The 70,114-nt window shown below is 49.6% G+C and overlaps 1 long non-coding RNA gene across 5 annotated transcripts; it reads left to right on the top strand.

Annotated features, from left to right (window-relative positions):
* Nucleotides 1-8,198: 8,198 nt before the first annotated feature.
* On the top strand, nucleotides 8,199-41,708 carry LOC143692126 (uncharacterized). Of its 5 annotated transcripts, none has more exons than XR_013179996.1 (8): nucleotides 8,199-11,411; nucleotides 14,827-17,083; nucleotides 17,837-17,929; nucleotides 20,792-20,921; nucleotides 23,521-23,688; nucleotides 25,731-26,235; nucleotides 27,869-28,006; nucleotides 29,382-29,598. It is a non-coding gene; the product is annotated as an uncharacterized LOC143692126 (long non-coding RNA). The 5 variants fall into 5 exon arrangements; XR_013179994.1 differs by lacking the exon at nucleotides 20,792-20,921 and having other exon boundaries at nucleotides 8,199-8,842; nucleotides 8,991-11,411; XR_013179993.1 differs by lacking the exons at nucleotides 20,792-20,921; nucleotides 29,382-29,598 and adding an exon at nucleotides 41,667-41,708.
* Nucleotides 41,709-70,114: the final 28,406 nt, after the last annotated feature.

Genomic DNA, 70,114 nt, shown 5'->3' on the forward strand with positions numbered 1-70,114 from the left:
TACAAGGTTTTGTCCCTTTTGGTTTAAGGTCAGAGTTTGTCCTCTCTGCAGCCCTGCTGGATCGAGGGTGATGGGCACAAGGACACTTAGCACCTGTGTTTAGGGCTGTGGGACTGTTCAGCTTTGCTTGCTCAGCAGAATGGGTCCTGTCTAGGGGGGCTCCAAAGCCAGGAAGGAATTCTCTCTGCCTTTTCTTTCAGCAGCAGTTCTTTCATCTGCTTAATGACAAGGCCAGGCCTCCATCCTGGGAGCACTCCTGACGTAACAAGGACACACTCCAAATGACAGCATGTGGGCCTCTTAAGAAAGGAAAATCTGCAAATACACAAATGGTGCCCCAGGGGTGCAGCTTGACTTTTCTCCTTCCTGCCTTTGCTGAGTTGTCCTCCCCACCTGAAACCTGAAGAATGGGAAGGCACTGTGCCAGCAAGGGGCAGTCTGACACTTCACTGCTGACCAACCAAAAGCCCTTTCATACCATTCAAGCTACAGAACTGTGGGAGTAAATAAAAATGTGTCTGAATCGGTGCAACCAGGCCCCAAGCAGAGCATCAGGGGCCTCTCTGCATTATTGTGGGACAGTTCATGGAAATTGATCAAGTGAGCAACAGGTGGAAGCCTGGCTGAGGTCAAGGTTGGGTTTTTCCAAGATTGGGATGTTGCAGTTGAATGCCCAGTTCCAACACTGCTGCTGATCCCAAAATGGGAAGTGCTACTGGGGGATTAGAGGTCATGCACAGAGGTCCAGAGTGGAGCATTTGTAGATCATTCTGTGTCGAGACCAGCTCTCCCTGCTGACCACTCTGCCTTTGGCACCTGCTGCCATGCAGGTGTTCAGCTGCAGCAGATTTCCTGTGGAAGAAGGTGCTGCCCACATGGCCCTGGGCTGTGCCCCTCAGGACATGGCTGCCAGCCATGGTGGGGCACAAGGGCATGGGCAAGGGCACCAGAAGGCTGAGGAAGCACTGCCCAGAAACTGTGTGAGGGAAATAACAATTTATTTCATTTTTCTTAAACAATTGCAAGGGCCCTTTAGTTCTGCTGGTGGGGGGATCTCTTGCAGGTGGGGGCAGAGTCCTGGGGGTCAGGGGCCCTTCTCTTTGGGGGATGCCAAGGAGCAGGGGATCCGGGCCTGTTGCTCTGGGCAGAGGGACCTGCCGACCTCACCACCTCCTGCTCTGGCTCCTCACCACTCCTGCTCGTCCCCCTCCTGGGGCTGGTCCTGTCCTGTGCGCATGGTGACACTCGCGGGGTGACTGTGTCCCCTGGGCTGGGCAGTGTCTCCTGTGATGGCTTCCTCCTCCTCCATGGAGACTGCAGGGCTGCTGCTGGCTGGAGTCCTCACCTGAGAGCTGGAGGAGCTGGAGCTGGAACTGGAGCTGGAGGAGCTGGAGGTGCTGCTGGCTGTTGGGCTGTCATCCTCATCTGTGGCAGTGTGAGAGCGCAGCAGCCTCCTGGCCCCTGAGATGCAGTGTCTCACAATGATGTTGATGATGTCCTGGAGCAGTGGCCCTATGTGTTCCTCCAGGTCTCTCTGCAAGCTCTGGATCATCATCTCCTGGCCTGGCCCATACACACAGAGCACGAGCCGGAGGTATCTCGATCTCAGCCACCACGGCTCCCTGGTCTCCTGGTACATGGTCTCCGTCCTTTGGCTCAGCCAAGTCTGCACAGGGCCCAGAAGTTCCCGTTGCCAACGGAAAAGCTGTGCCCAGACCTCGGGCAGGACACCGCCGACAGCTCTGGCTGCTGTCCCCTGAGGAGAGGAAGGATGGGCCGGCACAGAGCCACGGGGGCTGTTCTCGTCCTGGCCACCGGGAGCTCTCCCTGCAGAGCTCGTGGCCGCTGGCCGCTGCTCAGGGGCTGTGATGAAAATCTCCAGAGACTCGCCCGCATTGTCAGAAAACCTGACAGTCTCTATTGCTCTTCTGCAGAGTGGGCACACAGGGCACACAGGATTTATCTGTGCCCACTGCAGGATGCAGCCCCGGCAGAAGTGGTGGCCACAGGGCTGAGCAGAAGCCACATCGTGCCAGGTGTCCTGGCAGATGGCACAGTTGCCACCCATCTCTGTGGCCATACTTGGCCTCTGCAGCACATGGGGAGCACTGAGGATCAGGAGCTGTTCTCTGTTGCTGGTGTCACACCCTGCAGGAGAGGGGAGGAAGGAATGGCCAGGCTGCTGGAGGAGGACGCCCCCCAGCCCCCTGAGGCCCCATGGCCACCCTGAAGGGATGTTTTCTTGGGGGAATGTTTCCTTGCACAACTCACGCTCTGCTGCAAGCACTCGCAATGCCTGGCTGCCCCAACTAGGCAGGACTGGGGAGACCCTGCTGGTTGCTCTGGGACTGGCACTGGGACCTGCCAAGAACAGGCACCACTCAGCACCAGAGAAACTGGATCGATCCTCCACACCTCACAGTCACGCTCCGTAGGAGGTCAGGCCAGAGCTTGACTGGCCCCGTCTCTGCCCGTGTCTGAATATAAGCAGGGAGGGACGAGATGTCACAATCTGCCTCTCGCTGATGTCACACTCCATCAGCAGGCGATGTCCCCACCAGTGCATGTTGTCAAGAGAAAGATGAAAATATTTTTCTTGTTTTCAGCTTGTCCATGTTGCTCTGCCTTGGCCACCTGCATCATGTGTCCGTGGCCCGGTGTCTCATCCCCGCTCCTGACAGCTCGCCAAGGTTTTCTGTGAGGAGCGGAGTGCTGGGAACAGTCAGCATGGACTGCCCGTGGCTGGATGATGCCTCCTCCTGTCACTGCCTTTCCCTGGGCAATGCTGGGATTTGGAGAACCTGGGTGCTGGTGCCAGCCCTAGGTGAGTCTCCCACCCCGGTGGGTTGTGTCCCTGCTTCAGGGAGAAGCAGGAAGGAATGTTTTGCTCCAGCCCCATCCACTCCCACTGGCACTTGCCCACAGTGCCAGATCCCTCTCCACTTCCCAAGTGTCTGTGTTTCTGGAATCCAGTGCCTTTGTGCTCCTCCCCAGCAGGAGGAAGGAGCCTCAGGAGGGAGCTGGAGTTGCTGTCCCTCCAAAGTGGGGAACAAAGACCAGAGGAACCCTGTCATGATTCTGGAGAGCCCAGGACCCATCACCACGTGGGCCATACTGTGCCATCATCCCCTCTTGCCTCTGGCTGTTGTCATCCCTGAGAATCATCAGCCCAAACAGTTCTTTCTTCACTTGGAACTAATTTCTCCTGGTTTGAGGCTTGGCTGGTGTGAGGCAAGGATGCTGTGTGCAGCCACCACATGGCTCTGCCTCAGGGTGCAGAGATCTTTTTTCAAGCCTGTGCAAACAGAGGATGTCTGTTGCCATATTTTGGTGCTTCACAGTCCACACGGAAAAAGATGGAATTTTGTTCATCAGGACTTCCTTGTGTTGTTATTAGGAGTAAGTGCCTGTCAAAGTATGCAGCTATATTCCTTTTCATTTGGAATTGGACTTTTAACCATCTAAATATGCAGGCAGCAGATGGAATTTCAGAGTACCAAGATATTCCCTTTTTCCTGGGGTAACTAAGGCCACAGATAGTCCAGGTTTGCATTTCATGCTTTAAGAGGACTCTTGGCCAAGGTGCTGATTTCATCTTGAGTTCCTTGCACATCAGTGCCCCAGAACATCCCCCATTAACTCACTGCCATGATCACATTTCATTTCTTTTTCTCTCCTGTCCCATGTGCTCTGAAATGATGAAATGACAGAAAGGGTGGGGACGGAAGGGACCTTTAGAGATCATCTAGTCCAAGCCCTCTGCCATGGTCTGGGACACTTTCCACTAGACCAGGTTCCTCAGTCCCTCACCCAACCTGACCCTGAACACTACCAATGATGGGACATCCACAACAGCCATGGGCATCCTGCTCCTGGCTCTCACTCGAGCAGAGGGACAGAATTCCCTCCTTTGGCCTGTTGGACATCTCTCTTTAGACACAGGTACAGAGGGGTTTCAGGGCTGCCAGCACACAATGCCAGCTCATATCCAATGTTTCCTTCTCAAGAATCTCTCCCAGTCCTTCTCCAGAGGGCTGCTCTCAATCCATTCATCACCCCTGCTGTTTTGCTAAGTTCTGGAATATGCCTTTCTAAAGAGGAGGTACTGGGAAAAAAACTGTAGGTCTAAGGAAAGGAGGCTGAGCCAGGTGGTGGCATTGAAGTACAGGTGGGGTAGGCATTCCTCCTGGATGAGAGGAACAGTTTGCAGGTTTGGGGTGGAGAATGTAACATTTAGGGAAGGAGAAGAGGGCACAGAAATTCTCCTACTCATTATTATTGCCTTGTTTCAAGAAGGATGGTTGATCCAAGGGATATCCACTAAGATACTCATTAAAAAAAAAATCAATTTATCATAGCCAAATTTCAGTTGCAAAGCTCTTTCACTGAAGTTCTGCCACTTGTCATCATTTTGTCCTAGGTTGCAAGGTAATGTGTGTATTCTATTTGCCATCTGTTGGAGGTGTGGCTTTGTTATCTTCTGTTAATTGAGCAGTTTCTTCATTTCTTCCACAAACCAGTCCTCCCTCCGGGGAGACATCTGCTCTTAATGTGCCATTGAGTGCCACAGCGTGACTGATAAAATTACATCATCCCACACTGTGAGAAGCTCTGCCCAGAGGGAGGAGCCAAGCATTCCTAACTGGATAGAAGCTGAGATTTTGGGACACCAGCACAGCCTTTTCCATTGGATTTCCAGAGGAAAACCAGGCTCATCTACTACTGGATCTTCAGAGGAAGACCACACCCTTCTACAGGATCACTGCTTCAACAGAACTACATCTGCCTCTCCAGGAAGATGGCAGCCACCATTTCAATTGGATTGCTACCAACCCCCCTTACCAACAGGGTGTCTGTTGGAATGTTGGAGGACACAAGACAGACGATGGACTTTGGACCTGGTTAACATCAGAGATTTGATAACAGGATGCCTTGGCGAAAGCAAATGGAACTTTGAAAAGTAGACCTAGATTGCAAGAAGATGAAATCAAACGGGTTTACTGGAAAAAGAAAATCCCATTAAACTCTGCAAGCAAGAGATGTTGTTATATGCATAACTTTGTATATGTGATTTTAACCTAATCATTGTAGTACTCATTACTAGTCTCCCGAAAATAGTAAAAAGCACTTGTATCCCACAATAAAATTGGATTCTGACCACCAAGGCAGTCTTCCCCGTCTCTCTCCATCACCGAGAGATGTCAGGTGGTATTCTGACTCTGTCAGGGTTGTTTTGTATTACTGCATTGTTTCTTTTCTTCCCTAATAAAGAACTGTTATTCCTGCTCCATATCTTTGCCTGAAAGGCCCCCTTAATTTCAAAATGATAACAGTTCAAAGGGAGGGGGTTTACATTTTCCATTTCAGGGGACGTTCCTGCCTTCCTTAGCAGACACCTGTCTTTTCAAACCAAGACACATTTTAAAAGTTAAAAGTCATCCATTAAATCACTAACAAAGATTCTGTATGCAAAATAATGGGGAGTAACATTGTACTTTGGAGGATCACCTTCTCATCAATCATTAGCTGTAAATGTAAGGCTGGTTTAAGGGGGAAAAAAAACCCCAAAAAGCTAAATACTGCAGAATACTTCTGAAGATTACAGCTTTGTGGAGAGCTTTGTGGATAATTGGCTAGCTGAGAAAGGCCACTTCGATGTGATACCGTTGGATAAGGATAGGGGAAACAAGCTGGGGATTAAGTAATCAGTGTCCAATCACTGACAAGGGTCATGGTGACCTTTGCTGCAACATGAAGATGAGGGAGAAAATCTTTTGCCAGAAAAATGAAGACAGCCTAGGTAGAATAGCCACAGGAATGTAAACATAGAAACAAAATAATCATTAGAGCATAGAAGTAGGTGTGGTTGATTCATGTGTGTTTTAACCAATAATGAGCTCAGCTTTGCAATATGTATAAGCTTCATTAACACCAATATAAATACGTGTGAGCTATCAATAAACTTTGAGATTTGCTGTTCACGCATATTGTGTGCTGCAATTCTTCCGCCGTTCACGACACAGCTTTATGAAGTTTCACTTAGTGTGTAATGCTGGTTTGGGGCTTTGATGGAAGGTGTTGTGGCTGTTTGTCATGGGAAACACCTAACCCAAGTTATCAGTACACAGTGGGAGTGAAAACAGAGGAGCTTGTGGACAGGACCTAAGGTCCTTCTCAAAACAAGCAGAAACACAAGTCACTTTTCATTCAAAGCTGATTCTTACATAGGTAGGGCAGGATATAGGCTGTGAACAAGCCTGCTTTTAGATAGAGGTTTTTTTTTAAGTTGCTAGGTGCAGCAGGGTAAGCTCTGAGTTCTGGCTAACAGTAAATGGATGAGTTAGTTTGAGGAGGCTCTGGAAGAGTATTGCCTTCTGTTGTGTACAGTGTTTTGTAGAAGCTATCTTCAGAGAGTTTAATGCTGCATCAATAGATCAAAGTTTAAAAAGTATGCCATGCTCTGTCAAGTGATGTTCGTCCTTGAAAAAGGACAAAAGAAGCAGCAAATGGCTCAGGACATTGTGTTCTGTCAGTTCCCTGGCAGTGTTCTCTGCCAGTGGTTGTAGGGGCTTTGTTGGTTAATGTATTCAAGCGACAAAATTGAAATGTAATTAACATGAGTAGACTAAGATTGCCATGAATATATGTAGCTCGTGAAACAGGTCAGTGTGAGCTGTAGGGTTTCAGAATCTTGACGTTGTGTTGTGTATTTACAGGCCTGGTTTAAATCTCCTTTAGTTATTCTGAGTTATAAAATGAAAGCTAAGGAGATTTAATTGTGGTCTTAATACATGCAGAGAAGTGGGATTCTGAGCATGTAGGCAAATCCAGGCTGGAAAAACTGCACTTCACAAACTGTAATTCTGAAATTGGCTGTGAAAATGCTGAGGTAGGCATGGGAGTGCAGTGATAGAATATTTGAAATGTGTGTCTGGAACACGCCGGAAAAGTAGTCCTCTGCTTTGTGATCGTGATGAGCTCTGTTGGGCACATCCTGGCCCGGGATAGGAAGGGTTGGCTTCGATAGGAAGGGCAATAGCATCACCTCGTGGTTAGGGAGGAGATCATATCCCTGCACGTTTTTTTCCTTAGAATACTTGGGAGATTGTGTCGTTTACACACGGTAGAAAACCAACCAAACAAAACAAAACAAAGTCCAGCCATGTCTTTCATGAGCAAATATTTGCAGGTGGCTACGGGGATAGTATTAAACAGTCATACTGCCTCCAAAAAGTTCAGAAATTCTTCAAAACTCTGAAATCCTGCAGCTCATACTGACTTATTTAACAAGCTTCGTATATGCATGACAATTTTAGTTTACTGATGTTAATTACATTTCCAGTATAAAATGTTTTAAAATTTTTTGTAGTATTTTACAGCAAACTATGTATTAATTATTTCATATTTCCCAGTTCACTTTAGTTAATATCTGGAAGATAAACTTGAAGAAATAAATATATTTCCAGGTATATATATCCGTAGAAATTGTTAATTTTGGATTATTGATTTACTTATTCATTGATTTTGCATTCTGAAGGGAAGAAACCTGTCTTGCTGGACATGCAAAGCTAGAGGATTAGCTTAAATTTGGTCCAAATTCATATGGACTATGGGGATTTTGTAGCAGTGACTTCACAGAGCTGCAGAGTCCAGTCATGTCAGTAATTCTCCCAACCTGTAGCTTAGTTCAGTTTCTGTATGCAGAAATTGAAGTGGGGACCATCTTATTTTATTCTACTGAGGGCTTCATATTTCTTAAGTTTTTAAAGTAATTCCGTTTCTACAAAGAAGAAAATCCTTTTCAGAATAGCGGAAAATTAAATTATTTGGTCTATGGGAGTAATTGTCTCTCAAAACATCTGAAGTTTTAGCAATTAAAATCATGACAAAAATGAACTTTTGTCCCCATGTCCCCATCCCCATCACTTTCCCAAATGCACCATGTTTCTAACATTGCCACTGAGCTGGGACACAAAAGAGATTGGAAAAGCTGCACTCTTTCAGGGAAAGATTTCCTGTGGAGATCTGGATCTGATTTTAGTGTTACCACAGAAGGTCATGTTCACAGTGATTTTTGGGCCAACAGAGATTTCTTGGTGGTCAATTAAAAGCATGCCTGCATTGGGTAAACATTTCTGTTAATATGTGCTGGCATCTGAGATTTTAAAATTCTAACATCATCATCTGATGTGTGTTGTGTTATTATGCTCCCCCGGTTTCAGCTGGAATGTTCTGTTACCCCCTTTTTCTGTATAATGGTTCTGTCTGGAATTCCCCTCTTTCCCAGTTATCTGTCCATCACCGGTTACCCTGGAAACCCGCACCCTTTCTGTCACCCCCAAATGCCCCCCTTTTATCCAGAATCTTCGGTGCTATACATGGAATTATTGGGCCAGGGACCGGGGTCCCACCTTTGAGCTCTCTCGGTTGGCTACCCGTCCTGTCACTCTGATAAAGCCCGCGCTCACCGTGGGCCCCCATTCGCTGCCTGTCTGAGCTCTCCCCCTCCCGTTTCTCCTATATAACACGTGTATTCCCTCCCCCCAGGGCCCTTCGGTACGGCGGCTTCCCCTGGGTGTTACTCCGCTTTCTGGAATAAAACCTGGACTGGTCCCGGTCAGGGGACACTCTCCCATCCCTGTCTGTGGTCCCGTGCCTTTCTGTCTGCCTCTGGCAGAGCTGACCGCCGAGCCGGCACGCCCCTGTCAGCGGAGCGGCTCCCGCGCGCCGTGCCGAGAAACCGCGCACTCCTACCGCTCCTTCTGCTGGCTGGCGGGGACGGCGGCTCAGGCGGACCTTTAAAGTCATGGCCGCTACAGATTTGGCGCCTAACGTGCGGCAGGTTTGTGTTCTCTCGGCACTCACGGCGCCAGTAAGCGCCTCGCCAAAGAGGACCACGGGACCCGCGTACCGAGACAAACAGTCTCAATTGGCCACGAAATCCCCCTGGGGGCGAATTCGGCGGCGTTTTAGCACGCTGTACTCCCCAGGGACGGGACGGCAGCTCCGAAGCACCTCAGGAGTTGTCTCGGGACAGGACACCACTTCAGACTTTTTTTTTTCGCCCTCGCTGGATTCCGTGAGTCTTTTTCTCCCCCTTGTCCTTTTAACCCTTTTATTCCTCATTGGCCTGGGCGGGCAGAGGCAATTTTCCTCTTTCCTTGATTTCTTTTTCCTTTTCCTGAAGTGGTGGGTGGTTTGAGCTGCTCTTAACATCTCTGCAATGGGTGCAAAGCAGCCAGCAGCTCAAGAGAGAGCCTTTATCCAAGTTGGGGATATCCTTGCTGGAGGGGGGTTTATATTCCAAAAAAGGAGTAGAAAAAATTAATAAAGTGGCTGTTTTCTCAATTTCCTGAAATTTCCACTGACCAATTAGATAATTATAGTTTTTGGGATCTTATAACTAAGAAATTACACGACTCTAAAAAATGGAGGGACAAAACTGGCAAAAATCAGCTTTTGGTCCTCCCAAGTTAAAGCGTTGTTAAAATCAGGTTCTAATTTGAGAAAACAGTCCTGTTCTTCGAGTTTGCAACCCAGTTCTCCCTCTAACCCTGATCCTAGCCCTTTTCCCTCCCCTGCCTGTCGTAATACTGGGATTCTGAGAAGAGCAGCTCGCTCCAGCAGGGCACAGTGTGGTCATCTTTCCCCCAGCTCTTCTCAGAAATCCCAATCCCCCCGCCCTAGGAGTCCTGGCCAGACTCTTAGGGGATCTTTCCCTTCTCCCTTTCTCCCAGTTCCCAAATCCCCAGTTAAAACCTCTCAAGTTCATTTTCAGCTCCCCTCCCAAGATGGCTCCTGTGGAGCACAAAATGGAGGGGACCACATGGCTTTTCCTGCCCTTTTTCCATCTTCTTCCCACAATCAATCCTTTTCGGTCAAAAAAACCCCCTTTTTTCTCTCCAGACTCCTCCTAACTTCCCTCCCCCCACCTCCATCAGCACCTCCCCTTTCTCCTCCCCCTCTCTACAAACCACGCCCACCAACTCCTCCCTTGGGGTGGCACCTTCGTCATCTGATGCCCCCGTCCAGTCCTCCAACAAGTCCTCCAGCCACTCCCCCTCCCCTCCCCCTTCCGCTTCCCAAGCTTTGGCATCTGGGGGGAGGGGGGAAGGGACCCAGGATCCGGAGCCGGTTTCCATCCCATCAGTGGCTCCGGTCTCATACCACCCTGAGGGGGCGGGGGGAACCCAATCCCAGTGAACTCCCTTTCCCCACCACCAAATTAAAGATCTCTGCAAGGCCCAAAAGGATTTCTCCCGGGAGAGTGAACACTCCCAGGGGATTCTAAGGGCCACTTTAGCAGGAACGGAAGTCGCTCCTTATGACCTCCGGAACCTTTTCTCGTGCCTTCTCAACCCCACTGAATATGTGATGTGGGAGGCGGCATGGAGAAGGGAGGTGGTGGGGATCCTTCCCTCTTTGTGGGTGAACCCCCACACGGGGCTCGATCGTAATGGTGAAGGCATCTCGGTCGAACACCTGTGTGGGGAGAGAGTTTTTGCTGACAGGCCGTTCCAGGCCAGAATCATCCCGCCTGAAGTATTATGGGAGAGCCGGAGAGCAGCAGAGAGGGCTTTTTTAAGGTTGCCATCAGGGGTGCCCCAAATTTCCTATTCAAAGATCATGCAGCAAGCTGACGAGCCATTCATTCTTTTTGTTGAGCGTCTCTGGAAAGCCACTGAATTGCAGATGCAAGGGAAGGAGACCAGGAAACAACTCCCAAAGGAAGTGGCCTCCACCAATGCCAATCCAGCCTGCAGGGATGCTATCTTGAGCCTGCCGCTGGACCTTCCTCCAACCCTGCAGCGGATGCTGGAGATCTGCGCCCACAAAGTCTCCTTGGCTTCCAGGGACCTTGACCCAAGGGCCCGACCACCGCCCAGACGCGTTGCTGCTGCTGATACCTGGGATGCCACTACAGTTGACCCTGCTCCTGCTTCCCAGATAAGCCATCCACCGCCATCCAGTACCCCTGGGCCGGTCCACAGGGGTACTTCCCCCTGCCATCTGTGTGGACAGTTAGGGCATTGGATGCCTGACTGCCCCCTGCGGAAGCAGTTTTATGAGTTTAAAAGGGGGCAGGGACTTCGGGGGAACCCCCTACCAAAAAACTACGAGCTGAACGCAGTTCCCCCTTGCATGCAGAAATAAATAAGGCGGGTTCAACATCATTATGCAGGGAGGGGAAAAAGGGAAAACCACCTGGCACCTCAACCAAATGTGACTTTTTTTTACCGGACTTGTCATGCTTATCAATGCCTCCGACCTATGCCCATTCTAACCACCTTTTCCAAAATTGAACCTTTCAGGCTGCAGCTGACGGAGCCACTCCATCTGAAGGACTCCGATTTTCATCTTGTGACTGTGTGCCCGGAGTGCCCAGATAACTGGGGACGGATCAGCTGTGGGTATGTAGTTGTCGGAGACACAAAATTCACACCATCAGAGGTAAACATTGTCCCGGGTCTCTTGACATCAGACCTGGGGCAATTCTCAGTGGGGCTGTACTGTGTCCGCCCTCCCCTCTTCCTGCCCAAGGGACAGATTATTGCTCAGGCCATTCCAGTGCCTGAGCTAACCTGGGTCCCAGGACCGCCCTCTACACCACCTCAAGACGAACATCCTACGGTGGCCTGTGCTCAGATCCTTGGGCGGGAGAAACCAAAAATTACTTGTCAACTCTTGAGGGGAGGAGACCAAATACCCCTTAAGGGTCTTTTGGACACAGGGGCAGATGATCATTCCTTCTCAGGAATGGCCGTCGCATTGGGAATTGCAGGACGTGGCTGGTCATGTCCGTGGTGTTGGGGGTCTTCAATTGGCCAAACAATCAAAGAGCACCGTGCAAATTAAGGGGCCGGATGGGCAATCAGCGTCTATACACCCATTTGTTTTGGATTATACGGAACCCCTGTGGGGGAGGGACCTCCTTGCCCAGTGGGGAGCCTGAATTGACCTACCAGTGGCTCCTCAGGTTTTTCAATTAGCAGTCGCTGCTGAGCGCTCCACCTGGAAACTGAATTGGAAATCGGACAAACCAGTATGGGTAGCGCAGTGGCCGCTCAATGAGCTCATCAAGGAGTAGTTACTTAAAGACAACCTGGTGGAGACCATGTCAGAGTGGAACTCCCCAGTGTTTATCATCAAAAAGCCAAACAAAGATAAGTGGTGGCTCCTTCACAACCTCCAACAAATTAATAATATTATTGAAGTTATGGGTCCCCTCCAACCCGGGATGCCGTCCCCGACGATGCTCCCTCAAAATTGGAATCTGGCAATTATAGATATCAAAGATTGTTTTTTTCCATATTCCACTTCACCCGGACGATGCCCCGGGTTTTGCCTTCACGGTTCCTGCCATCAACCGTAAGGCCCCAAGCAAGCGCTACCATTGGTGTATTCTTCCTCAGGGGATGAAGAACAGCCCTGTGATTTGCCAGTGGTATGTCGCTTCCTTGCTGTCCCCCATTTGTGCAGCCGCCGAGGATGCAATAATATATCATTATATGGATGACATCCTCGTTTGTGCTCCGACCGACAACATACTCACACACGCACTTGACCTGATAATCAATGCATTGACTGCTGCAGGGTTTGAGCTTCACAGGACAAGATTCAAAGGATGCCACTCTGGAAGTATCTGGGTTTGGAGATAAATAAGCGGACCATTGTTCGGCAAAAATTGGTTATTCGTACAAATATCAAGACCTTGGCAGATGCCCATCAGCTGTGTGGGTCTTTGAACTGGGTAAGGCCTTGGCTGGGTATTCCTACTGATGTCCTAGCCCCTCTTTTCAATTTATTGAAAGGGGGAGAGGAGCTTAGTTCTCCTAGGGCCCTTACTCCAGAGGCTCAGGTAGCACTGGAAAAAATCCAGCAATCCATTTCGACCAGGCAGGCCCACAGATACCAACCGGGTCTCCCGTTCAAATTTATCATTTTAGGGAAATTGCCACACCTCCATGGGGTGATTTTTCAATGGGACGATTCTATCAAAGGCAAGGACCGAGGCTCGGAGGACTGCCTCTTGATCACAGAGTGGGTTTTCCTCAGCCACCACAGGTCCAAAAGGATGACACGGCCATCAGAGCTGATGGCAGAATTGATCAAAAAAGCAAGATCGCGGATCAGGGAGTTGGCGGGGTGTGACTTTGAATGCATCCACATTCCAATTAAATTAGAGTCGGGCCAATTCAAAAGATGATGATGAACTGCTCGAGATTAATGAAATGTTGCAATTTGCACTGGACAGTTACACTGGCCAAATTGCAGTTGATTGGCCAGCCCACAAATTGTTTTATCAAGAATTCTCATTATCATTAAAAAGAATTCAGAGCCAAACCCCTTTGGAGGCACTGACTGTGTTTACCGACGCGTCTGGAGCATCCCACAAGTCAGTAATGACTTGGAAGGATCCTCAGACTCAGCGGTGGGAGGCCGATGTTGCCAAGGTGGAAGGTTCTCCACAAGTTGCTGAGTTGGACGCTGTTGTCAGGGCCTTCGAGAGGTTCTCTGAACCATTCAATCTTGTAACTGATTCAGCGTATGTCGCTGGTGTAGTGTCCAGAGCTGAAGAAGCAGTTCTTCAAGAAGTGTCCAACATTCCCCTATTTAACTTGCTCTCAAAATTGGTAAAACTGATCTCCCACCGAGAGCAACCTTTCTTTGTGATGCATGTCAGGTCACACACTGATCTGCCGGGGTTCATTGCAGAGGGCAATCGAAGAGCTGATGCCCTGGCTGCTCCTGTTCAGATGGCCCCGCTCCCAGATCTGTTTGGTCAAGCTAAGATCAGCCACCAGCAGTTCCATCAGAATGCCCCTGGCCTGGTTCGTCAGTTCCAGCTCACACGCAAACAGGACAAGGAGATCGTGGCTACATGTCCACAGTGCCAGTCCCATCAGCTCCCATCACTCAGCTCTGGAGCTAACCCCCAAGGTCTTTCTAGCTGCGAGGTGTGGCAAATGGATGTTACACATATCCCTTCTTTCGGCCACTTGAGTTATGTACACGTTTCAGTGGACACTTTCTCCAGTGCAGTCTACGCCTCCGCCCACACAGGTGAGAAGGCAGCTGACGCCGAAAAACATCTTGTGCAGGCGTTTTCTGTCCTGGGCATCCCCAAGGTCATCAAAACCGACAACGGCCCAGCATACAAGTCCAGGGAACTGCGAAGTTTCCTGCAGCAATGGGGAACAGAGCACAAAACAGGCATCCCCTATTCCCCAACAGGCCAAGCCGTGGTGGAGAGGACCCACCAGAGCCTTAAGAGGGTTTTAGAGCAACAACATACGGCTGTGAAGGTGGAATCTCCCCATGTCCGTCTCGCAAAAGCACTTTTTACTATCAACTTTCTAAACTGTTCCTTTGAGAATTTAAATCCTCCAATAGCGTGACACTTTGGGCAACACAACCAGCTGCAGCTGAAAGCCAGGCCTCCGGTCCTAGTTAAGGACCCGGAGACCTGGAAAACAGAAGGGCCTTTCGACCTGATTCCCTGGGGGAGGGGATACACTTGCGTGTCCACTCCCTCGGGGCTTAAGTGGGTACCATCTAAGTGGGTCAGGCCCTTCCTTCCGAAAAAGGCACCAAAGGTTGGAGGCGTGGCACAGGTTGAGGAGGCTTGTTGGAGGAGGAGGCAGCAACCCTTTTCCCTTGACTTTGATGTCCTCTAAGTTTCCCTCTGGGCAGAACCAAAATTTTAAGTTCACCTTTTCACCCTGTTTTCTTTGATGTTTCAGTGACACCCCATTCAAATGGCCTTCTCTCCATCTACCATCTTGCTGCTGGTGACAGCACTCAGGTCCCACTTTCTCCCTTCAGGCACCTGGATTGTCCCTCAGCCCAAAGCCCATATCTGGAAGACGCTCGTGAAAGTCCTCGGCCAAGATCACATCTGCCTCAACACCGCATCAGCAGAGGACCCGATGTCGTCCTGCCTTGTGGGGATCCCTCTCTCTCCTAACGATTTCCCATCTCACCTTGCTACCTCCTTCGCTCCCCTGATAACCCAAAGAGTTGCCTATTCTCTCGGTTTTAATCCCACAGATGGCTGGAAAGACAGAATCCAAGGTTTGACACCTTTGGATTCCGAACCCTTAAAATTTGAATTGCTCGGCTCTGCCAGTGCCTCCCTCTGTATTCAGTTTATGTTCGCCCCCAACCCTCTAGATAGATCATTTCAATCAGTTAGGCAGTTCAAAAAAGAATACATTGCCAATTTATGGTGTGGAATCGTTGCCCATATAGAGATGGCTTCCACCTTTGATTATAAACCTTTATCCCTACCCCGTGGTGTGTTTTTGGTTTACGGAGACTGAGCATGGGCAGGCATCCCCTCTTGCCTTATTGGAGGCCCTTGTACTTTCGGACAGCTGTCGCTGTTTACACCCAACAAAACCCAAATTAATAATTGGATTTTAAAAAATGTCACACTGAATTTGGCCCGTTCCAAAAGGGATCTTATAAATCTTGACCCAGAGTGTGACTCCGAAATTATTCATTGGTCTAAACCAAAAGGAGTTGCGGTCACTGTGTTTTTGCCCTGGGTATCCGCAGCCAAGGCTCTAGGCGAATTGGCCCACCTAGAGTGTTGGGTAGCCAAACAAGCCAATCTTACATCAGCCACATTATTGGACCTCCTATCAGAAGATGAAATTACAAGGAAGGCGACTTTGCAAAATAGAGCAGCCCTCGACTTTCTGCTCCTCCTTCACAACCACCACTGTGAGGAATTCGAGGGCCTCTGCTGCCTCAATTTATCATCAAGGGCCGAGGACATGAGAAGTGCCATCAAAAAGTGCGAGGCATGGTAAACGACATAAAGAAGGAAACATCAGACTGGCTGGGGGACATCTTTTCAGGATGGGGCTTTTCAGCCTGGATGAGGTCAATTCTAAAAACTGTTCTGTTGGTTCTTTTTATTTTAGTTGTAGTTTTAGTTGTTTGTTCTATAATTTGGAGTCTGATGAAGAGACTGCTGGGTAGGATTGTTCCTACCCTCGAGGTAAACCAGGTGGTGGCTCTGGGACCATACAGCGAAGCAGAAGCTTCGGAATCGGATCGATCGGAGGCCTCCTCAGCCGTGGATGACGACCAATGGGCTTCTGCACCTTTCATCCTGAACTCAGACTGCCTTAGTCAGACTCAGTTCACCTCATTTTAAGTTTTTGGTTTTGTTTTTTTTTTTTTAATGAAAAACGGGGAGATGTTGTGTTATTATGCTCCCCCGGTTTAAGCTGGAATGTTCTGTTACCCCCTTTTTCTGTATAATGGTTCTGTCTGGAATTCCCCTCTTTCCCAGTTATCTGTCCATCACCGGTTACCCTGGAAACCCGCACCCTTTCTGTCACCCCCAAATACCCCCCTTTTATCCAGAATCTTCGGTGCTATACATGGAATTATTGGGCCAGGGACCGGGGTCCCACCTTTGAGCTCTCTCGGTTGGCTACCCGTCCTGTCACTCTGATAAAGCCCGCGCTCACCGTGGGCCCCCATTCGCTGCCTGTCTGAGCTCTCCCCCTCCCGTTTCTCCTATATAACACGTGTATTCCCTCCCCCCAGGGCCCTTCGGTACGGCGGCTTCCCCTGGGTGTTACTCCGCTTTCTGGAATAAAACCTGGACTGGTCCCGGTCAGGGGACGCTCTCCCATCCCTGTCTGTGGTCCCGTGCCTTTCTGTCCGCCTCTGGCAGAGCTGACCGCCGAGCCGGCACGCCCCTGTCAGCGGAGCGGCTCCCGCGCGCCGTGCCGAGAAACCGCGCACTCCTACCGCTCCTTCTGCTGGCTGGCGGGGACGGCGGCTCAGGCGGACCTTTAAAGTCATGGCTGCTACAGATGTGGTCTCTCCTCCTCTATTGAACTCTCTACTGCAATACTTTATCTTTGAAAAAGTACCTCTTGATGTTTTTATTTATTCATGTACCTATTTATCTTTGGGAGACAAACGCTGCCCTGAACAGCATTGCCAGGAAGTTGAAGGATATGAAGGCAGAGCACGATGGCTGCAGCAAGATCCTGAGGCTTCAGGCCAAGCATCTGGATTTCAAGAATACACGACAGGAGTATCTCATCAAAGAACTGTAAGTAAAGCTTTCTCCCTGCTGCTGGGAGCCTCAGCAAGCATTGGCAAAACTGAGCAGTTTCATTTTTGAAACCTCTGAGTTAGGCTATGAGTGCCTTGTGTTTGATGAACAAAATGCAGAGCATCACTTGGCAGGAAAGGTGGATTCATTAACTGAAGTGCTTAGAGTCAGCTTCAGTCTCACATACTTGCTACTTTGCTTTACCTGTCCAAAATGAATGACTTCACTTGTATCTGTGTAACTTTAGGTGTCTTAAATGACTTTTTTTTCTTGATCTTTGTTGCATCACTTGAAGGCAGGAGTCCTTTTGGAGTGTATTGTTCTTTTCAAATCAGTCATCAGTCTAAGTGAAAATATTTTTTTGACAGGAAACAGTGTAGTTAAAATTGCATGTGAGTTTCTATTATAGCAGCTCTGTAGTTACCGCTATTGCTAGAAGCATTTTTTCAATTGAAATTCCATGTCCAGGCCTTTACATGGAGATAAGTATCTGCGAGTATAAAAAATGCAGCAAGAACATAATCCTACATCAATCTCTTTAACTAAACAAAAACTTTTATTTTAATATTCTGGATATGTAATTGTTTTCTTTTACTTATTTATTGATATGAGTTTTCACAGTTCCAAAGTGCAAGTAGTTCAGATGCCACAAATTGGTTTATGGAGTCCCAATAAACTGAAGAAATTAAGTTGTCTTTGCATGATGTTATCATCTTTCTGGACTTGAATATTTTCAAAATGTACTTTTAGGCAGAAACAGTGAAAATAAAGAAACTGGAAGAAGATGCTGCAGCAGCAAGATTAGCACATATACAATGTAAATCTGCTACAGAAATCATGCAGGTAAACTTTTAGTTAAATATGTGGTAGAAGTTTACAATGAAACAGAAGATGAAAGAAGATGTACCTTGTAAAGGTACAATCTTTGAAAAATGCCAGGACTTCCTTGCTCCAGTGAAAACACTGAGTAGATTTTTTGCAATGAGTGTCAAAATTGCAAAAGGTAATAGAAAAATATCTCCTATTCTCAGGGGACTATCAAGTTAATAGAATAAATATTAAAATAAAATGTCACATTCTTATGTTTGAGAGTTCAAAGTAGCATTGAAACAGTGAGGGGAAAGGAAATGTTTCACAATAGTTAAACTGTTAAAATGTTCTGTCCTGTATCTTTGGAATGGGTACTTAGATAATTTTGGAGATACAGTGCATACATCCAACTTCTCTAGGTGTGAGATATTAATGCATCCTGAGACTGCAGTTTCAAATTTCAGCTGAGTACATTTTGGCTTCAAAGCTATTATATCTGCAGTTACCAGAGAAGTTTGAATACATGAAAAAATGTAATATGTATACTTGAATATCAAATTCTTGTGTTATTAAACTGTATCACACAGGGTTTGATCCATTAAAGCAATTAGGGTTTATTTTAAAAAACAAGTATGAAAAACCTGTAAGATAATTGCTCAGTGATCTCATACTGACTAACAAAGCCTTCCTATTGGACTTTTGAAAAACCAGACGAGAAAACAAGAAATAATATCATCTTTTTTTTTCACCAATAAGCATTGACACTTTCTCAGTTATTTTCTTATGACCTTCTCTAAGTACAGTCCCTTAGATTTCTGAAGTGATAATTAAATAAGTAGTGATGATTCAGTTTTCTTGATTCCTTCTCTACTTCTACAACATACAAAGAAACTGGAGGGTAGCATTCCTTGAAGTTAGAGATTTATCTTTTATAGGTGAAGAACTGGTAAGGTTTCCTTCCTTGTTTATGTACATGAACAAGCTCCACATGCGCTTTGCTCTGAGTGCAAGTGTAGCGTTTACTGTTAATCCCACCTTTTTACGAGTCTACTTAAAAAAATAGAATTCCCCTGGAAAACTTCAGTAATACAAATAATTGAAAACAGGAAAATCCAAACTCCATGAAAGGACAGCAGAATGTGCTTTTGGTCAGCATATCTATTTCTCTCTGTTTTGAACTTTATGTATTAATACGTTTTTACATTGTTCAACGCTTTCCAATGCTGTATAGAATTAATAGAATGTATTCAGCTGTAAAAAGCAGAACAGAACAGCAAACAGCATTAAAGACCATGGTAGTCTTTCCTAACTTCCTTTAACTGCTTCCTTATCACTTGGTAGTTGAGAATTCAAGAACTTGAAGGCGCTTTGAATGAAGAGCAACGTGGCAGGAGAGAAGCTTTTTCAGGGGTATCAAGGAAAGATTTCAGATAGTCAGAAAATGCATGAGAGAGGAAAAAAAGTGTAAGTTTCCTTTTAAAGCTGTTATAAAATGACAGTAGACACTTTGAGTACAACTTGTAGTTTACATTCCCTGCAATTTTCAGTCAGCAGAAAATCTGGTGCAATGTGCCAAACCAAACTAAAGGTTCAGAACCTGGCAGTCCATTAATAACAGGCCCATATCAGTAACCAAAGGTATTGTGAATGGTACAGATAATAACTGGCCTATTACAGATCATTTGCCAAATAAAAAAATTTGAAAATCATACTTATGGTTAGGTCCAGCCTCCAGTAGTGGTTGGGGTGAGTGTAGGAAAACATAGCCAGCAGGTCTAGAAAAGATGGCATTTCTATATACACTGATATTATTATGAAGACATTATTTTCCACTTACGTGACTCAGCTGGATCTCTAAGACTCCTGTCAAGAAGTTGTGTATCATTTATAGTGGGTAATCTTTGTTTTCAACTTTTGAATGGCTGTAGAAAGCTTTAAATGGTCAAAAAATATTGAAATGTGTGCGAGCAGAGGAAATCTCTTGGGATGTTTCCTGGCCAGCACAGTCTGCAGTGCCTGTGGTAGCAGAACTTGGGTGAGCTCTCTTTCAGCCTAGAGCTATATGGCTCTGTATACACAGGTGTTTATGTTGACTTACACAAGTAGTAGTGGAGAAGGAAAGAAACTGTTTTTTCCTACAAGAAAGGAAGTTTGTGGCCTGAGCAACTCATACAAGATTCATGGTGATGGAGATGTTTTTAGTAAGATACTTAAAACTTGAGCTGGAAAAGCCTTTGTCATCCTCTGCAAACATCAATTTGAAGCAAGCTTTTGGTTTTCCTGACACTGTGCCTAAATGCTCAGGCAATCTTTTTAAATTCTTCCTTGGATTCCTGTCTCTGCTTCTGTCTCCTTTATATACTATCGTTTGGCCTTGGAGTTTCCTCTTCAGCTGCCTGTTTCGTCATGCCGGGCTCTTGATATATCTGTTTTCCTGACTGACACAGTACAAGAACAGATTAAAATTCTGGGCAGTCTGCTTTAAAAGTCACTCCAGAGTAGAGTCAGGCATGTGGAAACCTTAAGAGCAAGAACTGTACTTGAAATCAGGATTGATGATGCAAGATGTGACATGGTCTCTCTGAAGACCATGAAGCTGTTGTGTTAATAAAATATGAAGAATTCTGTTTCTTATATGTAACTTTGAGGTCATATCCAAATAATCTTATGAACTGCATGCCACGAGGCTTGGTAACTGAAAATATAACCTCTTGAAAAATCTTTCTTAGAAGGAATATAAATTTCTTCATTCAATTAAGAAAGGCAAGCAGTTTCAGCATCCATGTGATGTGCTAAAGTGGTATCTGGCAAATCCATTGATTATCCTTTAAAAGAGCACAGTGCATTTGCCAAAAGTAATTTTGGGTAAAGTATCTTTGTGTGGAAACTTTCCAGTTTACAGAGACAGCGTTTATCCTCCAGTGTGCAATGGAAAGACCAGGTTGAGGAAAGGAAGGAAACTGAAGAATCCCCTGGGACATTAGTGACTCCTCCTGGCAGCTTCAGCCTGCATGAAGGCTCAATAGTAAGGAAAAAAATGTGGCACACATTGTTTAGTTTAGGTGTTTTTTAAAACATACTGTCAAAATATGCACTGTGCTGAAGATTTGCTGCATTTGCTGTGCTGAGCTGTGGAAGAACTCTGCTATACTCTTACCCTTTTTGTTATTATGCTACCTTTTAAAAAATTTAATACATGAATAAATGTAACCAATGCCTTGGAGAAGCTAATTTGAAAATTGTTTTTTTAAGTATGGGTAGGATGTACTGGCATTCCTAATTAAGGCATTTTGTAGATATGGATCGTCATTTCATGTGAAGAATGTTCTGTCTTTCTACCCAACTTTTTTGTCACGTTTCATTAGCTACCATTGTAGAAATGTTTATTTCTCTTTCATACACTCTCTTAGTTTCAGTGCATGTATTTGACTGTAAAAATTGCTTGAAAATTATTTCAAGCTTTCAGATGGAAAAGCAGGGGGGGTTATTTTGTTGCTGTTTTGTTTTTTGCATGTTTTGCTGTGGTTTGGCACATTGGATGTATTTTACTGGATTATTTTCTGAAAACTTTCTCCTCTTATATGACCACTTTGGGCCTTTCTACTGTCTTTACTCAGCTACACCTTGAATAACAATTTTCCCATCTTTTTGCATAGCAGTATGGACAAAGGAAAGTTCTTAGCATGTTTAGAAAATCTCTCCTTTCATTGTGTGGTTACATTTGCTCTCTTTCTACTCTTAGCAATATAAAACTTTTTTGGTGGTGGCTTGGAAACGTCTCCTCTTTCTCTGTCAGAGCTCTGAGCATGGAAGGTGCATGAGGTCTGTTCCCTGTGGACAGGAGCAGAGACCTGCATCAGAGAGTCTTCAGATTTGTGGGTGTCTTTTGTTCACTTGATGGAGTTAGTCCACACTTTGTCTTAGTGCTGTCCACTGCCCAGGCAGATCTGTCATTCATAAACTGGAGGCAAATAAAATCAGGATCTTCTTTTTTCTTTCTGGGAGAATAACAGCTTCTTCCATGCAAGCATTAATGTATTAAAAGACATTTGCTGGCCTACTTAGCCTGAAAAAGTCATTTCATCAGGCACAAAAGGAATATATATAGAGAAAAGCAACTGTCTGCCTTAACTGTGGGCATTAATGATTGCTATTTCTAACTACAAAACACAATTGCAAGCTCAAAATATTCTGCTAGAAACTTAAAGTGCTTGCTAGTTGTTGCTGTGGTAGGAGGTTTCCTTTTTATTCTTATTCCGTAGTAAAATATATGTTATACATGACAAGAATTCAGGACAAGATTCCATTCATGATCAAGATTTCTGATAATGGAAACAGTATTTAATGCTAGACTCAAAATTAATGTTATGTTACTGAAAGGTTAAAAAAAAAGATTGTCTCGCTGTCATATTCATAGAGCTGGTTGTTTTAATTGTTTTACTCAAAGGATTTCAAACCACAAGACTGTCCTGAGCAGGTGATAAAATATTCATTTTTGGAAGAGTTGTATTACTGGTTGCCTTATGAGATCAGGTATTTATTGCCTTGGATGGCTTTGCATATTTCCCAAAGCTGTTTGTATTTGTTTGGGAAGCAGAAGTGCCTGTATGTGATCCTGTTTACTCCAGTTAAATAGCTCTGATTTTGCTGCCCAAAATGAAAAAGCAGAAGGCTGTAGCAGAAACTAAGTATAGGTAACATTTAATATATTGCTGTTGGTCTTTGCTATACCCATGCCTAAATTATGTAAAAATGTCAGTGCATTTTACTTCCCTTCATTTTCCCTTCCTGCTTTCCTGACCTGTACAGTATTTTTTCATATTTTATACCACTTCTACGCTCCCTATGTTCTTTCCATTCTGGTCTGATAATCTTATCTTGATCTCTGACTGTACTGATACAGTCTTCATGGCATTTGAGAAACATTAAGATAACATTTCTGTTATCTTAATCAAAGTTTCCAAGGCACTTGTATGTACTAAAAGTATGAAGAATTGAATTTCTACTGCATGCTGTTGTTGCTAACATTTATTTATAACCTGAATCACTTTATTATACCACTGATTAAAATCACTGTAAATAAATGAGGCACAGCTTGTGGAGTTTGATGGAGCTGTAGGACTATTTTGGCCAGATATTTAATCATATATAATACATACAAAACAAAATTTTAAAATAATTTAAGTGTGTTGTGCTGCCAACTTGCCACTGCCTTGCCAGACAGTTTTCTGTGCGCTGTGCAGGTGTTGGGGCACAGTTTGAATGCACCTCAAGGTATTAACATGGGTGAATGAATTGCATCCACTAAGAGCATGGAAATTTTTATCTGTGCCAGGTCATGGTTGTGGCCCCCACAGGACTGGGATTTACTCACATACTTTATATACATACTGTGTCTAATTAGATAAATTTTGTGAAATCTATTTTCTTACTCTGCTGTAATATTATGCAATATTTTGGCTGCAATTATGAGAAATGAACTGAGGAATTTTGTAAAGCTGTGAGAATGAGCCTTGAGGGCTCATTTTCAGCTGTGCACAGCACTGCTACCAGACATAGGATGCATCTCTTTTGATTTTAACATTGCCCAGCTACAGCAATTAATTTTTTTCTTTGTGTTCCAGAGGGAGATGTCCATCCTCCTGAACTTATACCAGACCCTGGCAAATGCCCAGGTGCTTTCCAGACAGACAAACGTCCCCCTGGAAGAGTTACCTTGGACAGAGCTTTGTGCCCTCTTGCACGAGAATATTGAAGCCCTGGTCTCGAACTTCAGCAAGGCCAACCAGAGGGTGAGTGTCCCCAGGCATCAGCTGCCTCTGCTGAGCTCAGTGACATTTGTTAACACTGCAGTCTGGTTAAAAAGGACTGATATTCATCCCCCCCAAAGGATTTGGACACTAACAAATAAACACCGTTTATTTTGGCTTGTCCGCAGCTCAGTTTGATGCTGTTGCTGTGGGCCTTTAGATGTGACTGGAGTGTGCATCAAGTCTCTCAGCTCCACCTTCTGTGCAGGACATTCTGAAAGGAATATCTGATACTAGCAACAGGGACCTAATTAAAAGATAATAAATTCATCTTACTGATGAAGAATTCACAGAATGTAGTCATTTACAGTCATAAAGCAAGTTTTTCTTCTACCATAATCCATAGGCAAAATAGGCTTTCTCCAGGAATACCATTTTTAAATTACGTGTTTATGGTTCAGATCTACTATTTGAAAGAATGCCAGTGTGGGTTTTTTTGTTTAATTGTAACTTTTGGATTATGACATTTTTTGAAATACCTATTATAAAACATGTCAGCATTTGTGTGAAGGAGGAGCTGTACTTTTCTGCATGATAATAATGCAAGTGAGCTTACATGACCTCTCCTCCCAGAAAACCTTGTGGTTTTAGGAAAAAAAAGCCCCTTTTTAAGTAAGTCAGCTGGCTCCAGAGACTAAGCTAAGAGTGGCTAAGCCACTCTTTGGGGTTTCACTTTGTTTTCTGGTTTATTTCTCTTTTGAAGTAGAAGAGGAAAGGGAAGGAAAGAGAAGGGAAGGGGTGAATATTGTTGGCAGTGTTTGTGGGGCTTGTATCTTTTTGTGCCTGCTTTTTAATTAAGCATTTTTATTGAGACTGATCATGAGGTCTGTAGGGCTCTTCTCATGTACTTAGCATCTGTTCTGGGATTTTAGACTGTGTTGGTTTTTTTCTACAGTTCAGTGTGATCTATCTGGAAGTGTTTTGCTAATATTTTCTAGCAACAAGTGCAAGTGTGTGCATTTGGAGATCATTGTTGGCTCGGTTCATTCCTCCATTTAGTTTGCATGGGATGTGTGGTGTTAAACCACAAGAGTGAATCCTTTCATGCTTGTTGAAAACACATAATAAACTTAGGAGCTATTTATAAAGAAAACATTCTCTATGTTAGAATTCCCTGAAATTGTTTTAAAACTTAATAATAATCTGGAATGTCTTGGCTTTTCAAAAAAAAAAAAAAAACCCAAAAAAACCAAACCAAAACCAAAAAACCCCCACCAAAACCCAAAAAAATCCAAACAAAACAAAAAATTAAATGCCATTTTAAATTATTGTTTGCAATCATCACAAGATTTCAACAGAGTTAAGCGTCTCTGCTTTACTGATACTACAGTGAGAAGTGGTTTTAAAATGTAAAACTGTCACTGCTTGTTAAACGAGTTATTTGCAATCCAAAATGTTATTCCACAAAAACTATTTACTGTCTTTATCATCACATTCCTTCACACCTGTTTCAGTTAAAAGCATTGTAAAAAAGGAAATAGATGTCCCTTTTTATTTGTGAGTTACTGCAACTTACTTCACAGAATAATGCTGTATTTGATGCAGATTTCAGGGCTGGAAGTCTTTGCATGGTGAAAACTTAAATTTGTCTAGTTTCATATTCCAACTTCCTTACATTTTTCCTTTCACTTACACTGGTTTTCTACTTGGTAGAGCAGTGTTCTCTCTGAAATTGGAGGATGTTACTACTAAGTCAATCCCTACAACTGTACTGTGGGCAGACAAGTGGTGTTGGACCTTCTGTGAGCTGTCACAGTATTGGTGAATTGTTGTCAGAAAGCAGGAGTACATTTGCAGTTGATGATCGTGGAAATTTCCCTCCTCCCATTGCTTTGGTTTCATATATCTGATTCTGTAATTGTTTACTAGAAGAGATAATTTTATCACTGTCATTACTAACATTGTTTATTCCTTTAATGAATCATTTGAATGGCAAAACTAAGAGTTTTCTTTTTGCTCTTGTCTAGGTAAAAACCATCTAGTTAATATTTCTTCCACTTTTGTTTGGTTTGTTTCTGTTGCAGGAATGTGAAGAAAGGAAGCAGAAAAGCAGGCAAAAACTGTGTGGCCTTGAACAAATATGTGCACAACTGACCCAGGAAAACAATACCTTGAAAAATTCATTATTAGATGCTTTCAAGGCACGCTCATCCCTGCTGGCAGCCTGTGCGCTGCTGTCAGGGGCCCTGTGCTCTCTCTAGGGCCGACTGTGCGCCACGTCTTGCCAAAGAGACATTCTCCAGGAACAGGGGAACCAGCACCAACTCTTGAACCACAAGATCGTCAGCCTCCTTTATGCTCTCCCTGCTGTCATGGAAAGAAACCAGGACGACGGCAGGCTGAGGCAGAGAAGAGCCAAGAACCTGGTTTATGCGTTCCGAAGAGCCGTGATCGCAGTTCTGGCTGCTGACAGGCTGAGGGCTCTGGCCCGATATTCTTGTACCTTTTTTGTCTGGACAGATGGATGCAGAGGAAGCTCTGGAATTCAAGTTTGTCTGGGAGAATCCAGAGGCAGGCATCCTTTGACACGTAAGTGCAATGTTCTTAAAATGTTATGTCAAATTACATGCTTAGGGAATAACAAAGAGCAATATTATTATTATTGCTAGGGCATAAAGACATATTTAATGACATTCTGACAATTATTATTTATGGATTTGTGTTTTTTGTGTTTCTTCATGAAAGTATTTCACTCTAAGAGCAAATGCCTACTCTTATGTTAAGCATTGCAAGTACAATTGCAATTATGCACGTGAACTCAACAGTATCTGATATCCTTGATATTTGTGTTACGGATTTCAGAACTAGGCGCTGCAGCATCTTCTCTGTGGTAAATATCTTGCAATGTTCCTAAATGATTAACTGACACCTTTTTTTTTTTTTGAAAAAGTATTTCCTCTTCTTTTTCTAATAATTTTTAATACCTATTTCCTACTAAAATTCCTAGAATTTTCCACAAAAATTGCTTTCTGATTCAGGTAAAATATCAGGTGCCTGGGCTGGGATCCAACGTGGGCAGTTGACACCGGTGCTGTGTTTCTTTACTACAGGAACAGGGCTGTCCCTGGCCTGCACAGCTCTAATGATAGTGAGGACTCCAGCTCCCCACCACGGCCAGTGGCTAAGCATAGCTGCAGAGGGACAGGATAAAACCCCCTTTGTGACCTCTGGTGGTGTGGGAAAAGGAAAGAAAGCTGCCATAATTATTCATACTCAAGGGGAATGTGTTTGTTGTTTTAGGCTTGGAAATTTTCCTCTAGGTTGAAGAGGATAATAATAAAGCCTCTTTGGTCACCATCTATTTCAGTGCCACCAGCACAGAGCTGTTAGTATTGTGATGGGCACTATTATGGAGACCAGGCTGCAGCCTGGGGTCATGGAGATCCTGCCAAACCTCCCATTTCTTACCCGACACTTTCTGCGATGGGCACACCTTTAATGCATTGACTTGAGTATCCAAATCAGCAGAGGGTGACCATAGGCACGGCAGTTCTTCTTCTGATTTGACCATGAAAAGGTTTCCTTTTGTCACATAAAGAAGCTGAAACTTGCAGCTGAGAGACAGAGCTGCAGGTGGCTCCTGTGCACCCAAGCAGGCATTTTCACCTCAATATATTTGTGCATGCATCTTAATGTGTATGTATTGAATATGAGATTGCAAAAATGTTTGTTTCCTTACCTGAGGAATAGCTGGTGGATTTCCTTTCTTTCCTTCCAATTCCCACTGTTTTCAAGAACAAAGCAAAAACATTGATTAGTTTTGTTTTATGGCAGCTGTGCTTAAGGGACCAACAAGCACTGAAGAGATATTTTTCACGTACTAATCCTTGGGAAACAGTAGAGTTAGTATAGCAAAGTCCCTCTTCCAAAAAGCTTCTCAAGTTGGTGTGAATCCTCAGAGAAGCAAATGTGCTTTTGCTGATGTAGTTCCCACTGCCTAGGTCAGTCAATGAAATCAGCTGCCAAGGCCAGATCTGTGGGATGTTGGAAAAGCTGTGGCTGCATCGGAGTTTGGGGTTTTGGTTGGTAAAGGAAAGTCATCTCTGGGTCTCTGCCAGGGCAGAAACTGCCACTGCAGAGTGGAGCTTAATCAATGGGATCTGGGAGAGCAGTTACAGATGGGAAAGAAGCAGGTGGAGCCTCGTGTCTCCTTTTTCCCCAGGTTAAACTCCTGATAGCCAGGGGAGAGAGACCACAGCTGCGGCAGCCCAACCGATTCTCGCCTTGCCTGCGTGACTTCCTGAGCTGCTGCCTGCAGACAGACCAGGAGCGGCGCTGGTCTGCCAAGGAGCTCCTGCAGGTAAAATGTGAAGGGGCTGCAGGTGAAACAGGCTCTGAGGGATGGGCTCCTCCTCCACTCAAGTCCAAGGCATCAGATGAGCCCCCTTCCTCCTCACCTCCACTCTTGCTGCTCTTCAAATGAAAATCGTGAGGAATCCCAGACTGGGCTGGGCTGGCAGGGCCCTGTAAAGGTCCTGTGGTGCAAGTGTCCTGCAATGAGCAGGGACATCTTTACAGAGATCAGGTTGCTCAGAGCCCTTTGCCACCGGAGCCGGAATGGTTGCGGGGATGGGGCAGCTACAAGCTCTTGGGGCAAGCTGTGCCAGGGCTGCACCATGCTCTGAGTAAGCAAGTTCTTCCTTAGGCCTACTCTGACTTGATCCCCATTTTGTTTAAAAATATTCACCCACATCCTATTGTAACTGGCCCTGTTAAAAAAGATGTCCCTCACTTTCTTCAGAGCCACTCTGAAGTCTTGGAAAGTGGCAATAAAGCCTCCCTGGGGCCTATTCTTCACAAAACTGAATAACTCCTCCTCTCTCCGCATTTCCTGAGAGGAGAGCTGCTCTGTCCTCTGACTGTTCCTGTCGCCCTCTTTTGTAATTTGGTGGAGTGTTCAGTTTTATCTAATGGCAAAAGAATTGAAGCAGAGCAATGCAGGGTACAGAGACATGAAATGGTGGTGGAGGAACCCAAGGAAGCCAGTCCCAGCTGAGCAGTCAGAGATTTGGCTGTGGGCAGGAGGGGCTGTGGGGGGCTCACTGTGAGCCTCTGAGGGGCCCTGGTTTGTGCCCCCCAGCCCACCCTTAGAGGTTTCTGGCACCCAAACAGGGACAGCTGGGAGGGACTTGTCCCAGCCCCATCTGCTGCCTGGCATGCTCAAGCAGACGGGAAATGTGCCAGGGTTACTGCCAGGTTGTGTGGCAGAGAGGGAACTGCAGGGCCCAGTGCCACTGGGCTGGCCCTGCTGGGAAGGAAGGTGCCATCCAGCACACGAGGGGCAGGGCATGGAAAGGTAGATACTGCTTTCTGTCCCTGTGGGAATCAGCACAGTGCCTGTCTTTCAAAGACAGGGACCTATGTGAGTCATTGGAGTTTCCTGAAAAGAAGAAACCCCAGGGACAGAAAGCACCATTTCTAGAGCACTGGCAGGAGAAAGATCCCAACAAGATGAAGAAACCAGAAAAAACAGATGAATGGCATTCTGGGCCAGGTTTGTCTGGAATGGCAAAGTCCTGCACATGACTGTTGGGTAGAAGATGATCCCATCGCTCCTCTTTCTGTGTCTTTCTAGGAACTAGAGGAATCCTGATTGAGTCTGTAAAGCACTGAGCTTGGAAAGTCATGGTTCACTGTTCTTTGTGGTTTGTTTTTTTTTTTTTCCCTGTGTACAGCATCCATTTGTAACTTCAGCCAAGCCAGTGTCCACCCTGGTACCACTCATCAACTCAGTAATGAAGAAGGAGACAAGAATGTAAAAATCAAGATGTTATCTTCCTAACTAACTTAGAGTAGGATTGTAGAGTAGGACTCTAGAGTAGGATTGTTGAGTAGTTTTGTAGTACAGGTTTATAGAGTAGTATTGTTATCAAATAAAGTTTCTGAAACAACTACTCATTTGGAAGATTCACCTCCTTTTGACCCCTTCAGAAAGTTCAGCATTTTCTTCTAAATTGCCAGTGGTTTTTTATTGGTGCTAAGACATGCTTATGGCCTCTTTGGTATGGTTTGCAAGTGGTGAAGGTTCTTCATTCATCATCTCCAGACCACACTGCCTTTGAAATATGGCCCACTAGCCCATTTTGGCACATCTGTGACACTTCTAGGTGAGGCAGAAAGAGCAATGGCATTTGAAGGCAAAACCAAAGGAAGAATGGGGCAGCCCAAACATCATCCTGTGCAGATGCAGGCGTTCAGCTGCGACTGGAGAGCACTGGGGCTCCTGCCACTTGGATTTGGATCCCTAAATGCAATCTCTTTGGCTGGAGGAGAGCCTTACTCAAGTGAGAAAGCAGAAAGATCAGAGAGGGTGCTCAGCAAGGTCTCCTGTGGTGCAGAGCTGTCAGCGCCTGTGAGGTGAGAGCGGGCCCGGCCTTGCCCGGGCTGGAGCCCCAGCAGAGCCCAGGCAGAGGCCGGAGCAGGCTGAGCCCCGGCAGAGGCAGGCTGGAAGGAGGCCCTTGGAGCTGCAAGAGGCAGCAGCCGGGCCCTGGGTGCCTGTTCCTGGGAGCAGGCGAATCCTGCGCTCTCAGAGCCCAGGTGGCAGCTGGCTGCTGCCGAGGGGAAGCGCAGCCGTGCTGGGCACAGCCCAGCCTGGAGGCATTGGCCGTCTGGAGTGTGCCCAGGAGCAGAGAAAGGCCAAGGGCAGCCAAGGGCCGCTGGGCTGGCTGAGGATTCCTCCTCTTCTGCCAGCTGCCCTGCAACTCCTGGCCAAGGTCAGCAGTGTGTGCAGCACTCTGGGCACCGGGGCAGGGAGCCGGGCTGCTCGGCAGGCTGGAGCACAGGGCAGCCTCCTTCAGGCCCGGCACTTCTGCCAGGGCAAGCGAGGCCAGCGTGAGGCAGGGACAGCTTGGCAGGGCACGTCTGCAGGAGCCAGCGCCTCACACAGCTCTGGCAGGAAGCGCCTGCAATCCTGCAGTTCTGCACTCAGCCAGAGCAAAGGTGTGAGATGCAGAGTGTTTGGCAGAAATATTCAGGCCCACCAGGCCAGCCTGCTTTGTGTTCTCTGGCACACAGCGAGCGCTGTGCAAAGCAGCTCTGAGCTGCTGGGAGAGAGGGAGTCGGGGATGTGCCTGAGGTGAGTCAAGGGCTTAGCTGAAAATGTAATTAGGATAATTGGAAAGTGCAGATGAGTCGAGGGGCAAGCTGGGAATAGAACTGGGATAGTAGGAGATTGCATATATTAGTTAAGATTTTAAAATGATGTAAGAATCTAAGTTAGTAATATAGCTAGCAGAAATCACGCACCTTAGTAAAGAGTACCAAATATATTAGGAACATAAAGCTAGCAGTGACAGGGATAGAGGAAGCAATTGTGAAGGAGCAGAGACCATAGAAATACCTTGACTTAAGAATAATTGAACAGTTAGGAGAGGCTTGGACCATGACCGGCAGATCAAAAGTTTTTGCCAACTGGCCATGGAGAAGAGTTCACCATGAGGAAGACGGCTTTCTTCCTCCCATACGACCACTCCCTCATTTCAAAATCCCACCTACCCTGTTAAGGGAGTACAATTGTGCAGCTGTAATAGATATTCAGCTGATAAAAATACGAAGCAGGCAGGTAATAATTATGTATTGTTCATCTTTAGAAACCTAATGTAAAACCTTTTCTGTAGAAATAGAGAGCAGGAGTCTGCAACTCTGTGCATGTGTCTTTGGAAACTTGTTCACATGTGTCCAGTGCTGCAATAAATACCCTTCTTTTCTACTATAATTAGCTGAAGAGTCATCTGTCCATGCTTCAAGGGTTATGCTGGAGTAATGAACTGATTTGGAAGGGAGCAGAAGAGTTTCAGCAGGCAATTTTTGGAAGAGATGGAAGCCTCTTGTGACTGAAGGAAAGCCATTTGGAATGGAGTAGTGATCCAAAGTCCATACAATACTGCCCCAAAGGATTAGACCCTTCTCTCTTCAAGACCTTCTAACTGATCATACCTAAGTTCTGCTTCTACTGAATATCAGCCAGAGCTCACACCTGTGTTGCAGGGCTGTTCTTCCTCTCAGTACTAATGGCTTAGCTGTCTCTAGCTGACATATTGCTTACCCAAGGTTAATCTCTTCCATATCCCTTATAAAAGGACTTTATCTTAGATCCCCAAATTTTGCATGCATGCCTGCACGCAAAAAAACCCCTACAATACAAACCTTCATGGCATATAAGCAGATTCCATTTATCAAACCCGCAATAACTACATTAAAAAGTGGCTGTATGAGCCTTTCTTCAGAATTTTCTCAATCATGGCTCCTTAGTATCTTTTGGGAGATAACTATGCTGCCCCTAACAAGTCCAGATTACTTAGCAAGCGGTAATTAGTCATGCATCCAGCTTTCCAGCAGTTGTGTAGCATTTTATCCAGATAACTGGTGCCTGGACATTGCAAACAGCTATAGTAGAGGTGGCCTTTGAGTCCTAGCAAAATAGAGGTATTGTACTTGAATATCTGTAGAGAGGCTTTGCCCCGGGAGGTCCTGGTTGCCCTTGATGGGCTGCAGCTGTGATGTGTTTAATTGGGCTGCAGCTGTGACTAATGAAGATAACTGGGATAAAGGGGGCGGGTTAGCCAGTCAGAGAGAGTCTTGAAGGAGCCCTGAACTGAGAAAGAACAATATGCAGAAGAAGGAGTCTGTGCTGTGAAGATCTGCAGCCATAAGAACGCACTGAGGAGGTATGGGACTCTAGAAATAGCACAACACCACCAGCTTGTGATTTATATCTGCCCACTTCTTTTCCATCTTCTGAAAAACTAAGAGCAAGTTGAGCCAAGAGCAATAGTATCCTTGTGAGTGCATCTGAACACATTTGACAGTGGCACCTCATCCTATTGCCTATATTCTCCCACGGAAAATTCCTTGCTCTTTTTTCTCTGCCACCAATGGGGATCTACAGTCCCTGCCCGGCACTGCTCCTTGTGGCTTGTCAAGGCAGAGGCGATGCTCTGGTGCACCTGGCGCAGGTGAGCCTCGGGCCCGGGCAGGGACCGATGCTCCGAGCTGCCGCGGATACGGCGGCGAAGGCGAGCGGTGCCGCGGCCTCGCTGGGAAGCCGAGCGGCGCCCGTGGCGCTGCCTCCCCGGGCAGGGCTGTGCTCTCAGCGCCGCCGGGGCTGCCGAGCAGCGCTTTCCACGCGCCTGCGGCTCCGGAGCCAGCCCCGCAGCCGCGCTCTCCCGAACCGCACTGACCCGCGCCCATTCTCGGCCCGGCTGCAGGACTCCCCGAGCCGGTCATCTCCCCCCTCTTTCCAAGGCTCAGCCCGTCCCCGGCTTCTGCCCTCTCTCCAAACCCCTCACCCGGGCTCTCCTCCCTGTGCCCCGGACTCTCGCCCTTCTGCCAGGGCTCTCTCCTCGCTCCCGGCATCTCCTTCTCTTGGGTTCTCCCCGCTCCCAGCCTGTCCCCCCTCTCCCTGGCTCACCCCTTCCCGGGGATCTCCCCGGCTCCCGCGCTCTCTCTCTGCTCCCGGGCGCTCCCCGCTCCCGGAGTCTCTCCTCTCCCGAGCTCTACCCCGTCTCCCTGGGTCCTCCCCTCTCTCCCGAGAGCTCCCCCTTCTCTCGGACTCTCCCGCCTCTCTCGGCATCTCCCCCTTCTCCGCGGTGGCTTCTCCCTCTTGCAGGATTCCTCCCCTCTCCCAGAGTTCTGCCGTCCTCCCAGCATCTCTCCGCTCTCCCGCTCACTCCTCCCTCTGCCAGGTCTCTCTCCCCTCTGCCGGGATGTCCGCCCGTTCCCGGAGCGCCCCATCCCTCGGCCCCTCGCCGCCTCGGCCGGGCCGCCCCGGGGCCGCGCTCGGAGCGCAGCGGGGCCGGGCCGGGGCCGCGTCAGCTCCGCCCCGCGGGAGGAGCCGCGACAGCGCCCGGCAGCGGCCCCGCGCAGGCGGAGCGGCCCCGGCCGCGCCCGGGGCTGTGCTTGGGGAGGGGCTGCGGCACGTGGGGGCTCCTCCGGCCTCGCTCCGGACACGAGGAGCTCCGACCTGTGCTCGCTTTGTACCTTCAAGGCTGCCGGATGCCTTGCACTGAAGCTGGAGTGCCCGGGCTATTCCGGTCGCTTCTGGTCCTCAGCTGAGCATTGCTGGCCGGGGGTCTCTGTACAAATCACGAACGGGATGGGACTGCTGAGGAACGTGCCTCGAGCTGTTTGTTTTCCAGGATCAGTCTCATTACATGGTTATGACTATGGGAAGATGCCAGCACCTCACATCCCTGGCAGCAGGCAATGGACTTAATAGTACAACTTACTTGAAAAGTCTTTTGACCAATCACACAAAGCAAAAGCATATTGACAGTAGTTCTATCCAACTACTATAAGCACACGTACCTTTTGTTAAAACACTGCTTGCTTCTTTCAAATACTATACCTGCTTGTAAGCCTTAAAACACAATGCACAGAGCTCCATTATTAAGCTTAGAACTTCCTCATATCTTGCTAGAGATACTTTTCTGTAGCTTAGGGAGTCATTCTAGCCAAGTGTTAATACACTGGTGCGTCAGTATTAATCAAGTTCGAATAAGCAGCCCAGCTCAGCTCCACGGAGCAGCCTCTGGACTGACTGACAGAAGCTCACAGGCAATGGGAGCTCTCCTCAGATGCAGACATTGTATTGGCTCAGAGTCTGGGGGCACAGAGATAGACCAATGAGATGTCTTGATCTGAGAGTTTTGAATGGGCTAAATGGGCTATGGGTGCCCGAGGCAATAAACGAAGCTGTTTGCTGATGACCAAAGGGAGTTTTGTTGTGTGTTACATCTCAGACATACGAACATCCCGGATTCTACAGTAACATACACAAACCATTGTTCTATTTGTCCTTACTTTTCTACTTCTTATATAACTTTTCTGCTGACAAATCTTATGCCTACTGCTTAGCTCTAACTGCAGTGTTTCTGTCTCTGAGGTCTGCCTTTTGCAGCTTTCCCAAAACCCTCTGATTTGAAGGATTTCCACAATTCCCCCTGTAGGTACAACTAAAAAGAAACCTTTGTAACCATGTCATTTATTAACTACCTTGTGTTTCATAACCTTATTATAATATACCTCCTTATTACTTGCTTAAAGCATCCTTTTTGCTCGCATTAAGCCTTGCTATATTCCAACACAGCAATTGTAATGCTGTGAAAGTCCAGTCAGTTCAAAGGGCATAAGTCGTGTCTGATAGCAATTACAAGTCATTGTCCAAAATGTCTCGCCTGTTCAAAGGTCTTAATTCAAAACCTTCCTCCATGTCTATACCTTCATCCGCCATCTGTGTGAGATTTCGAGAACTCTCTCTGAATCCATTTCCTACCTCTCTCTTTTGCATGATAAAAATGTCTTTGATAGTTTTGTTCATTTTGTCGCACACACCAACATCTGCAAGGTATTACTACTAGTATCACTGCCAAAACACCCAATACATAGAGACCTATTCTACAAAGTTCCCTTAGCCAAGGTGCAAAGCTCCATCCTTGAAACAAATCATCCAACCATGACCCCACTATCTTCTATAATTTGAGCTGTCAAATCTTTCAGCTTTTGTATGCTTTTGTGGATGGATTCAGAGTGATCAGACAGGTTCATGCAACACAGTCCTTCAAATTCCTCACAACCATGCCCATGTGCCAGTAAAAGAAAATCAATTGCTGCTCTGTTCTGTAAGGTTGCATGTCTGACAACACTAACATCAGTCATCATGTCACTATTTGCAATGGAAGTAGCACTGTCTTCTTTCTTCAGCCAACACCCCAATTGGTATAATGGTTTCAATGCCTCACCTGAGGCAAGTTGATGTGGAAATAAAGTTGATGTAACTCATTTTGCAGGGCCCTAGGGTCTGAAATTGCTATTACAGTTTTCTTTATCATGATGGGCAAATCTTTTTTCTCTATGTATTCTCTTGATGGCTTTTTTAGCAATAGGTGCTATCACAGTGAGTTGTCTGATGCTACATGGGCCACCTTTAATTTTTGAGGGAATGCCCTGCCAGGCTCTATCTCCACAAATGATCCAATATTCTGTTGCTAATTGGCGTGGGGACTCATCTAGGTCATCTACTCATCAGTAGTTTCACCCTTAGGAGGCACTGGGGTAGTACAATTGCACCACAAACTTGCGTATCTGTCCGCAGGATGATGGGGAGTAACATTTAACTGTGGATCTCCCTGGTACTGAAACTCAGCACAAAATTCCATTAGAAATGAACCAAGAATTCCAATTCTTGAGGTTAGAAGGTGCTTTAAGAAGATCAGGGGCCCAATGATGCCAGCTGGTTATGGGATTGGTCTCGTTGGCAGCCTCACACCAATATTTGTCATGGTTGGGTATTGGCCACTCCTTGGCTGGCACTGGCACACCGACCAAACAGGTTGAAAAGGGTTTATCAGGGATCAAGTTAGTCAAACATATGGTGTCTGAGCATGCTGACTTGGCTAAAGCAAGGCCAACATTCATTTTTAGTTGATCTACAGGCATATATGTATGCAAAAGCAAGCAAGCAAAACCAACAAGCACCGGTATATCATTTGATCAAACTCCACGTTCCTGATCAGCTGCTTTTTGGCAAAAGCTTCCCCATCTATTTCAGTTCTCAAACAAATCTTTTAGCACTTGTTCAGGGACTGGCCAACTATAGGGCACTAAACTGTCCCTCTAACCTTCAATTTTTACAAATTCTTTTGAACACAATGGACACCATGCTTTTGCTAAAAGAGCTCTATGGTACAAACCATTTTCACAGTCCAAAACTCAACAATCAAACTCAAGATTTGTAGCTTTCACAGGTTGAAGAGGGAACGTCTGGCATGAACCGTAGTTTCTCCGTGCAGCTCACGTCTGCGTGCTCATTTCCCTGCTGGTGGAATTGTCGGTGTGCTCTTGTGCATGAGACGGTTTCACGTCCTTTGCAGGGACCCACTTAGGTCCAGCACCTGTGCAAATACAAGCATACCCTTTGCTCTAAGGGATTAGTGCAAATGGTCCTTCAGTTTGTCCTAACTCAAGGTTTCTGATGAAAACTGAAGGATTTTCTTTCAATTTTGCCTGTGCGCTGTTTGAAAAGTGCCTAAAAATTGGAAGATTAGGTCCTGCAAAGGAGCTATTCAAAATATAAAGACATCTAAAGCTTTGCTCAACCTCATCAGAGGTCAGTCTTGGGTCACTCCCCCTTTTGTTGATCTAGAATGGGTTTTAGAGTGTGGTGCATCCTTTCAACAATTGGCTGACCTGTGCGGGAATAGGGAATTCCAAAAGTGTGGCAAACGCTCCAGTCCATCAAAAATGTGGCCAATTTTTGAATTATGTATGTGGGGCCATTTGTTGGTTTTTGCCTCGTGGGGGATCAGTTTGGAGAGCTCTGGACCCCAGTGACACTGACAAGGACAAAAGCAAAAAACGAGAGGCGCTCTTTCTTCTCAGGACCAAAGTCCCACAGCTTTAATGCAGAACAACTCCAGGAGAGAAAGGGAGTGTCCAGGAGAGGAAAGAGGATGTCCAGGAGAGGAAAGAGAGTGTTCACCTCGTGGCAGGAGATTTTAGACCCTCGGGGAGAGGGGGCGGTAGAAAGGAACTACCATAGTTCAACATAATAAATCACCACACTGTAGTTTTCTGCATAAATTGCTGCACCTGTTGCAAACAAAATCCTAAAATCTCCCCAAACACAACCATACAGTCCCAAATGACCACAATGTGGGAGAAAAACCACTCAACCCCCCTGTATACCCTAGCACCAGGTGTCACAGGGAACACCAACCCCTGCAATTAGAAAGTCCACAGACACAAGCTCACCGGGAAAGGAGTATCTCTTTATGAGGGGACAGAGTGCTCACTTTTCTCAACACAACACACACCATGCACCACATGAGCATCCACCCACATCATCTTCCTCAAACATTCACACACTGGAAACAAAACCACAATTACAACACACCGGAAAAATTGCAGCAATAAAACAGGATTTGCTCAATTCACCCCCAGAATTGTTAGCAGGTCCTTATTGACACAGCAAATCCTTTCTGCCAGCAGCCAGACCCAAACCCAAACTGTACAGGCGTATGTTGCGTGCAGGACATCTCTGTGTGACTTGTGAACAGCCCTTCCCCTGCGTATGCCTTATGGGTTACTTTAAGCAGAGTTAAACATTCCCTTTCTCCACAGTCCCAGCAGTCTTGTCTGTCCCCCATGAGGAACAGCGAGAGCGGAGGTGCCTCCAGGAAAGGAATGTCCTGGCAGCGCCCAGAGACGTCCACAGCCCGGTTGTTCTCGCTGGAGCAGAGAAGCGTTCCTGCCATGGTCACCAAATGAAGTGTGGAATAGAACTCACCACAGTTAAAGTTAGAAGGTGGTATGTTTATTACAGCACCAGGCACACAAGGAGTCGTCTCCTAAACACATGTGTGAAGAATCACCACCTCTCTACTTATCTAAAACAGTCTTACATATTCAGATAATTCCCAAAAACCCTAATACATATTCATTAGGTAACACCGCCTACCCCCCTTTGTATTAAAATATATTATAATTGAGTCCAAAGTTCCTTCACATTCCTGCAGTCTTTCACTTCAAATGGGTTGGTAGGTGTTGGTGGGTTTAAAGTGGGGAATGGTCTCCTTCTGATGAAGGCCAAGACGTCTTCCTCAATTTGACCTCTTAGGACCTGTTGGCAGGCTTTCGCACCCCTTGGCTATAGCTGAAGTTTCGGGGCCCAGGTGCAGGCTACAGTCCTCTTCTTTGTCACAGAGATATCGGCATCCCATCCTGCTTCTTTAAACATAGTAAAGACAGGCAAGTGATATATTACCCTAGCCTGAGCTACTTTACCTCCTAAAAATAAACTATTCCTTATTATTTCTACTGTTCTTGCTATACTCTTTCCCCCTAACTAAATCTTGCTAAAATTTTAACTCTTCCAGTTCTTTTAAGTCCTTGATTCATTGGCCTCATCTCACACGCCAGCCATGTGTGAGCCAATGCTGTAAACTGGGAAATTCCACTCCTGAGCAGGAGACACAAGGCCTGGTTCTGAGCTGGAGGGGTGAGAAGGATGAGATGCACACCATTTTGATCCAGGGGATGTCCTGAAAGTGCACTGCCTACCTGCCCCTGATGCCGAGCACCATGCTCCATCTCCTTCTACTGCTCAGCAGAGTTTTAGGAATCCAGGGGTTGGTATGTATTATTTGCTACTGCAACTAATAGAATGAATTTGCTTTGCAAGCCCAGTTTTGTCCTGGGTTATTTTGTGCATGAGTCTCCTCCTGAACCTGTGACTAAGACCAGCAGAGACCTACAGGACACTCCTATTCTTATGTCAGTAGATTCTAAGAAGTGATTTAAGTATCAATAAGTCAATAAGTATCAGTCAGTAAATCAAATAATTTGGGGCAATATTTAGCCTGTGAGTTTCAGCAAAGTATTGAATATGTCTTAGATCCATGGATACAAATGAGTAAGTGAGATTGCTGGGTGTGCACGTATTAGGGAAGTGATTCCCCACACACCCAGCACTGAAATCAAGTATTGCCTCTCTTCTAACCCTGAGCTGGCAGCAGGGATCAGGCGCTGCTTGGCAACGTTCATTTTGGCGACTTCTGTTGAGCAGGTAAGAATGATCAAAATGAAATCTTTTCCAGCTGTTTCCCTTTGGTTTACCTGTTTGAAGGTTAAAATTCTGTGCTGCAGGTGTCCTGGGTGTGTGCAGAGCAGTGCAGCCCCAGAAACCCCTTGGTTTGCCCACAAGTTGTCATGCCTTGTTCCCAGGTGTGCCCAGCTGTGGCAGGAGAAGGAGCCCGCAGCGCAGTGGGCACCGTGCCCTGCCCAGCTGGGGCTCTCTGGCACAGAGCAGCAGCAGCAGCGCCAGCACCGTTCAACTGCTCCTGCCTTGGCTTCCCCTGGGACACAGGAGCCTCTGGAAATCAGCACCGCCAGTCGCGTTCCCAGCTTGGAGCAGCTGCTGCTGGGCAGATGCTGCCAATTCGACTGCTTCCAAAGGGGAAGAAAGGCAGAGATGTACATGCACCAGAGCCCTGGGCATGTCCAATAAAGGTGCAAATATGTGGGGAGATTTGTTAGGAAGGATTTCAGCTGTGATGCCAACAGTGGCTTCTGCCTGGTTCTGTGTGTTCTAGATGAGTAATGTAATGGTTGGCTCTGACAATTAAGAAGATGTTATGTGGATGTTCAAATGTGTAGGGATGATATTCTAATATATCCTCCCATAGTCCTCTTTCCCCTACCCCTTGTAATAGCCTTGGTAGTCAGGGCATTTGGGGAGGGCTGGCTTGTGACCAGCAGGCGGGGTGTAACAACACCTGACCTCCAGTCCAGATGCAAGAAAGTAATCTCCACCAATGGACAGCAGAGTAAGAGTTGACTGACAAAACTTTTGGAGGGGCTGAGGGTATAAAAGGCAGAGCATCCTTTTTGTAGATGAGCACATGGCTGCTAGTCACAGAGACTCCCAGTGCTGCAATCTTTCCTTATTCAGTCCTTTCTAAAGGTTTAATAAACCTTTAAAATGTTAAAAGTGAGAGTCATTTCTCACATGTACATTGCTTTGGGCCATTTTCTTGGTCTGGTTTCCTTTGCTTGGGTTCCATCTGAGTGCTCAGTTGGGGTACAGGCTGTAGGTGCTTGGGGCACTCTTGGAGTTCCTCTTGGATCCCCTGAACAACAGGCTTTGGCCCGTGAGGGGAATTTGTGCTGCTTTGTGACAGAGGAGAACTTCCCAGGCTGTTTTGTGTTTGCTGTAGGGAAGATTGGTTATTGCTTGGCATAAATTCACAGACCTCCATAGAGTGTTTGCTTTGTGATGTCAGGGTGTGGTTGCCACATTGTCGTAGTGACATCAGAAGATTGCCTTGGTGCACGGAAGGCCTGAGTGTCAGAGCAGCCCTAGCGCTTGCTCACATCAGAACTTTCCTGGTTGGGGAATTTGTCAGTGGGTAGCTGCCCACTGACAAGAGCCTTATTTTTTTCTAGTGTTTACTAAACTTGCACAAATGAAATGATTCACCACCTTGCCACAGCAGCTTTTGCTGCTTATGGCGTTTCCTTTTCTCTTTATTATATGACACACTTTGCACGTAAGTAGAGGTTTCTCTTCTGCTTAGGTTAGGGTGTAACCTAACCTGGCTTTTGTATGTCTTCCTGCTCTTTCTTAGTGACTGAGTTTCTGATTTTGAAACAGAAAGAGCATTAGGATGCCACTGCTTTGGTAAAGCTCCTGTCAAGGTGTTCAGCTAAAAAGGGGGTGTCTGTAGCCACAGGGGCAGCATTTGCAAGCAATCTGCAGGGCTTTCGTTCCCTCCATGGGAGAGTCTGTGGCAGCAGAGTCTGTCATTTCCTCAGTTTGCTGGGACAAGCAAGACACCTTTGAAAATGTAGCCTGGCAGACCTTCAGGGAATGCCTTCTAAAAACTCTGCAGTTGTTCCCAGAATTCAGAGAAAGCTTCTTTCTTTCTAAGTTTTCTCCTGAAAGGATTTGACTGTCTAACTTGACCTTTTACTGAGTGCTAAAACAGTGATCTTCCCTTTGCAATGAAATGCAAACTCCAAAGCAGTGAGTGTCTGCTCCTGAACCCCGGAGCTGCTGTTGTGCTGTTTTACAAAGAACTGCCACAGCTCAGGGGATTTTGGGAAGCTTTTCTGGACAACTGTTTCCAGCAAATTAATGAGAATTGGTGCATGCAACTGATTTTAAAAAAAAAGTACTTGAAGGAAAGCATTGCAGAAACTCTTTTATGTGTTTGGAAGAACAGGAGCATAGAGAGTTACAGAGCAATTTGCATTTTCTTGATCATGTTTGTATTCATTTACTGGCTAAACAGGCCAAAGTGTAGGCACAAGCAAGAATATTGTCCTGATCCCTTGCTGGCTGTGTGAATGAAATGTGTTGTGAAAGGGGAAATCATCTCTGTTTGGGCTGACTTGTTCTGTGGGATTCAGCAGCCCAGGCAGTTTTCTCACAGCATCTGGTTCATTTTCCCTTCCCACTACAGGTCACCTGAAGCATGTCTTCAGCAGTGCTGATCCTGAGGTGAGTGAGAAAGAAACATTTCATGTTCCTGGTGTTTAAGGATTGTAGAGGAAGATGTGAGCTTGGCCAGTAGCAGTAGACTGTGGAGGGCCAGTTAGGAAGGCTGAAAGAAAATTCATTTTCATGCCTGCAAAAAAAATACCAAAGACAAAAGTAGATATTTTGAAATTTCCATCTTAGAGCTTTGAAGAACTAAAAACCCAGTTTTGCAGAGAGAACGTTGCTTGGTGAGGGAAGATAGGGAAAATTTAACAAAGAGCAATTTCATTGAATTAGACCATGTTAATTTAAACAATGTGACATGGAATTCTATTCCCATCAAACATTATGATATCTACTTGGAATATGAGGTGGTAGAGAAGGAAGGCCATCTTGCAATGGTGCCTGCTGTATCTGAAGTGAAATGGGCACCATAGGGGCGGGGGAGCTGCGTGGGCCAAAAGGAGCCAGAGGTGCTGGCGGCCTTGAGCCACTGAAGATGAGGCAGCGTGTGGCCAGGTGGCCATGAAGGCCCAGGGCATGGTGGCCTGTGTCAGCAGCAGTGGGGCAGCAGGAGCAGGGCAGTGAGCGTGGCCCTGTGCTGGGCAGCGCTGGGGCCACAGCTGCAGTGCTGGGTGCACTTGTGGGCCCCTGGGCAGCAGAAAGTCCTTGAGGGGCTGCAGCGCGTGCACAGAAGGACTGGGGAGCTGGGCAAGGGGGTGCAGCACAAGGCCAGTGAAGAGGTGCTGAAGGAGCTTTAGCCTGGACAATGGGAGGCTCTTGAGGGACCTTCAGGCAGACTTCCATCAATCCCTGCATGACAGTGCTCAGCACAAGGGCTGTTTCTCCACCAAACGTCCCCTCACTGCATGCAAGAGCTTTAGGCACTGCAGTGGGTGACACTTGCATCTTGTGCTTTGTTGGCTCCTTGATTTGCTAGCACGAGAAGGCCTGTTCATTCTCCTGTTTTTCCAGCAAGCAAAGATGCTTCTGCACAATGTTTCCTGCCCTTCTCCTGCCCTGGATGGGATTGTGATCCAGTTTGAGTTTTCCGCGTCTGCAGCAGCAGTAGCAAAGGCCTTGCTGTCGCTTTCCACGTTTTCCATTTCAGTGCTTTCAAGCTCTAAAAGCTCCGTTTTGCCGAGACAACCTTGCTTGCTGATAGCAGCCAGGGAGGAAAATCAACTTCATATCCATCTAGAGTTCTCTTGAGATGGCCCATTTTAATTTGGTGGCTGTGATTTAGAACGCCTAGGTCGCTATCAAATATTATGATTTGTCCTTAGAAAATGTGGTGGGTAGATCTGCAAAGAAATGAGGTTCTGCATCATAGGTACCGGCCTGTCCCTCATGCTCCTCTCTTGCCACAGATGACAGAAGCAAGAGCTGTCTCTCCCCTGGCTCCCACTGCTCCTGGAGAAGAAGCCAAAGAGGAGCAAACTGAGGGTCATGAGCGCCAGCCTCCATCAGTGGTGACACCGGAAAACTCAGATCTTGTAAGTGCCAGTTGTGTGCAGTGCTGTCTTTAGTGCAAGGCAGAGCTGCCAGGTTTGGAGCAGCCAGCACTTTGCTGTTGCAGGCTGAGGATGCGGGGGGCTGGAGTCCTGCCAGGAGCTGGGGATTTCCTGCAGGCAGCAAGCACAGAACTTGGCCTTTGAGCCGTCACGTTGAGGCAGCAAAGGGCTGGTGCCTGTGGGAGAGTATCTGGCCGCTTGGCTCAGGGAAGCTCTATCTCTTGGCTTCTGCAGTGCTATGTGTTTCTTTTCCCTTTTTGGAAAGGTGTGTTTGGCTTGTGAAAGCAGTCTGCACTTTCCTTGCGTAGTTCTTCACTTGTACAGTGTCTTTTGGGCCAGCTGTCTTTTGGCTCTTGATAAGCTACAAGGGGAGGATTGTGTGGTCCATGCAGCTGTGGGGGGCCATTCTTGTCCCGCGTGGCCAAAGAAACAAAGTGCGGAGTTGCAAAGCCTTCTTGTGAGGCCAAAAGCAGAAGCGGCCAGTTTCTGTTGGTGCATAGTTTGGTGTAGTCTGCAGCTTTGGCAAGTGCCTTGGAGCCTGGAGTGGGAGGGAAGCTGCAAGTCCTTGACCGCTGTCTTGTGTTGCTCAGAACAGGAAGGCCACCTTGCAATGGTGCCTGCTGTATCTGAAGTGAAATGGGCGCCATAGGGGCGGGGGAGCTGCGTGGGCCAAAAGGAGCCAGAGGTGCTGGCGGCCTTGAGCCACTGAAGATGAGGCAGCGCGTGGCCAGGTGGCCATCAAGGCCCAGGGCATGGTGGCCTGTGTCAGCAGCAGTGGGGCAGCAGGAGCAGGGCAGTGAGCGTGGCCCTGTGCTGGGCAGCGCTGGGGCCACAGCTGCAGTGCTGGGTGCACTTGTGGGCCCCTGGGCAGCAGAAAGTCCTTGAGGGGCTGCAGCGCGTGCACAGAAGGACTGGGGAGCTGGGCAAGGGGGTGCAGCACAAGGCCAGTGAAGAGGTGCTGAAGGAGCTTTAGCCTGGACAATGGGAAGCTCTTGAGGGACCTTCAGGCAGACTTCCATCAATCCCTGCATGACAGTGCTCAGCACAAGGGCTGTTTCTCCACCAAACGTCCCCTCACTGCATGCAAGAGCTTTAGGCACTGCAGTGGGTGACACTTGCATCTTGTGCTTTGTTGGCTCCTTGATTTGCTAGCACGAGAAGGCCTGTTCATTCTCCTGTTTTTCCAGCAAGCAAAGATGCTTCTGCACAATGTTTCCTGCCCTTCTCCTGCCCTGGATGGGATTGTGATCCAGTTTGAGTTTTCCGCGTCTGCAGCAGCAGTAGCAAAGGCCTTGCTGTCGCTTTCCACGTTTTCCATTTCAGTGCTTTCAAGCTCTAAAAGCTCCGTTTTGCCGAGACAACCTTGCTTGCTGATAGCAGCCAGGGAGGAAAATCAACTTCATATCCATCTAGAGTTCTCTTGAGATGGCCCATTTTAATTTGGTGGCTGTGATTTAGAACGCCTAGGTCGCTATCAAATATTATGATTTGTCCTTAGAAAATGTGGTGGGTAGATCTGCAAAGAAATGAGGTTCTGCATCATAGGTACCGGCCTGTCCCTCATGCTCCTCTCTTGCCACAGATGACAGAAGCAAGAGCTGTCTCTCCCCTGGCTCCCACTGCTCCTGGAGAAGAAGCCAAAGAGGAGCAAACTGAGGGTCATGAGCGCCAGCCTCCATCAGTGGTGACACCGGAAAACTCAGATCTTGTAAGTGCCAGTTGTGTGCAGTGCTGTCTTTAGTGCAAGGCAGAGCTGCCAGGTTTGGAGCAGCCAGCACTTTGCTGTTGCAGGCTGAGGATGCGGGGGGCTGGAGTCCTGCCAGGAGCTGGGGATTTCCTGCAGGCAGCAAGCACAGAACTTGGCCTTTGAGCCGTCACGTTGAGGCAGCAAAGGGCTGGTGCCTGTGGGAGAGTATCTGGCCGCTTGGCTCAGGGAAGCTCTATCTCTTGGCTTCTGCAGTGCTATGTGTTTCTTTTCCCTTTTTGGAAAGGTGTGTTTGGCTTGTGAAAGCAGTCTGCACTTTCCTTGCGTAGTTCTTCACTTGTACAGTGTCTTTTGGGCCAGCTGTCTTTTGGCTCTTGATAAGCTACAAGGGGAGGATTGTGTGGTCCATGCAGCTGTGGGGGGCCATTCTTGTCCCGCGTGGCCAAAGAAACAAAGTGCGGAGTTGCAAAGCCTTCTTGTGAGGCCAAAAGCAGAAGCGGCCAGTTTCTGTTGGTGCATAGTTTGGTGTAGTCTGCAGCTTTGGCAAGTGCCTTGGAGCCTGGAGTGGGAGGGAAGCTGCAAGTCCTTGACCGCTGTCTTGTGTTGCTCAGAACAGGAAGGCCACCTTGCAATGGTGCCTGCTGTATCTGAAGTGAAATGGGCGCCATAGGGGCGGGGGAGCTGCGTGGGCCAAAAGGAGCCAGAGGTGCTGGCGGCCTTGAGCCACTGAAGATGAGGCAGCGCGTGGCCAGGTGGCCATCAAGGCCCAGGGCATGGTGGCCTGTGTCAGCAGCAGTGGGGCAGCAGGAGCAGGGCAGTGAGCGTGGCCCTGTGCTGGGCAGCGCTGGGGCCACAGCTGCAGTGCTGGGTGCACTTGTGGGCCCCTGGGCAGCAGAAAGTCCTTGAGGGGCTGCAGCGCGTGCACAGAAGGACTGGGGAGCTGGGCAAGGGGGTGCAGCACAAGACCAGTGAAGAGGTGCTGAAGGAGCTTTAGCCTGGACAATGGGAAGCTCTTGAGGGACCTTCAGGCAGACTTCCATCAATCCCTGCATGACAGTGCTCAGCACAAGGGCTGTTTCTCCACCAAACGTCCCCTCACTGCATGCAAGAGCTTTAGGCACTGCAGTGGGTGACACTTGCATCTTGTGCTTTGTTGGCTCCTTGATTTGCTAGCACGAGAAGGCCTGTTCATTCTCCTGTTTTTCCAGCAAGCAAAGATGCTTCTGCACAATGTTTCCTGCCCTTCTCCTGCCCTGGATGGGATTGTGATCCAGTTTGAGTTTTCCGCGTCTGCAGCAGCAGTAGCAAAGGCCTTGCTGTCGCTTTCCACGTTTTCCATTTCAGTGCTTTCAAGCTCTAAAAGCTCCGTTTTGCCGAGACAACCTTGCTTGCTGATAGCAGCCAGGGAGGAAAATCAACTTCATATCCATCTAGAGTTCTCTTGAGATGGCCCATTTTAATTTGGTGGCTGTGATTTAGAACGCCTAGGTCGCTATCAAATATTATGATTTGTCCTTAGAAAATGTGGTGGGTAGATCTGCAAAGAAATGAGGTTCTGCATCATAGGTACCGGCCTGTCCCTCATGCTCCTCTCTTGCCACAGATGACAGAAGCAAGAGCTGTCTCTCCCCTGGCTCCCACTGCTCCTGGAGAAGAAGCCAAAGAGGAGCAAACTGAGGGTCATGAGCGCCAGCCTCCATCAGTGGTGACACCGGAAAACTCAGATCTTGTAAGTGCCAGTTGTGTGCAGTGCTGTCTTTAGTGCAAGGCAGAGCTGCCAGGTTTGGAGCAGCCAGCACTTTGCTGTTGCAGGCTGAGGATGCGGGGGGCTGGAGTCCTGCCAGGAGCTGGGGATTTCCTGCAGGCAGCAAGCACAGAACTTGGCCTTTGAGCCGTCACGTTGAGGCAGCAAAGGGCTGGTGCCTGTGGGAGAGTATCTGGCCGCTTGGCTCAGGGAAGCTCTATCTCTTGGCTTCTGCAGTGCTATGTGTTTCTTTTCCCTTTTTGGAAAGGTGTGTTTGGCTTGTGAAAGCAGTCTGCACTTTCCTTGCGTAGTTCTTCACTTGTACAGTGTCTTTTGGGCCAGCTGTCTTTTGGCTCTTGATAAGCTACAAGGGGAGGATTGTGTGGTCCATGCAGCTGTGGGGGGCCATTCTTGTCCCGCGTGGCCAAAGAAACAAAGTGCGGAGTTGCAAAGCCTTCTTGTGAGGCCAAAAGCAGAAGCGGCCAGTTTCTGTTGGTGCATATTTTGGTGTAGTCTGCAGCTTTGGCAAGTGCCTTGGAGCCTGGAGTGGGAGGGAAGCTGCAAGTCCTTGACCGCTGTCTTGTGTTGCTCAGAACAGGAAGGCCACCTTGCAATGGTGCCTGCTGTATCTGAAGTGAAATGGGCGCCATAGGGGCGGGGGAGCTGCGTGGGCCAAAAGGAGCCAGAGGTGCTGGCGGCCTTGAGCCACTGAAGATGAGGCAGCGCGTGGCCAGGTGGCCATCAAGGCCCAGGGCATGGTGGCCTGTGTCAGCAGCAGTGGGGCAGCAGGAGCAGGGCAGTGAGCGTGGCCCTGTGCTGGGCAGCGCTGGGGCCACAGCTGCAGTGCTGGGTGCACTTGTGGGCCCCTGGGCAGCAGAAAGTCCTTGAGGGGCTGCAGCGCGTGCACAGAAGGACTGGGGAGCTGGGCAAGGGGGTGCAGCACAAGGCCAGTGAAGAGGTGCTGAAGGAGCTTTAGCCTGGACAATGGGAAGCTCTTGAGGGACCTTCAGGCAGACTTCCATCAATCCCTGCATGACAGTGCTCAGCACAAGGGCTGTTTCTCCACCAAACGTCCCCTCACTGCATGCAAGAGCTTTAGGCACTGCAGTGGGTGACACTTGCATCTTGTGCTTTGTTGGCTCCTTGATTTGCTAGCACGAGAAGGCCTGTTCATTCTCCTGTTTTTCCAGCAAGCAAAGATGCTTCTGCACAATGTTTCCTGCCCTTCTCCTGCCCTGGATGGGATTGTGATCCAGTTTGAGTTTTCCGCGTCTGCAGCAGCAGTAGCAAAGGCCTTGCTGTCGCTTTCCACGTTTTCCATTTCAGTGCTTTCAAGCTCTAAAAGCTCCGTTTTGCCGAGACAACCTTGCTTGCTGATAGCAGCCAGGGAGGAAAATCAACTTCATATCCATCTAGAGTTCTCTTGAGATGGCCCATTTTAATTTGGTGGCTGTGATTTAGAACGCCTAGGTCGCTATCAAATATTATGATTTGTCCTTAGAAAATGTGGTGGGTAGATCTGCAAAGAAATGAGGTTCTGCATCATAGGTACCGGCCTGTCCCTCATGCTCCTCTCTTGCCACAGATGACAGAAGCAAGAGCTGTCTCTCCCCTGGCTCCCACTGCTCCTGGAGAAGAAGCCAAAGAGGAGCAAACTGAGGGTCATGAGCGCCAGCCTCCATCAGTGGTGACACCGGAAAACTCAGATCTTGTAAGTGCCAGTTGTGTGCAGTGCTGTCTTTAGTGCAAGGCAGAGCTGCCAGGTTTGGAGCAGCCAGCACTTTGCTGTTGCAGGCTGAGGATGCGGGGGGCTGGAGTCCTGCCAGGAGCTGGGGATTTCCTGCAGGCAGCAAGCACAGAACTTGGCCTTTGAGCCGTCACGTTGAGGCAGCAAAGGGCTGGTGCCTGTGGGAGAGTATCTGGCCGCTTGGCTCAGGGAAGCTCTATCTCTTGGCTTCTGCAGTGCTATGTGTTTCTTTTCCCTTTTTGGAAAGGTGTGTTTGGCTTGTGAAAGCAGTCTGCACTTTCCTTGCGTAGTTCTTCACTTGTACAGTGTCTTTTGGGCCAGCTGTCTTTTGGCTCTTGATAAGCTACAAGGGGAGGATTGTGTGGTCCATGCAGCTGTGGGGGGCCATTCTTGTCCCGCGTGGCCAAAGAAACAAAGTGCGGAGTTGCAAAGCCTTCTTGTGAGGCCAAAAGCAGAAGCGGCCAGTTTCTGTTGGTGCATATTTTGGTGTAGTCTGCAGCTTTGGCAAGTGCCTTGGAGCCTGGAGTGGGAGGGAAGCTGCAAGTCCTTGACCGCTGTCTTGTGTTGCTCAGAACAGGAAGGCCACCTTGCAATGGTGCCTGCTGTATCTGAAGTGAAATGGGCGCCATAGGGGCGGGGGAGCTGCGTGGGCCAAAAGGAGCCAGAGGTGCTGGCGGCCTTGAGCCACTGAAGATGAGGCAGCGCGTGGCCAGGTGGCCATCAAGGCCCAGGGCATGGTGGCCTGTGTCAGCAGCAGTGGGGCAGCAGGAGCAGGGCAGTGAGCGTGGCCCTGTGCTGGGCAGCGCTGGGGCCACAGCTGCAGTGCTGGGTGCACTTGTGGGCCCCTGGGCAGCAGAAAGTCCTTGAGGGGCTGCAGCGCGTGCACAGAAGGACTGGGGAGCTGGGCAAGGGGGTGCAGCACAAGGCCAGTGAAGAGGTGCTGAAGGAGCTTTAGCCTGGACAATGGGAAGCTCTTGAGGGACCTTCAGGCAGACTTCCATCAATCCCTGCATGACAGTGCTCAGCACAAGGGCTGTTTCTCCACCAAACGTCCCCTCACTGCATGCAAGAGCTTTAGGCACTGCAGTGGGTGACACTTGCATCTTGTGCTTTGTTGGCTCCTTGATTTGCTAGCACGAGAAGGCCTGTTCATTCTCCTGTTTTTCCAGCAAGCAAAGATGCTTCTGCACAATGTTTCCTGCCCTTCTCCTGCCCTGGATGGGATTGTGATCCAGTTTGAGTTTTCCGCGTCTGCAGCAGCAGTAGCAAAGGCCTTGCTGTCGCTTTCCACGTTTTCCATTTCAGTGCTTTCAAGCTCTAAAAGCTCCGTTTTGCCGAGACAACCTTGCTTGCTGATAGCAGCCAGGGAGGAAAATCAACTTCATATCCATCTAGAGTTCTCTTGAGATGGCCCATTTTAATTTGGTGGCTGTGATTTAGAACGCCTAGGTCGCTATCAAATATTATGATTTGTCCTTAGAAAATGTGGTGGGTAGATCTGCAAAGAAATGAGGTTCTGCATCATAGGTACCGGCCTGTCCCTCATGCTCCTCTCTTGCCACAGATGACAGAAGCAAGAGCTGTCTCTCCCCTGGCTCCCACTGCTCCTGGAGAAGAAGCCAAAGAGGAGCAAACTGAGGGTCATGAGCGCCAGCCTCCATCAGTGGTGACACCGGAAAACTCAGATCTTGTAAGTGCCAGTTGTGTGCAGTGCTGTCTTTAGTGCAAGGCAGAGCTGCCAGGTTTGGAGCAGCCAGCACTTTGCTGTTGCAGGCTGAGGATGCGGGGGGCTGGAGTCCTGCCAGGAGCTGGGGATTTCCTGCAGGCAGCAAGCACAGAACTTGGCCTTTGAGCCGTCACGTTGAGGCAGCAAAGGGCTGGTGCCTGTGGGAGAGTATCTGGCCGCTTGGCTCAGGGAAGCTCTATCTCTTGGCTTCTGCAGTGCTATGTGTTTCTTTTCCCTTTTTGGAAAGGTGTGTTTGGCTTGTGAAAGCAGTCTGCACTTTCCTTGCGTAGTTCTTCACTTGTACAGTGTCTTTTGGGCCAGCTGTCTTTTGGCTCTTGATAAGCTACAAGGGGAGGATTGTGTGGTCCATGCAGCTGTGGGGGGCCATTCTTGTCCCGCGTGGCCAAAGAAACAAAGTGCGGAGTTGCAAAGCCTTCTTGTGAGGCCAAAAGCAGAAGCGGCCAGTTTCTGTTGGTGCATATTTTGGTGTAGTCTGCAGCTTTGGCAAGTGCCTTGGAGCCTGGAGTGGGAGGGAAGCTGCAAGTCCTTGACCGCTGTCTTGTGTTGCTCAGAACAGGAAGGCCACCTTGCAATGGTGCCTGCTGTATCTGAAGTGAAATGGGCGCCATAGGGGCGGGGGAGCTGCGTGGGCCAAAAGGAGCCAGAGGTGCTGGCGGCCTTGAGCCACTGAAGATGAGGCAGCGCGTGGCCAGGTGGCCATCAAGGCCCAGGGCATGGTGGCCTGTGTCAGCAGCAGTGGGGCAGCAGGAGCAGGGCAGTGAGCGTGGCCCTGTGCTGGGCAGCGCTGGGGCCACAGCTGCAGTGCTGGGTGCACTTGTGGGCCCCTGGGCAGCAGAAAGTCCTTGAGGGGCTGCAGCGCGTGCACAGAAGGACTGGGGAGCTGGGCAAGGGGGTGCAGCACAAGGCCAGTGAAGAGGTGCTGAAGGAGCTTTAGCCTGGACAATGGGAAGCTCTTGAGGGACCTTCAGGCAGACTTCCATCAATCCCTGCATGACAGTGCTCAGCACAAGGGCTGTTTCTCCACCAAACGTCCCCTCACTGCATGCAAGAGCTTTAGGCACTGCAGTGGGTGACACTTGCATCTTGTGCTTTGTTGGCTCCTTGATTTGCTAGCACGAGAAGGCCTGTTCATTCTCCTGTTTTTCCAGCAAGCAAAGATGCTTCTGCACAATGTTTCCTGCCCTTCTCCTGCCCTGGATGGGATTGTGATCCAGTTTGAGTTTTCCGCGTCTGCAGCAGCAGTAGCAAAGGCCTTGCTGTCGCTTTCCACGTTTTCCATTTCAGTGCTTTCAAGCTCTAAAAGCTCCGTTTTGCCGAGACAACCTTGCTTGCTGATAGCAGCCAGGGAGGAAAATCAACTTCATATCCATCTAGAGTTCTCTTGAGATGGCCCATTTTAATTTGGTGGCTGTGATTTAGAACGCCTAGGTCGCTATCAAATATTATGATTTGTCCTTAGAAAATGTGGTGGGTAGATCTGCAAAGAAATGAGGTTCTGCATCATAGGTACCGGCCTGTCCCTCATGCTCCTCTCTTGCCACAGATGACAGAAGCAAGAGCTGTCTCTCCCCTGGCTCCCACTGCTCCTGGAGAAGAAGCCAAAGAGGAGCAAACTGAGGGTCATGAGCGCCAGCCTCCATCAGTGGTGACACCGGAAAACTCAGATCTTGTAAGTGCCAGTTGTGTGCAGTGCTGTCTTTAGTGCAAGGCAGAGCTGCCAGGTTTGGAGCAGCCAGCACTTTGCTGTTGCAGGCTGAGGATGCGGGGGGCTGGAGTCCTGCCAGGAGCTGGGGATTTCCTGCAGGCAGCAAGCACAGAACTTGGCCTTTGAGCCGTCACGTTGAGGCAGCAAAGGGCTGGTGCCTGTGGGAGAGTATCTGGCCGCTTGGCTCAGGGAAGCTCTATCTCTTGGCTTCTGCAGTGCTATGTGTTTCTTTTCCCTTTTTGGAAAGGTGTGTTTGGCTTGTGAAAGCAGTCTGCACTTTCCTTGCGTAGTTCTTCACTTGTACAGTGTCTTTTGGGCCAGCTGTCTTTTGGCTCTTGATAAGCTACAAGGGGAGGATTGTGTGGTCCATGCAGCTGTGGGGGGCCATTCTTGTCCCGCGTGGCCAAAGAAACAAAGTGCGGAGTTGCAAAGCCTTCTTGTGAGGCCAAAAGCAGAAGCGGCCAGTTTCTGTTGGTGCATATTTTGGTGTAGTCTGCAGCTTTGGCAAGTGCCTTGGAGCCTGGAGTGGGAGGGAAGCTGCAAGTCCTTGACCGCTGTCTTGTGTTGCTCAGAACAGGAAGGCCACCTTGCAATGGTGCCTGCTGTATCTGAAGTGAAATGGGCGCCATAGGGGCGGGGGAGCTGCGTGGGCCAAAAGGAGCCAGAGGTGCTGGCGGCCTTGAGCCACTGAAGATGAGGCAGCGCGTGGCCAGGTGGCCATCAAGGCCCAGGGCATGGTGGCCTGTGTCAGCAGCAGTGGGGCAGCAGGAGCAGGGCAGTGAGCGTGGCCCTGTGCTGGGCAGCGCTGGGGCCACAGCTGCAGTGCTGGGTGCACTTGTGGGCCCCTGGGCAGCAGAAAGTCCTTGAGGGGCTGCAGCGCGTGCACAGAAGGACTGGGGAGCTGGGCAAGGGGGTGCAGCACAAGGCCAGTGAAGAGGTGCTGAAGGAGCTTTAGCCTGGACAATGGGAAGCTCTTGAGGGACCTTCAGGCAGACTTCCATCAATCCCTGCATGACAGTGCTCAGCACAAGGGCTGTTTCTCCACCAAACGTCCCCTCACTGCATGCAAGAGCTTTAGGCACTGCAGTGGGTGACACTTGCATCTTGTGCTTTGTTGGCTCCTTGATTTGCTAGCACGAGAAGGCCTGTTCATTCTCCTGTTTTTCCAGCAAGCAAAGATGCTTCTGCACAATGTTTCCTGCCCTTCTCCTGCCCTGGATGGGATTGTGATCCAGTTTGAGTTTTCCACGTCTGCAGCAGCAGTAGCAAAGGCCTTGCTGTCGCTTTCCACGTTTTCCATTTCAGTGCTTTCAAGCTCTAAAAGCTCCGTTTTGCCGAGACAACCTTGCTTGCTGATAGCAGCCAGGGAGGAAAATCAACTTCATATCCATCTAGAGTTCTCTTGAGATGGCCCATTTTAATTTGGTGGCTGTGATTTAGAACGCCTAGGTCGCTATCAAATATTATGATTTGTCCTTAGAAAATGTGGTGGGTAGATCTGCAAAGAAATGAGGTTCTGCATCATAGGTACCGGCCTGTCCCTCATGCTCCTCTCTTGCCACAGATGACAGAAGCAAGAGCTGTCTCTCCCCTGGCTCCCACTGCTCCTGGAGAAGAAGCCAAAGAGGAGCAAACTGAGGGTCATGAGCGCCAGCCTCCATCAGTGGTGACACCGGAAAACTCAGATCTTGTAAGTGCCAGTTGTGTGCAGTGCTGTCTTTAGTGCAAGGCAGAGCTGCCAGGTTTGGAGCAGCCAGCACTTTGCTGTTGCAGGCTGAGGATGCGGGGGGCTGGAGTCCTGCCAGGAGCTGGGGATTTCCTGCAGGCAGCAAGCACAGAACTTGGCCTTTGAGCCGTCACGTTGAGGCAGCAAAGGGCTGGTGCCTGTGGGAGAGTATCTGGCCGCTTGGCTCAGGGAAGCTCTATCTCTTGGCTTCTGCAGTGCTATGTGTTTCTTTTCCCTTTTTGGAAAGGTGTGTTTGGCTTGTGAAAGCAGTCTGCACTTTCCTTGCGTAGTTCTTCACTTGTACAGTGTCTTTTGGGCCAGCTGTCTTTTGGCTCTTGATAAGCTACAAGGGGAGGATTGTGTGGTCCATGCAGCTGTGGGGGGCCATTCTTGTCCCGCGTGGCCAAAGAAACAAAGTGCGGAGTTGCAAAGCCTTCTTGTGAGGCCAAAAGCAGAAGCGGCCAGTTTCTGTTGGTGCATATTTTGGTGTAGTCTGCAGCTTTGGCAAGTGCCTTGGAGCCTGGAGTGGGAGGGAAGCTGCAAGTCCTTGACCGCTGTCTTGTGTTGCTCAGAACAGGAAGGCCACCTTGCAATGGTGCCTGCTGTATCTGAAGTGAAATGGGCGCCATAGGGGCGGGGGAGCTGCGTGGGCCAAAAGGAGCCAGAGGTGCTGGCGGCCTTGAGCCACTGAAGATGAGGCAGCGCGTGGCCAGGTGGCCATCAAGGCCCAGGGCATAGTGGCCTGTGTCAGCAGCAGTGGGGCAGCAGGAGCAGGGCAGTGAGCGTGGCCCTGTGCTGGGCAGCGCTGGGGCCACAGCTGCAGTGCTGGGTGCACTTGTGGGCCCCTGGGCAGCAGAAAGTCCTTGAGGGGCTGCAGCGCGTGCACAGAAGGACTGGGGAGCTGGGCAAGGGGGTGCAGCACAAGGCCAGTGAAGAGGTGCTGAAGGAGCTTTAGCCTGGACAATGGGAAGCTCTTGAGGGACCTTCAGGCAGACTTCCATCAATCCCTGCATGACAGTGCTCAGCACAAGGGCTGTTTCTCCACCAAACGTCCCCTCACTGCATGCAAGAGCTTTAGGCACTGCAGTGGGTGACACTTGCATCTTGTGCTTTGTTGGCTCCTTGATTTGCTAGCACGAGAAGGCCTGTTCATTCTCCTGTTTTTCCAGCAAGCAAAGATGCTTCTGCACAATGTTTCCTGCCCTTCTCCTGCCCTGGATGGGATTGTGATCCAGTTTGAGTTTTCCGCGTCTGCAGCAGCAGTAGCAAAGGCCTTGCTGTCGCTTTCCACGTTTTCCATTTCAGTGCTTTCAAGCTCTAAAAGCTCCGTTTTGCCGAGACAACCTTGCTTGCTGATAGCAGCCAGGGAGGAAAATCAACTTCATATCCATCTAGAGTTCTCTTGAGATGGCCCATTTTAATTTGGTGGCTGTGATTTAGAACGCCTAGGTCGCTATCAAATATTATGATTTGTCCTTAGAAAATGTGGTGGGTAGATCTGCAAAGAAATGAGGTTCTGCATCATAGGTACCGGCCTGTCCCTCATGCTCCTCTCTTGCCACAGATGACAGAAGCAAGAGCTGTCTCTCCCCTGGCTCCCACTGCTCCTGGAGAAGAAGCCAAAGAGGAGCAAACTGAGGGTCATGAGCGCCAGCCTCCATCAGTGGTGACACCGGAAAACTCAGATCTTGTAAGTGCCAGTTGTGTGCAGTGCTGTCTTTAGTGCAAGGCAGAGCTGCCAGGTTTGGAGCAGCCAGCACTTTGCTGTTGCAGGCTGAGGATGCGGGGGGCTGGAGTCCTGCCAGGAGCTGGGGATTTCCTGCAGGCAGCAAGCACAGAACTTGGCCTTTGAGCCGTCACGTTGAGGCAGCAAAGGGCTGGTGCCTGTGGGAGAGTATCTGGCCGCTTGGCTCAGGGAAGCTCTATCTCTTGGCTTCTGCAGTGCTATGTGTTTCTTTTCCCTTTTTGGAAAGGTGTGTTTGGCTTGTGAAAGCAGTCTGCACTTTCCTTGCGTAGTTCTTCACTTGTACAGTGTCTTTTGGGCCAGCTGTCTTTTGGCTCTTGATAAGCTACAAGGGGAGGATTGTGTGGTCCATGCAGCTGTGGGGGGCCATTCTTGTCCCGCGTGGCCAAAGAAACAAAGTGCGGAGTTGCAAAGCCTTCTTGTGAGGCCAAAAGCAGAAGCGGCCAGTTTCTGTTGGTGCATATTTTGGTGTAGTCTGCAGCTTTGGCAAGTGCCTTGGAGCCTGGAGTGGGAGGGAAGCTGCAAGTCCTTGACCGCTGTCTTGTGTTGCTCAGAACAGGAAGGCCACCTTGCAATGGTGCCTGCTGTATCTGAAGTGAAATGGGCGCCATAGGGGCGGGGGAGCTGCGTGGGCCAAAAGGAGCCAGAGGTGCTGGCGGCCTTGAGCCACTGAAGATGAGGCAGCGCGTGGCCAGGTGGCCATCAAGGCCCAGGGCATGGTGGCCTGTGTCAGCAGCAGTGGGGCAGCAGGAGCAGGGCAGTGAGCGTGGCCCTGTGCTGGGCAGCGCTGGGGCCACAGCTGCAGTGCTGGGTGCACTTGTGGGCCCCTGGGCAGCAGAAAGTCCTTGAGGGGCTGCAGCGCGTGCACAGAAGGACTGGGGAGCTGGGCAAGGGGGTGCAGCACAAGGCCAGTGAAGAGGTGCTGAAGGAGCTTTAGCCTGGACAATGGGAAGCTCTTGAGGGACCTTCAGGCAGACTTCCATCAATCCCTGCATGACAGTGCTCAGCACAAGGGCTGTTTCTCCACCAAACGTCCCCTCACTGCATGCAAGAGCTTTAGGCACTGCAGTGGGTGACACTTGCATCTTGTGCTTTGTTGGCTCCTTGATTTGCTAGCACGAGAAGGCCTGTTCATTCTCCTGTTTTTCCAGCAAGCAAAGATGCTTCTGCACAATGTTTCCTGCCCTTCTCCTGCCCTGGATGGGATTGTGATCCAGTTTGAGTTTTCCGCGTCTGCAGCAGCAGTAGCAAAGGCCTTGCTGTCGCTTTCCACGTTTTCCATTTCAGTGCTTTCAAGCTCTAAAAGCTCCGTTTTGCCGAGACAACCTTGCTTGCTGATAGCAGCCAGGGAGGAAAATCAACTTCATATCCATCTAGAGTTCTCTTGAGATGGCCCATTTTAATTTGGTGGCTGTGATTTAGAACGCCTAGGTCGCTATCAAATATTATGATTTGTCCTTAGAAAATGTGGTGGGTAGATCTGCAAAGAAATGAGGTTCTGCATCATAGGTACCGGCCTGTCCCTCATGCTCCTCTCTTGCCACAGATGACAGAAGCAAGAGCTGTCTCTCCCCTGGCTCCCACTGCTCCTGGAGAAGAAGCCAAAGAGGAGCAAACTGAGGGTCATGAGCGCCAGCCTCCATCAGTGGTGACACCGGAAAACTCAGATCTTGTAAGTGCCAGTTGTGTGCAGTGCTGTCTTTAGTGCAAGGCAGAGCTGCCAGGTTTGGAGCAGCCAGCACTTTGCTGTTGCAGGCTGAGGATGCGGGGGGCTGGAGTCCTGCCAGGAGCTGGGGATTTCCTGCAGGCAGCAAGCACAGAACTTGGCCTTTGAGCCGTCACGTTGAGGCAGCAAAGGGCTGGTGCCTGTGGGAGAGTATCTGGCCGCTTGGCTCAGGGAAGCTCTATCTCTTGGCTTCTGCAGTGCTATGTGTTTCTTTTCCCTTTTTGGAAAGGTGTGTTTGGCTTGTGAAAGCAGTCTGCACTTTCCTTGCGTAGTTCTTCACTTGTACAGTGTCTTTTGGGCCAGCTGTCTTTTGGCTCTTGATAAGCTACAAGGGGAGGATTGTGTGGTCCATGCAGCTGTGGGGGGCCATTCTTGTCCCGCGTGGCCAAAGAAACAAAGTGCGGAGTTGCAAAGCCTTCTTGTGAGGCCAAAAGCAGAAGCGGCCAGTTTCTGTTGGTGCATATTTTGGTGTAGTCTGCAGCTTTGGCAAGTGCCTTGGAGCCTGGAGTGGGAGGGAAGCTGCAAGTCCTTGACCGCTGTCTTGTGTTGCTCAGAACAGGAAGGCCACCTTGCAATGGTGCCTGCTGTATCTGAAGTGAAATGGGCGCCATAGGGGCGGGGGAGCTGCGTGGGCCAAAAGGAGCCAGAGGTGCTGGCGGCCTTGAGCCACTGAAGATGAGGCAGCGCGTGGCCAGGTGGCCATCAAGGCCCAGGGCATGGTGGCCTGTGTCAGCAGCAGTGGGGCAGCAGGAGCAGGGCAGTGAGCGTGGCCCTGTGCTGGGCAGCGCTGGGGCCACAGCTGCAGTGCTGGGTGCACTTGTGGGCCCCTGGGCAGCAGAAAGTCCTTGAGGGGCTGCAGCGCGTGCACAGAAGGACTGGGGAGCTGGGCAAGGGGGTGCAGCACAAGGCCAGTGAAGAGGTGCTGAAGGAGCTTTAGCCTGGACAATGGGAAGCTCTTGAGGGACCTTCAGGCAGACTTCCATCAATCCCTGCATGACAGTGCTCAGCACAAGGGCTGTTTCTCCACCAAACGTCCCCTCACTGCATGCAAGAGCTTTAGGCACTGCAGTGGGTGACACTTGCATCTTGTGCTTTGTTGGCTCCTTGATTTGCTAGCACGAGAAGGCCTGTTCATTCTCCTGTTTTTCCAGCAAGCAAAGATGCTTCTGCACAATGTTTCCTGCCCTTCTCCTGCCCTGGATGGGATTGTGATCCAGTTTGAGTTTTCCACGTCTGCAGCAGCAGTAGCAAAGGCCTTGCTGTCGCTTTCCACGTTTTCCATTTCAGTGCTTTCAAGCTCTAAAAGCTCCGTTTTGCCGAGACAACCTTGCTTGCTGATAGCAGCCAGGGAGGAAAATCAACTTCATATCCATCTAGAGTTCTCTTGAGATGGCCCATTTTAATTTGGTGGCTGTGATTTAGAACGCCTAGGTCGCTATCAAATATTATGATTTGTCCTTAGAAAATGTGGTGGGTAGATCTGCAAAGAAATGAGGTTCTGCATCATAGGTACCGGCCTGTCCCTCATGCTCCTCTCTTGCCACAGATGACAGAAGCAAGAGCTGTCTCTCCCCTGGCTCCCACTGCTCCTGGAGAAGAAGCCAAAGAGGAGCAAACTGAGGGTCATGAGCGCCAGCCTCCATCAGTGGTGACACCGGAAAACTCAGATCTTGTAAGTGCCAGTTGTGTGCAGTGCTGTCTTTAGTGCAAGGCAGAGCTGCCAGGTTTGGAGCAGCCAGCACTTTGCTGTTGCAGGCTGAGGATGCGGGGGGCTGGAGTCCTGCCAGGAGCTGGGGATTTCCTGCAGGCAGCAAGCACAGAACTTGGCCTTTGAGCCGTCACGTTGAGGCAGCAAAGGGCTGGTGCCTGTGGGAGAGTATCTGGCCGCTTGGCTCAGGGAAGCTCTATCTCTTGGCTTCTGCAGTGCTATGTGTTTCTTTTCCCTTTTTGGAAAGGTGTGTTTGGCTTGTGAAAGCAGTCTGCACTTTCCTTGCGTAGTTCTTCACTTGTACAGTGTCTTTTGGGCCAGCTGTCTTTTGGCTCTTGATAAGCTACAAGGGGAGGATTGTGTGGTCCATGCAGCTGTGGGGGGCCATTCTTGTCCCGCGTGGCCAAAGAAACAAAGTGCGGAGTTGCAAAGCCTTCTTGTGAGGCCAAAAGCAGAAGCGGCCAGTTTCTGTTGGTGCATATTTTGGTGTAGTCTGCAGCTTTGGCAAGTGCCTTGGAGCCTGGAGTGGGAGGGAAGCTGCAAGTCCTTGACCGCTGTCTTGTGTTGCTCAGAACAGGAAGGCCACCTTGCAATGGTGCCTGCTGTATCTGAAGTGAAATGGGCGCCATAGGGGCGGGGGAGCTGCGTGGGCCAAAAGGAGCCAGAGGTGCTGGCGGCCTTGAGCCACTGAAGATGAGGCAGCGCGTGGCCAGGTGGCCATCAAGGCCCAGGGCATAGTGGCCTGTGTCAGCAGCAGTGGGGCAGCAGGAGCAGGGCAGTGAGCGTGGCCCTGTGCTGGGCAGCGCTGGGGCCACAGCTGCAGTGCTGGGTGCACTTGTGGGCCCCTGGGCAGCAGAAAGTCCTTGAGGGGCTGCAGCGCGTGCACAGAAGGACTGGGGAGCTGGGCAAGGGGGTGCAGCACAAGGCCAGTGAAGAGGTGCTGAAGGAGCTTTAGCCTGGACAATGGGAAGCTCTTGAGGGACCTTCAGGCAGACTTCCATCAATCCCTGCATGACAGTGCTCAGCACAAGGGCTGTTTCTCCACCAAACGTCCCCTCACTGCATGCAAGAGCTTTAGGCACTGCAGTGGGTGACACTTGCATCTTGTGCTTTGTTGGCTCCTTGATTTGCTAGCACGAGAAGGCCTGTTCATTCTCCTGTTTTTCCAGCAAGCAAAGATGCTTCTGCACAATGTTTCCTGCCCTTCTCCTGCCCTGGATGGGATTGTGATCCAGTTTGAGTTTTCCGCGTCTGCAGCAGCAGTAGCAAAGGCCTTGCTGTCGCTTTCCACGTTTTCCATTTCAGTGCTTTCAAGCTCTAAAAGCTCCGTTTTGCCGAGACAACCTTGCTTGCTGATAGCAGCCAGGGAGGAAAATCAACTTCATATCCATCTAGAGTTCTCTTGAGATGGCCCATTTTAATTTGGTGGCTGTGATTTAGAACGCCTAGGTCGCTATCAAATATTATGATTTGTCCTTAGAAAATGTGGTGGGTAGATCTGCAAAGAAATGAGGTTCTGCATCATAGGTACCGGCCTGTCCCTCATGCTCCTCTCTTGCCACAGATGACAGAAGCAAGAGCTGTCTCTCCCCTGGCTCCCACTGCTCCTGGAGAAGAAGCCAAAGAGGAGCAAACTGAGGGTCATGAGCGCCAGCCTCCATCAGTGGTGACACCGGAAAACTCAGATCTTGTAAGTGCCAGTTGTGTGCAGTGCTGTCTTTAGTGCAAGGCAGAGCTGCCAGGTTTGGAGCAGCCAGCACTTTGCTGTTGCAGGCTGAGGATGCGGGGGGCTGGAGTCCTGCCAGGAGCTGGGGATTTCCTGCAGGCAGCAAGCACAGAACTTGGCCTTTGAGCCGTCACGTTGAGGCAGCAAAGGGCTGGTGCCTGTGGGAGAGTATCTGGCCGCTTGGCTCAGGGAAGCTCTATCTCTTGGCTTCTGCAGTGCTATGTGTTTCTTTTCCCTTTTTGGAAAGGTGTGTTTGGCTTGTGAAAGCAGTCTGCACTTTCCTTGCGTAGTTCTTCACTTGTACAGTGTCTTTTGGGCCAGCTGTCTTTTGGCTCTTGATAAGCTACAAGGGGAGGATTGTGTGGTCCATGCAGCTGTGGGGGGCCATTCTTGTCCCGCGTGGCCAAAGAAACAAAGTGCGGAGTTGCAAAGCCTTCTTGTGAGGCCAAAAGCAGAAGCGGCCAGTTTCTGTTGGTGCATATTTTGGTGTAGTCTGCAGCTTTGGCAAGTGCCTTGGAGCCTGGAGTGGGAGGGAAGCTGCAAGTCCTTGACCGCTGTCTTGTGTTGCTCAGAACAGGAAGGCCACCTTGCAATGGTGCCTGCTGTATCTGAAGTGAAATGGGCGCCATAGGGGCGGGGGAGCTGCGTGGGCCAAAAGGAGCCAGAGGTGCTGGCGGCCTTGAGCCACTGAAGATGAGGCAGCGCGTGGCCAGGTGGCCATCAAGGCCCAGGGCATGGTGGCCTGTGTCAGCAGCAGTGGGGCAGCAGGAGCAGGGCAGTGAGCGTGGCCCTGTGCTGGGCAGCGCTGGGGCCACAGCTGCAGTGCTGGGTGCACTTGTGGGCCCCTGGGCAGCAGAAAGTCCTTGAGGGGCTGCAGCGCGTGCACAGAAGGACTGGGGAGCTGGGCAAGGGGGTGCAGCACAAGGCCAGTGAAGAGGTGCTGAAGGAGCTTTAGCCTGGACAATGGGAAGCTCTTGAGGGACCTTCAGGCAGACTTCCATCAATCCCTGCATGACAGTGCTCAGCACAAGGGCTGTTTCTCCACCAAACGTCCCCTCACTGCATGCAAGAGCTTTAGGCACTGCAGTGGGTGACACTTGCATCTTGTGCTTTGTTGGCTCCTTGATTTGCTAGCACGAGAAGGCCTGTTCATTCTCCTGTTTTTCCAGCAAGCAAAGATGCTTCTGCACAATGTTTCCTGCCCTTCTCCTGCCCTGGATGGGATTGTGATCCAGTTTGAGTTTTCCGCGTCTGCAGCAGCAGTAGCAAAGGCCTTGCTGTCGCTTTCCACGTTTTCCATTTCAGTGCTTTCAAGCTCTAAAAGCTCCGTTTTGCCGAGACAACCTTGCTTGCTGATAGCAGCCAGGGAGGAAAATCAACTTCATATCCATCTAGAGTTCTCTTGAGATGGCCCATTTTAATTTGGTGGCTGTGATTTAGAACGCCTAGGTCGCTATCAAATATTATGATTTGTCCTTAGAAAATGTGGTGGGTAGATCTGCAAAGAAATGAGGTTCTGCATCATAGGTACCGGCCTGTCCCTCATGCTCCTCTCTTGCCACAGATGACAGAAGCAAGAGCTGTCTCTCCCCTGGCTCCCACTGCTCCTGGAGAAGAAGCCAAAGAGGAGCAAACTGAGGGTCATGAGCACCAGCCTCCATCAGTGGTGACACCGGAAAACTCAGATCTTGTAAGTGCCAGTTGTGTGCAGTGCTGTCTTTAGTGCAAGGCAGAGCTGCCAGGTTTGGAGCAGCCAGCACTTTGCTGTTGCAGGCTGAGGATGCGGGGGGCTGGAGTCCTGCCAGGAGCTGGGGATTTCCTGCAGGCAGCAAGCACAGAACTTGGCCTTTGAGCCGTCACGTTGAGGCAGCAAAGGGCTGGTGCCTGTGGGAGAGTATCTGGCCGCTTGGCTCAGGGAAGCTCTATCTCTTGGCTTCTGCAGTGCTATGTGTTTCTTTTCCCTTTTTGGAAAGGTGTGTTTGGCTTGTGAAAGCAGTCTGCACTTTCCTTGCGTAGTTCTTCACTTGTACAGTGTCTTTTGGGCCAGCTGTCTTTTGGCTCTTGATAAGCTACAAGGGGAGGATTGTGTGGTCCATGCAGCTGTGGGGGGCCATTCTTGTCCCGCGTGGCCAAAGAAACAAAGTGCGGAGTTGCAAAGCCTTCTTGTGAGGCCAAAAGCAGAAGCGGCCAGTTTCTGTTGGTGCATATTTTGGTGTAGTCTGCAGCTTTGGCAAGTGCCTTGGAGCCTGGAGTGGGAGGGAAGCTGCAAGTCCTTGACCGCTGTCTTGTGTTGCTCAGAACAGGAAGGCCACCTTGCAATGGTGCCTGCTGTATCTGAAGTGAAATGGGCGCCATAGGGGCGGGGGAGCTGCGTGGGCCAAAAGGAGCCAGAGGTGCTGGCGGCCTTGAGCCACTGAAGATGAGGCAGCGCGTGGCCAGGTGGCCATCAAGGCCCAGGGCATGGTGGCCTGTGTCAGCAGCAGTGGGGCAGCAGGAGCAGGGCAGTGAGCGTGGCCCTGTGCTGGGCAGCGCTGGGGCCACAGCTGCAGTGCTGGGTGCACTTGTGGGCCCCTGGGCAGCAGAAAGTCCTTGAGGGGCTGCAGCGCGTGCACAGAAGGACTGGGGAGCTGGGCAAGGGGGTGCAGCACAAGGCCAGTGAAGAGGTGCTGAAGGAGCTTTAGCCTGGACAATGGGAAGCTCTTGAGGGACCTTCAGGCAGACTTCCATCAATCCCTGCATGACAGTGCTCAGCACAAGGGCTGTTTCTCCACCAAACGTCCCCTCACTGCATGCAAGAGCTTTAGGCACTGCAGTGGGTGACACTTGCATCTTGTGCTTTGTTGGCTCCTTGATTTGCTAGCACGAGAAGGCCTGTTCATTCTCCTGTTTTTCCAGCAAGCAAAGATGCTTCTGCACAATGTTTCCTGCCCTTCTCCTGCCCTGGATGGGATTGTGATCCAGTTTGAGTTTTCCGCGTCTGCAGCAGCAGTAGCAAAGGCCTTGCTGTCGCTTTCCACGTTTTCCATTTCAGTGCTTTCAAGCTCTAAAAGCTCCGTTTTGCCGAGACAACCTTGCTTGCTGATAGCAGCCAGGGAGGAAAATCAACTTCATATCCATCTAGAGTTCTCTTGAGATGGCCCATTTTAATTTGGTGGCTGTGATTTAGAACGCCTAGGTCGCTATCAAATATTATGATTTGTCCTTAGAAAATGTGGTGGGTAGATCTGCAAAGAAATGAGGTTCTGCATCATAGGTACCGGCCTGTCCCTCATGCTCCTCTCTTGCCACAGATGACAGAAGCAAGAGCTGTCTCTCCCCTGGCTCCCACTGCTCCTGGAGAAGAAGCCAAAGAGGAGCAAACTGAGGGTCATGAGCGCCAGCCTCCATCAGTGGTGACACCGGAAAACTCAGATCTTGTAAGTGCCAGTTGTGTGCAGTGCTGTCTTTAGTGCAAGGCAGAGCTGCCAGGTTTGGAGCAGCCAGCACTTTGCTGTTGCAGGCTGAGGATGCGGGGGGCTGGAGTCCTGCCAGGAGCTGGGGATTTCCTGCAGGCAGCAAGCACAGAACTTGGCCTTTGAGCCGTCACGTTGAGGCAGCAAAGGGCTGGTGCCTGTGGGAGAGTATCTGGCCGCTTGGCTCAGGGAAGCTCTATCTCTTGGCTTCTGCAGTGCTATGTGTTTCTTTTCCCTTTTTGGAAAGGTGTGTTTGGCTTGTGAAAGCAGTCTGCACTTTCCTTGCGTAGTTCTTCACTTGTACAGTGTCTTTTGGGCCAGCTGTCTTTTGGCTCTTGATAAGCTACAAGGGGAGGATTGTGTGGTCCATGCAGCTGTGGGGGGCCATTCTTGTCCCGCGTGGCCAAAGAAACAAAGTGCGGAGTTGCAAAGCCTTCTTGTGAGGCCAAAAGCAGAAGCGGCCAGTTTCTGTTGGTGCATAGTTTGGTGTAGTCTGCAGCTTTGGCAAGTGCCTTGGAGCCTGGAGTGGGAGGGAAGCTGCAAGTCCTTGACCGCTGTCTTGTGTTGCTCAGAACAGGAAGGCCACCTTGCAATGGTGCCTGCTGTATCTGAAGTGAAATGGGCGCCATAGGGGTGGGGGAGCTGCGTGGGCCAAAAGGAGCCAGAGGTGCTGGCGGCCTTGAGCCACTGAAGATGAGGCAGCGCGTGGCCAGGTGGCCATCAAGGCCCAGGGCATGGTGGCCTGTGTCAGCAGCAGTGGGGCAGCAGGAGCAGGGCAGTGAGCGTGGCCCTGTGCTGGGCAGCGCTGGGGCCACAGCTGCAGTGCTGGGTGCACTTGTGGGCCCCTGGGCAGCAGAAAGTCCTTGAGGGGCTGCAGCGCGTGCACAGAAGGACTGGGGAGCTGGGCAAGGGGGTGCAGCACAAGGCCAGTGAAGAGGTGCTGAAGGAGCTTTAGCCTGGACAATGGGAAGCTCTTGAGGGACCTTCAGGCAGACTTCCATCAATCCCTGCATGACAGTGCTCAGCACAAGGGCTGTTTCTCCACCAAACGTCCCCTCACTGCATGCAAGAGCTTTAGGCACTGCAGTGGGTGACACTTGCATCTTGTGCTTTGTTGGCTCCTTGATTTGCTAGCACGAGAAGGCCTGTTCATTCTCCAGTTTTTCCAGCAAGCAAAGATGCTTCTGCACAATGTTTCCTGCCCTTCTCCTGCCCTGGATGGGATTGTGATCCAGTTTGAGTTTTCCGCGTCTGCAGCAGCAGTAGCAAAGGCCTTGCTGTCGCTTTCCACGTTTTCCATTTCAGTGCTTTCAAGCTCTAAAAGCTCCGTTTTGCCGAGACAACCTTGCTTGCTGATAGCAGCCAGGGAGGAAAATCAACTTCATATCCATCTAGAGTTCTCTTGAGATGGCCCATTTTAATTTGGTGGCTGTGATTTAGAACGCCTAGGTCGCTATCAAATATTATGATTTGTCCTTAGAAAATGTGGTGGGTAGATCTGCAAAGAAATGAGGTTCTGCATCATAGGTACCGGCCTGTCCCTCATGCTCCTCTCTTGCCACAGATGACAGAAGCAAGAGCTGTCTCTCCCCTGGCTCCCACTGCTCCTGGAGAAGAAGCCAAAGAGGAGCAAACTGAGGGTCATGAGCGCCAGCCTCCATCAGTGGTGACACCGGAAAACTCAGATCTTGTAAGTGCCAGTTGTGTGCAGTGCTGTCTTTAGTGCAAGGCAGAGCTGCCAGGTTTGGAGCAGCCAGCACTTTGCTGTTGCAGGCTGAGGATGCGGGGGGCTGGAGTCCTGCCAGGAGCTGGGGATTTCCTGCAGGCAGCAAGCACAGAACTTGGCCTTTGAGCCGTCACGTTGAGGCAGCAAAGGGCTGGTGCCTGTGGGAGAGTATCTGGCCGCTTGGCTCAGGGAAGCTCTATCTCTTGGCTTCTGCAGTGCTATGTGTTTCTTTTCCCTTTTTGGAAAGGTGTGTTTGGCTTGTGAAAGCAGTCTGCACTTTCCTTGCGTAGTTCTTCACTTGTACAGTGTCTTTTGGGCCAGCTGTCTTTTGGCTCTTGATAAGCTACAAGGGGAGGATTGTGTGGTCCATGCAGCTGTGGGGGGCCATTCTTGTCCTGCGTGGCCAAAGAAACAAAGTGCGGAGTTGCAAAGCCTTCTTGTGAGGCCAAAAGCAGAAGCGGCCAGTTTCTGTTGGTGCATATTTTGGTGTAGTCTGCAGCTTTGGCAAGTGCCTTGGAGCCTGGAGTGGGAGGGAAGCTGCAAGTCCTTGACCGCTGTCTTGTGTTGCTCAGAACAGGAAGGCCACCTTGCAATGGTGCCTGCTGTATCTGAAGTGAAATGGGCGCCATAGGGGCGGGGGAGCTGCGTGGGCCAAAAGGAGCCAGAGGTGCTGGCGGCCTTGAGCCACTGAAGATGAGGCAGCGCGTGGCCAGGTGGCCATCAAGGCCCAGGGCATGGTGGCAGTGGGGCAGCAGGAGCAGGGCAGTGAGCGTGGCCCTGTGCTGGGCAGCGCTGGGGCCACAGCTGCAGTGCTGGGTGCACTTGTGGGCCCCTGGGCAGCAGAAAGTCCTTGAGGGGCTGCAGCGCGTGCACAGAAGGACTGGGGAGCTGGGCAAGGGGGTGCAGCACAAGGCCAGTGAAGAGGTGCTGAAGGAGCTTTAGCCTGGACAATGGGAAGCTCTTGAGGGACCTTCAGGCAGACTTCCATCAATCCCTGCATGACAGTGCTCAGCACAAGGGCTGTTTCTCCACCAAACGTCCCCTCACTGCATGCAAGAGCTTTAGGCACTGCAGTGGGTGACACTTGCATCTTGTGCTTTGTTGGCTCCTTGATTTGCTAGCACGAGAAGGCCTGTTCATTCTCCTGTTTTTCCAGCAAGCAAAGATGCTTCTGCACAATGTTTCCTGCCCTTCTCCTGCCCTGGATGGGATTGTGATCCAGTTTGAGTTTTCCGCGTCTGCAGCAGCAGTAGCAAAGGCCTTGCTGTCGCTTTCCACGTTTTCCATTTCAGTGCTTTCAAGCTCTAAAAGCTCCGTTTTGCCGAGACAACCTTGCTTGCTGATAGCAGCCAGGGAGGAAAATCAACTTCATATCCATCTAGAGTTCTCTTGAGATGGCCCATTTTAATTTGGTGGCTGTGATTTAGAACGCCTAGGTCGCTATCAAATATTATGATTTGTCCTTAGAAAATGTGGTGGGTAGATCTGCAAAGAAATGAGGTTCTGCATCATAGGTACCGGCCTGTCCCTCATGCTCCTCTCTTGCCACAGATGACAGAAGCAAGAGCTGTCTCTCCCCTGGCTCCCACTGCTCCTGGAGAAGAAGCCAAAGAGGAGCAAACTGAGGGTCATGAGCGCCAGCCTCCATCAGTGGTGACACCGGAAAACTCAGATCTTGTAAGTGCCAGTTGTGTGCAGTGCTGTCTTTAGTGCAAGGCAGAGCTGCCAGGTTTGGAGCAGCCAGCACTTTGCTGTTGCAGGCTGAGGATGCGGGGGGCTGGAGTCCTGCCAGGAGCTGGGGATTTCCTGCAGGCAGCAAGCACAGAACTTGGCCTTTGAGCCGTCACGTTGAGGCAGCAAAGGGCTGGTGCCTGTGGGAGAGTATCTGGCCGCTTGGCTCAGGGAAGCTCTATCTCTTGGCTTCTGCAGTGCTATGTGTTTCTTTTCCCTTTTTGGAAAGGTGTGTTTGGCTTGTGAAAGCAGTCTGCACTTTCCTTGCGTAGTTCTTCACTTGTACAGTGTCTTTTGGGCCAGCTGTCTTTTGGCTCTTGATAAGCTACAAGGGGAGGATTGTGTGGTCCATGCAGCTGTGGGGGGCCATTCTTGTCCCGCGTGGCCAAAGAAACAAAGTGCGGAGTTGCAAAGCCTTCTTGTGAGGCCAAAAGCAGAAGCGGCCAGTTTCTGTTGGTGCATATTTTGGTGTAGTCTGCAGCTTTGGCAAGTGCCTTGGAGCCTGGAGTGGGAGGGAAGCTGCAAGTCCTTGACCGCTGTCTTGTGTTGCTCAGAACAGGAAGGCCACCTTGCAATGGTGCCTGCTGTATCTGAAGTGAAATGGGCGCCATAGGGGCGGGGGAGCTGCGTGGGCCAAAAGGAGCCAGAGGTGCTGGCGGCCTTGAGCCACTGAAGATGAGGCAGCGCGTGGCCAGGTGGCCATCAAGGCCCAGGGCATGGTGGCCTGTGTCAGCAGCAGTGGGGCAGCAGGAGCAGGGCAGTGAGCGTGGCCCTGTGCTGGGCAGCGCTGGGGCCACAGCTGCAGTGCTGGGTGCACTTGTGGGCCCCTGGGCAGCAGAAAGTCCTTGAGGGGCTGCAGCGCGTGCACAGAAGGACTGGGGAGCTGGGCAAGGGGGTGCAGCACAAGGCCAGTGAAGAGGTGCTGAAGGAGCTTTAGCCTGGACAATGGGAAGCTCTTGAGGGACCTTCAGGCAGACTTCCATCAATCCCTGCATGACAGTGCTCAGCACAAGGGCTGTTTCTCCACCAAACGTCCCCTCACTGCATGCAAGAGCTTTAGGCACTGCAGTGGGTGACACTTGCATCTTGTGCTTTGTTGGCTCCTTGATTTGCTAGCACGAGAAGGCCTGTTCATTCTCCTGTTTTTCCAGCAAGCAAAGATGCTTCTGCACAATGTTTCCTGCCCTTCTCCTGCCCTGGATGGGATTGTGATCCAGTTTGAGTTTTCCGCGTCTGCAGCAGCAGTAGCAAAGGCCTTGCTGTCGCTTTCCACGTTTTCCATTTCAGTGCTTTCAAGCTCTAAAAGCTCCGTTTTGCCGAGACAACCTTGCTTGCTGATAGCAGCCAGGGAGGAAAATCAACTTCATATCCATCTAGAGTTCTCTTGAGATGGCCCATTTTAATTTGGTGGCTGTGATTTAGAACGCCTAGGTCGCTATCAAATATTATGATTTGTCCTTAGAAAATGTGGTGGGTAGATCTGCAAAGAAATGAGGTTCTGCATCATAGGTACCGGCCTGTCCCTCATGCTCCTCTCTTGCCACAGATGACAGAAGCAAGAGCTGTCTCTCCCCTGGCTCCCACTGCTCCTGGAGAAGAAGCCAAAGAGGAGCAAACTGAGGGTCATGAGCGCCAGCCTCCATCAGTGGTGACACCGGAAAACTCAGATCTTGTAAGTGCCAGTTGTGTGCAGTGCTGTCTTTAGTGCAAGGCAGAGCTGCCAGGTTTGGAGCAGCCAGCACTTTGCTGTTGCAGGCTGAGGATGCGGGGGGCTGGAGTCCTGCCAGGAGCTGGGGATTTCCTGCAGGCAGCAAGCACAGAACTTGGCCTTTGAGCCGTCACGTTGAGGCAGCAAAGGGCTGGTGCCTGTGGGAGAGTATCTGGCCGCTTGGCTCAGGGAAGCTCTATCTCTTGGCTTCTGCAGTGCTATGTGTTTCTTTTCCCTTTTTGGAAAGGTGTGTTTGGCTTGTGAAAGCAGTCTGCACTTTCCTTGCGTAGTTCTTCACTTGTACAGTGTCTTTTGGGCCAGCTGTCTTTTGGCTCTTGATAAGCTACAAGGGGAGGATTGTGTGGTCCATGCAGCTGTGGGGGGCCATTCTTGTCCCGCGTGGCCAAAGAAACAAAGTGCGGAGTTGCAAAGCCTTCTTGTGAGGCCAAAAGCAGAAGCGGCCAGTTTCTGTTGGTGCATAGTTTGGTGTAGTCTGCAGCTTTGGCAAGTGCCTTGGAGCCTGGAGTGGGAGGGAAGCTGCAAGTCCTTGACCGCTGTCTTGTGTTGCTCAGAACAGGAAGGCCACCTTGCAATGGTGCCTGCTGTATCTGAAGTGAAATGGGCGCCATAGGGGTGGGGGAGCTGCGTGGGCCAAAAGGAGCCAGAGGTGCTGGCGGCCTTGAGCCACTGAAGATGAGGCAGCGCGTGGCCAGGTGGCCATCAAGGCCCAGGGCATGGTGGCCTGTGTCAGCAGCAGTGGGGCAGCAGGAGCAGGGCAGTGAGCGTGGCCCTGTGCTGGGCAGCGCTGGGGCCACAGCTGCAGTGCTGGGTGCACTTGTGGGCCCCTGGGCAGCAGAAAGTCCTTGAGGGGCTGCAGCGCGTGCACAGAAGGACTGGGGAGCTGGGCAAGGGGGTGCAGCACAAGGCCAGTGAAGAGGTGCTGAAGGAGCTTTAGCCTGGACAATGGGAAGCTCTTGAGGGACCTTCAGGCAGACTTCCATCAATCCCTGCATGACAGTGCT

The sequence above is a fragment of the Agelaius phoeniceus genome, chromosome Z (assembly GCF_051311805.1).
Source record: "Agelaius phoeniceus isolate bAgePho1 chromosome Z, bAgePho1.hap1, whole genome shotgun sequence".
NCBI classification, from domain to species: domain Eukaryota; kingdom Metazoa; phylum Chordata; class Aves; order Passeriformes; family Icteridae; genus Agelaius; species Agelaius phoeniceus.